The sequence below is a fragment of the Leucopleurus acutus genome, assembly GCF_964270905.1.
Source record: "Leucopleurus acutus genome assembly, chromosome: 1".
Lineage (NCBI taxonomy): Eukaryota > Metazoa > Chordata > Mammalia > Artiodactyla > Delphinidae > Leucopleurus > Leucopleurus acutus.
In genome coordinates this window covers 133,014,269-133,085,346 of record NC_139142.1, presented here as the reverse complement: position 1 = coordinate 133,085,346, position 71,078 = coordinate 133,014,269, and the positions used below count along the sequence as shown (strand labels likewise).

The window sequence follows — 71,078 nt, the reverse complement described above, 5'->3', positions numbered from 1 at the left end:
ATCGAAGTGGAGAAGCCCTTTGCCATCGCCAAGGAGTAGGGCCCCAGGGACCTCTTCCCTTTGAGCGACTGTGTGGCCCTGTTGCCCTCCTGGGGGTGAAGACAGCCCGCCACAGGGCTCCATGCTGCACTGGCCGTAGTGCTGGCGTCTGACGGAGCGGACCCCTGCCCCCACATTCTGCGGGCCCACGGGCCCAGTTTTGTAACAAACTCCTACCAACAAACACTGACCGATTAAAAAAAAGGTGTTTTTTTATAATCTGCGTATGGGCTGGGTTCTGGGGCCTCTGGCACCCCCATCCGACCCTAAGTCCAGTGCCAGCCCGTCTGGGGCTCCTGTGGCAGTGGTGCCTGTCCCCTCCTTGGGTTCCGGCCTGAACCCTTTCCCTCCAGAAATGCTCCAGAAATGAGGGAGAGATGAACACAAACCAGACATTTCCAACTGGCCACACAAGTCTGGGAGGGCAGGGGGAAACAGATCTGGACATTCACAGAAAAATGTGCTACGCACAAAATGTCAAGCAGGAGTTTTTGCCCCTTGCTTCTGAACTTGGCTAGCCACTGTGCCTCAACCTTTGCATGTCCCCGCCACGCCTTTCTCCTGACGTAGGTAAAGGAATACACCTGTACCTTTTCATAGCCCACCTCCAAACTGGTGGGCTATGAACATTCTAAAGGAATTCTCCCTTTATTCCCTATCCTCTGTTGTCCCCGCCCTGGCCCCTGGGCTCTAGGACTGCAGGATCCTACCACCTCAGACACCAGTGCAGCTGAGTTCTGAGCCTGGAGGGGTGGAGGGTGGTGAGTCCGGGGTCCAGGCCAAGGCTGACCCAGCCCATGTCCCTTTCAGAGGACTGAGGTCCATGACTGTCCTGGCAGGTGGCCTAAAGCCCTCTGGACTGGTCAGGGCATCGGTGGCACTGGAGCAGGGTGACAGGCAGCCTCGGGCTGGGCTTTAGCTGTGCTGGCGCTGAAGCTATAGAGGCCCTGGAGCACACCGTTCACCACCACGTTGGGCAGAGGCTCTAGGACAGAAGGAAAACAGGAGCAAGGGGTAGGGGCTTCAGGGCAAGAGGAAGTGGGGTGGGCCTGGCTGCAGGCCCGCAGCTCCCTGAGCTCCTGCTCATAGGCTTAGCACCCCCTGTTCCCCGAGAACAGGGGTCCCTGCCAAGGCAGCAGGTAGCAGCTGGCCACCTCAAATGAGGCCTTGGCATTCCCAGTTCACATTCTGTTCACATCTTGGTAAAGCCAGGCTGCTAAAGAATGGAGACCAGGGGAGCCAAGCTCATTTCACCATGTCTACTTCCTGGAGGAAAATACAAAGCAGGCTACAGGGGCACAGGAACAGCGGGGAGGTGTGGCCCCAAAGGGGGGCAGTAGGAGGGAGATGCTGCCTAGGGGTCCTGCGAGCTGAGAAATATCAACTTCACCCTCACTCCCACCCTGGTACCTGGGCCCTAAGTGTGGATTATAGGTCAGAGGCACCTCCTCACCTGGGGATGGGATGCAAATATAAGGATCCATGCAGAAGCTGATAACAGGCCGGTGGTACAGCTGTGAGCTGGGAAGAAAAGGGGTCATGAACAGTGGAGGGGGAAACAGAGAAAAGTGTCAGGTTGGGTGGAGACTAAGGACTGAGATCACCAAGGACCCACACAGGAAAAGTGGGAAGTGGGCTCAGGAGGCAACAACATGAAAACCTGGAGCATGGGGACAGGCCAGAGGCGACAGGCCCTGGCGTATGGCCACGAGGGGGCAGCAGGAACCCAGTGCAGACAGGGACTTGGACTTGCCTGCTGTTGCCGGGCAGGAACTCCCCCAGGGCGCTGAAAAGAAGAGAGAGGCTTTGAGCTGCCTGGGGATGCCCCGCGGGGGGGGGGCGGGTGTGTGGCAGGGGTGGAGATGCGGAAGCCCAGAATTTCACCTCCCAGGGGACTGCTGCTTCTATTTGTAACAAACTCAGCTCTGGAGGCACCCGGGGTAGCCAAGGCTCTACAGAAAACAGCCCCTCCACAGGGGTCAAGAAAGCCTACTGGGGAGGTGTGTCTTAAAGAGGAAGAACCAGGCTAGGGCCTGGCAGATACAAGAAGGAAAGGGGCTTGACCTCTAAAACCTTTCCTCACCTGCTGGCTGCAGAGAGCCCCTGTCCCCACAACACTGGGGCCCCTCTCATGCCAAGCGCCTCTAGAGATGCTCACCCCCAGCTGCTGGCCTTGGGGACTATGGGCAAGTGGCGAAGACTCAGGAATTCCAGTAGTTCCTTGGGCACATCCTGGTTCAAGTATAGGATGCCCTGGAGAAGAGAACAGAGGCAACCTGTAATCAGATTCAGCTGTGTAATAAGCAGAGCCTGGTGCAAATTGAAAACACGTGGGCCCTTCCAAAATGATAAAGAATTTCAAGACAGCCAGAGCAGAGCATTAAACCAAGCTAGGGCCCCTCTGAGCACTGGCCCTGGGTGACTATACAGATTGGCCCACGAAGCCTGCCTGGCCTGCAATTGGGCATAACCGTGTGGGAGAGGGGGGGAAGGATCTCCACCCTTATCAGGAGGGCAGCACAGGATCTCACCCTGGAGAAAGAGAGCTAGCCTTCATTTAACTGGGACTATCTGCCTCCTGGTTACCTCACTCAATCCTACCAATTCAGAGAGGGATGAAGTACTAGAACATGGCCAAAATGTAGGTCCCCTTCACCCCAATCCCCCGCACCTCTCTGCCGGTGTCACACCTCTGGTCCAGCAGGCTGAGAGGCAACAGAGTGAGACCCACACACACCTGGATATAGGCCTCCAAGCTCTGCCGCCGCTGCTCCAGTCCTCTGGTCCTCCAGTTGGGCAGGCGTTTCGAGGGGAAGTCGGGCACTTTGGACAGTTTCTTGATCTGCCAGGAGGTTACCGCAGTGCGATCACAGCATCCCGATTGAGCCCTCAAGCTCACTTCATCCTAGCCAAGAGCCCTCCCCAGTCCTCCCTGCCACCCACACCCCCAAACTTCAGGCTGTACCCTGAGACACGCCCGCGTGGTGAGCAGTGGTTGGGACAAGGGCGAGAGGCACCCCCAACAACCCCGTCCGCCCCCAAGACGCCCGACGCCAGACCAGCCGCGCAGGGGCACGGGCAGCACGTGGGACCTAACCCTTTGCGCGCGTTCCGCAGCCCGCAGGGAGGTCTGTGCCCACGACCTGAGCTCTCTAGGGCCCGGTAATGGGGGTGGCAGAGGCTGGGGCCCGCCAGCTCGTCTGCCTGCCTCTCAGGGCTTGGGAAGGAGCCGGGCCGGGGTCGGTCTGTCGGTGGTGGGCGCAGCCTCACCCGTTTGTGCAGCGCGTGGAACTCGCTGTAGCGCCTCTGCACGGTGTGTCTGCGCCCGTGGTACAGCACCTCCACTCGGAACACCTGGCGGGCGCGGGAGGGCAGCCGGGTGCGCCTGAGGCCTGGCGGGTTGGTGCAGCAGGACCGGCTCCCGGCGACGCACCCACCCTCCGCCCTCAGAGGCGCAAAGCGGCCTGGGAGCGCCGCTGCTCTCCAGGGACCCTCCCAAGTCCCCACACACTGGGGAGCTCTGCTCCGTGCAGTCAGTCCCTCAGGAGCCGGGACCGCCGTCGGCGGGGCTGGCAAGTCCAAGCGGCCCAGAGACGCTCGGCAGCGTGTCCCCAGACGTCCTGGGCCGCCGCGCTCGGACCCCGAACCCGAGGTGCGGGGTCCGCATTGCATTTGACGCAGGGAAATCCGGCGGGTCCCCGCGCCCCTTCCCATCCACTGCCCCCGCTCACCATGTGGCCTTTCTCGGGGCTCTGCCGGGTCCCCTCGGCCTCGGGCCCCACCGACGGGATGCGAACTTCCAGCATGCACGCGCCGCTTGCAGCCGAACTCTCCGCGCTCCGACCACAGACCGCGGCGTCGCCGACCCCGCCTCCTCGTGCCTGCGGGACCCGCCCCCACGTTGGCCCCGCCCAGGGCGTTCCCCAGCGCCGCCGGGTCCTGCAAGGGGCTGATTAGGCTGGAGCCCGCTAGCGCGAGGCGGGCGCCGCCCACTGAGCCTAGTGGGGCCGCAGTACATGGAGACCCTTCGGCAGAGAGCCATCTGTTTGTCAACATGTCCACATTCACCGAGTCCCCAGTAACTGACAGGAATGCGGGAGAACCAAATTTCACCTGCTCTTATTCGAGCGCCTGCTAAGGACTGTAAGCCCCTGTGGGCATTGGCAAGGAGGGAGGCTGGGCCCAGATCAACCAGGGGCGTTCCTTGCGTTCCTCACACCCTTACCCAGGACCAGGCTGCACCCCCATCTCCTTCCCTCCACCTTCAACGTGGACCCTGGGAGCGCGGCCTGGGGTAAACCTTGGACGCACTCTGGCTTTGATGTCCCCCTTCCTCCAGCATTCGTAGGCCCCATTCATTCATTTTTTTTAAAAATATTTACTTATTTGGCTGCATCTGGTCTTCTTTGCGGCAGGCAGGCTCTTTGTTGCAGCGCGTGGGCTCCAGAGCGCACGGGCTCATTAGCTGCAGCACACGGTCTCTCTAGTTGTGGAGTGCGGGCTTAGTTGCCCCGCGGCCCGTGGGATCTTAGTTCCCAGATCAGGGATCAAACCCACTTCCCCTGCACTGGAAGGCGGATTCTTAGCCTTTGGACCACCAGGGAAGTCCCCATTCATTCATTTTAAAAATCCATTCCTCCATTTCAATCATCTTTCAGCCCAAACCTTCATCAGGTGGAAGAGAGGCAGTGTAGGGACAGAGGCTCTGCTTTAGCGGTCAGACAGCTTGGGTTTCCCCAACTGTGTAGATCTGTGCTCATCTGCAAAATTGAGATAATATGCCTCCTTCAGGAGAGTGTACGAAAACTGAGTGAGATAATCCCTGCTAAGCCCCCAGCAGAGTAGGTATTAGGAAAATGGTAGTTTGTGGGCTCATCCTGGAAACACAGGTGGGTGATGTTGGTATGCAGGGCAATGGATGGGGAAGAGGGACTGTGGGAGGTGGCACGAGGCTGCCCTTGCCCACTCTTCTGGCAGTCTTTCTGGGTGTGTGACCAGGCCAGAACTCTCCAGAACTCTCTCACCTCCTGTGCTGGGAGAGGCTTCTGCTCCCACCTCTCAGCGCTCTTCCCCCACCCGCCTAAGGGAGCTTTCCCATTCAGCACAAGCCTCCACTCCACTGACTCCTCCCCAGATAGTCTTGGGGGGCAGTGGAGGAAGGCGAGGCCCCTGCCTCCCAGAGCTCACCCCAGCAGAAAGCTTGATGGTGGGAAGGAGCAGAGAACCTGTCTTAGGAACTGGGGTTGGGGGACCACTGACTCCCTCCCTCCCTTGCTAGTGCAGAGGTGTTTCTGAGCTGGAGCAGAAACTCCCCATTCCCAGCTCTGCCCCCAGAGAGAGGCTGAGAGGATGACCCCATAAGGGGGCAAGCAGGTCTCACCAATACTATGTTCCACACTTTCCCCCCGCCAAATTCCATCTCACAGGGGCCTCAGAATCAGGAAGCTGAAACCTCCTGGAAGGGAAACGATCCACCATGAGGAGAAGTGCTGGTGTTTCATTACCTCCCTTGTTCTCTAGGGCCCCATCAGTCAGGGACCCTGCTCTCCTTGTCTGCTGTTCAGGGAGTCCTCTTCTAGGACCCTCAAACCTCTAAACTTCTTGGTCGCCCATCCTAATGAAGGTCTGCCTCTGTCTCTATTCCTACCACCCAGAACACTGCCACATCTTCTAATGGACCTCTCTTGTTTTTCCTTGCCTCTCTCCCTCATACAAGGTCTACTCTCTACCTAGTAGCACAGACCGTCAAGGCATCTGCTTAAAACCGTCCAAAGGCTTCACGTTGTGCTTAAAACAAAACCCGCCCTCCCCACCATAGTCTACACAGCTCTAAATGACCCAGCCCATCTCTCATTTTCTCTCCTACCCTCTCATGCATGGGGCTCCAGCCACAGTGACATTCTTCCAGTTCTTCAAACCTAACGAACTCTTTCTGCCTCAGGACATTTATACTCACTGTTTCATCTCTCTGAAACACTTTTTTTTTTTAGAAGGTTTGTGGGGTTTTTTTTAATTTTAAAATTTTTATTTTTGGCTGCCTTGGGTCTTCATTGCTGCGTGCGGGCTTTCTCTAGTTGCGGCGAGTGGGGGCTACTTTCCGTTGCGGTGCGCGGGCTTCTCACTGCGATGGCTTCTCTTGTTGTGGAGCACGCGCTCCAGGCACGTGGGCTTCAGTAGTTGTGGTGCACGGGCTCAGTAGTTGTGGCTCGTGGACCCCAGAGCACAGGCTCAGTAGTTGTGGCGCACGGGCTTAGTTGCTCTGCGGCATGTGGGATCTTCCCAGACCAGGGATCAAACCCGTGTCCCCTACATTGGCAGGTGGATTCTTAACCACTGTGCCACCAGGGAATCCCTCCCTGCAACACTTTTTCCTTACTCTTCACCTGGTGGGCTTTGCCTAAAACTTCTAATTCTTAGCCTAAAACTCACCTTCTCACAGACACCTTCCTTCCTGACCATCCTATCATAGCACCTTGTCTCTGCACTCATTCCAATATTACTGTTACTGTTTGTTTATTGTTTCTCCCTGGTGTCCCCAACTCGGCCCCCAGACTCAGTACCAGTGAGCCAGGGGCATGGTCTCTTGTCAGGGTTTTGCCACCATGGTGCCAAGCATGTAGTAGATGCTCAAAAGAAGCATTGTTGATTGAAAGACTGTATGAATCAGTGGGGGAGGGGGATGTTGGGAAAAGGCTAGGGAGAGGAGGGAAGGCCTGGGAAAGAGGCAGGAAGGGAGCAGGGTTGCTGAAGGGTTACAGGAAGGCCTGCAGAGGGATAACAACAGAAATCCTCTTCCTACCTTCAGAGTTAGACTCTTATCTCTCGCTCTCTCTCTCTCTCTCTCTCTCTGAAGACCATCATCTACCTCATTCACTTACTTGGTTTTCAGCTGTTCCTGAGAAGTCTCAAATCAATGGATTTTCATCCCCATTTATAGAGGGAGATTTGATGCACCTGACTCGTAAAACATTTGGTAGTAAACCTGCAGCTCCTTATTCCACAGCATTTCATTCAGACCTGAGTGAAGATCCAAATGAAGAAAAACAAGATCCTTGACCTGGAGACATTTATGTCTTTGGGGAGATAAAACAACTTATGGAGAATATTTTCCTGTAAAGAGGAACACGTGACATGATGTACACTCCAAAGCAGTTATTACAGGCAAAGGAAAAGTTTGTTTTCTGTATACTTTAAACATTGGCCCTCTCAGTATGTGAACAGTGATCTAAGTTCCAGTCTCAGATTACACGGCCCTAACCGGGGTTTTCCGAATGCGTACGCCTGGCGTGGAGTCTGACCCAGTGCGTTTTCCACAAGGTCGCTGGTGATGCTTATGCTCCTGGTTGGGGGCCACATTGTAAACACCTGTCTCTTGACGCCCACACCAGCCCTGCCAGGGAGGGGGGCCATTCTCGCCCCACTGTACAGACGTGAAGCCTGGAGATGAGGATCAAGGGCCAAGCAGAGGGCAGGAAGGGCTGGGGGCAGAGGTGTCCACCCCCGACACGCCCCCTCTCCTGGGGCCGCCTGGTCGCGGGCGCGCAGGTGGGTTGGACCGCGTCTCTGCCCTGGCTCGGCCCTCGCCTTCCACTGCCCTCACACAAAGCCCCTTTCACGGGCTCGGCTTCTACTGGGCGGCCGGCGCTGTTCCGGAGGTTTGGTTAACCCCGTTAAGAAAACAAACAGCTCCTGGGCCTCGGGCGGGCAGGGGGGCGCCGCTGGGCACAGAGACTGGATGCTTTCCCCTCCCCGCGGGTGGGCGGAGGCGGACTGACCTGGAACCCCATTAACCCCGGGCAAGGCTGGGCCTGGACTGCTGGGATGGGGGCTGGAGTTGGAGGTTCTGGTCGCCAGGGCAACCTTTGACAACGCCCGTGCCTCAGCGACCTTACCTGTACCACGGGGAGTTGTGTGTAGACTGAGTGACATCATGCTTCCAAAGTGTTTGGCATGGGGCCTGGCACACAGGAAATAAACATTAGCTATTCTTATTCAACTGAATTATACGAATTCGCTGTTTTTGCAGGCCAAAACTGTGGGGTTTTGCCAATTACATATGATCCGTCCAATATATTGTTAATGATTCATCTCTGAAACAACAAAAGCAAATTCTTCTATTCCTTTTTCAGTATCCTGAGGTTGCAAGGTCAGCTTAAAAACAAACAAACAAACAAACATTAGTTACTCCAACTACTAACTCTGTGATCAGGCTTTTCCTGATTTTCTCATTGTGCAACCAAAAACAGGTAAGAGAATGAATTAGAAGCAGAGGTTGGTGTAAATCAGCAACCATCCTGTTCATCCTAACAGCCTCAGAGCACTTACTAAGTGCTTAATAAGTACATCTTATAAATGTGAAATAATAATCAAAATAAAAATTTTTATGTTGTGAATATTGGACTTTGGTACAGATGTCTAAAAAATTAGTTCTGCTGCCACAACATTTTAAACTACTGAGCTAGTCTAAATTCATCATTTTATAGATGAGGAAACTGAGGTGTGAGGAAGGGAGAAGTGGGCTGTGGAAAGGGCTGTGTTAGGAAGGCACCTCTGACAAGCATGTCCTGCCTGAGCCCTGAGAGCAAAGTCTGACCCCCCGTTAGACTGGTGCCCAGCTTCCCAAGGGACAGGTAGGCTCCAGCCAGCAGTGTCAATCCTAGGAGCCTCCCCGCCTCTTGCCCAGAAGACAGAGGCAGCTCAGCTGCTTCAGACAACAGGATGCAAGGCCAGAGCAGGGGGAGCTGCAGAGACCACTCCAGCCACCCGGTTTCGAGGCAACAGCTTCCCGGGGAGATTTTTCTGGCGCTACAACAACTCCTAACATCCCTTAGGGTGGTATGTCAGGGGACCAACCGGTTGCCCTTCTGGTGCGCCCGCACCAGGGCTCAAGGAATTAAGACATGCTCAGGTACCCTCAAGTCACAGGACTTAAGCATGGAGGAAGCCGTGGGACTAAGAACTAAGGACAACACGGAAGCTGAGAGGCCTCCAGGTCTGGAATGGAGATGCACCTCCACCCGCTCTAGCCCTGGATACTGTCTGGGGTTTCGCAGCAAGTCGAGTTTTTACTCTCTGCCATTAATGGTCCCCAGCTACTCACCCAAGCTGTTCTCTGTCTTCCAGCTTCTGCCCCTGCCACACACTGAGCACATCTGGGGAGAGTATCTCACAGGGTGAGAGAAGCTCAAGTGCCTACAAGGTCAGGTGGGTAGCTTCTCCTTGACAGGCCTGCTCCATGGATTTGTTCAGGTCTTTAAGAAAACAACTTAGTGGGTTAGTGTCTAGGTCCTCCTTGTCCATCCCCGACTGGATCGTATGGGATACGGGGGTGCAGACAAGCCGAGTCAAGCAGATTGAGTTCAAGTCTTAGCTCTGTGGTGCGACCTTGGGCAAGCTGCTTAAGGTCTCTAAGCTTCAGTCTTTTAATGGAGATAACGACGCCCACCTGGCAGAGCCGTGGTGCTGGATGAGTTTCAAAGCCCTGAGCCCGCTGGCACAGGGTAGGTGTTAAACGCATGGCAGCTCTTGGTTATTAGGTCCCGGGGTGGGATGGGACTATCGGGGCAGTCTGGACGCTGCCCTGCATGTGTTCCTGGCTGCCACAAGCCTCATCATCTTTTTCTGGTGAGGCTGCTAATATTCCCAAGGGGACACCTGCTACTGGGCCCCTGTGGTCATCATCACTGTCACTCATAATGGAAGAGGAAGCTGAGAGCTCTGAAGCTAGGAGGGGGCAGTCATTTGGAAACAATCGTCACATCCCTTTAGGGAAAGGTCCTATCTCAGTTTGGACAGGGTTTTTCTTTGGGGTTTTTTCTGGACCCAGAGGCTGAGCAGCTGGCTTCCTCTGAGCAGCCTCGGTGGTGGGGCTGTGGGGTTTCTGCCCCAGAGGTCTGGTCATCAGAGCCGGAGGGGCATTTCCACAACAGACAAAGGCAAAGCGGGGAGGCCTTTCTGGGGCAAGCAGTGGAGCAAGTGGCTATCACCTCCCCGCTTGCAGGCCCCACCTGGAACACTGAGCACCGATCCTGCCAACCAGAGCAAAGCCTACTGAACCCCAAATCAGGCCTGATTTCTGGATCTCGTGAAAAACCCCAAGATCTGGGCCCACAGGCTCGTAAAACAGTAATCTCCACAGCTGAAGGGCAGTCACTTCCCCCTGAGGCTGCCTTTGGAAGTGGAGGACGGCACCTAGATGAGTAGGAACACGATCCATGACCTTAAGGAGTTCAGAGCCATGGAGGCTAATGAGATAACATAACAAACACAAGCGAGAAAGACCAGAGGTTTAAGAGGATGACCAAGTGCCATGCCAAGAGCTATAAAGGAGGCAGGGCTCCCACTCCAGTGTGGGTCGGGGGCGGGTGAAGAGTAGATCAAAGAAAGCTTCCCAGAGATGTACATATAAAGTAGGCCTCAAAGGATGCAGTGGATTGTTTTCCCATAATGAAAATAGCTTTATTTAATGTTTACGATTATAAAAGTAATACACAGAAATTCCAAGCAATATCAAATAGTATAAAAATTTTAAATAATGCAAAATTCCATCCCTAGAGGCAACCCATAGTTAACAATTTGATCAACATCCTTCCCATATATATATAATTTTATATAAATGCAGACCATATCATACATGTAATTCTATAACCTACTTTCATTCAAAAATGAGTTTTTCTTGTCAATAAATATAGCTATATATCATCTTCAATGGCTGTATAATATCTAATTACGTACCATAATTCATTGAATCCCTTCCTGCTGTACATTTAGATTGATTTCAAATTTTACAACTGTAACCAATGCTATGATGGGCCTCTTTGCACAGTCTTCTTCATGGACTTGGTTTCTAGAGGTGTCTATGGGAATCCCCAGTGAATGTTCTGACACATTAACCAATGCCCTCATCTCTATTTATTCACACTCTTATCCACAATACTGAAGGCTGGCTGTTTCAGACAGGTGTAATGCTGAGATTGAAGGGAGGGATGGGGGCTGAGATAGGGTGCTTCAGGAACAAAGCCCAGTATTAATAAAGGCTTCTTAGGCCACACAGAGTGAGGAAGGAAGGGGCATATGTGGAATCCGTTTCCATGAGGTATGCGCACCGCTGTGAAGGACTAGGAGATAAACAGGAAAAGGCGAGCTGGGGTCCTCTCACAGAAGGCTGTGAAGGCCAGGTGGCAGAGCCCACAGCTGGAGATCACTCAACAGTTACCTACTGATATCTGGCACCTATTTTAAGCCCAGATCTTTTCAGGGGCCATGGGGTGATAAAGATGTTCCACTTTGGAGAGTTTATTGTCTAATTTTTTTTATGCCTTAAATTGCTTTTTGTGCTTCAGTCACCTGCCTCCTCTCAACCTATCCCTTGTCGCAGTTGAGCTCCTATTGATACTCTAAGGCCCAAATCAAATATTACAGAATTTTTATTGTTTGGCAGAGAGAGCCAACATTAAACCACACAAGTGGTATCACAAGACATTGGCAGATGTCACACCAACCCCGGGGCCAGAAGACAGGGATAAGCTGTTCTAGTGCATTTCTAACTCTGAGCTCGGGCCTGCCTCTTCCCCAATGTGGAGCTGAGAATCTTAGCCAGTGACTCTGAAGACCGGGTGCCCGGTTCAGTCATGTGGCAACTGCAGCAAAGGTGTGTCCTTCCTTGCTGCAGGAGGGATCACCATTCTCTTCCCCTTCCCCTCCTCTCAACCCCCAGGCTGCTTGAACTGGTGGAGAAAATCCCACCACCTTAGGGCCTGCTGTCCCTCAGAATCCATGGTCTTCAATCCCATGTGGGCCCTAAGCACGTTCAGCAAAGGACACTCCTTCCATCACCATGTTCCCTCCTCAACCAGTTCCTCAACCAGTTTAGATTTCCATTATCTTCTCATGCTTTTAAAAATTTGAGCTGCACAGGCATTCTTTATTTTCTTTAGCGTTCTCAGCTACAGGTGCATTCACAATGAAAAGCATCTGGAAAGAGCTTAATGTTACAAATATCTCTACGTGTGACACTTCCGATCATTTCTACTTCTTGCGTTTGTTCTGTCACTGACTACTCATCCTCGCTGGGGTCCCTCCAGCTCTAAACCCTCACCTTCAGGACTCCAGAGCCCAGAGATTCATGGGGGAAATAACCCAAGGGGAAGCAGGAGAAGTAAGACTCATCTCCATACCTCTTCTCTAAACCACTTGACTCAAAATAGGTAAACTAGATATTCCTATCTGAGAACATTTTAATTCTTCCCCAGCCACACCCAGCAGCGAGGCTCCCTGCTCTGTGCATTTTTGCATTTACTCCCAGACAGGGCTGATGGCTATTCCCTTTATCTCCTCTGAATTTTATTAACATGCTAGGTCTGACCCACCTTTAAATAAATCAAAGCCAGCTTTCACTCTGGATCTCCCGCATCTCTCAGCACAGTCCTCCCTTCCCATCTAGAGGAGCCTCTGACACGGTCAGCACTTGCTGTGCCCTCTGCTTTCCTGCCCATCTGCTCCAAACCCATTTGGCCTCCTGTATTACCTATGTCATGAAAGGCTTCACCGTCTACCCTGAAATCCAAGCCAGAAGCTGGCGGCTCATGCCAGCCACCATGCTCTCCCTTGGGCCTCTCATCAGATCGGTGGCCAGACCACAGTGGCTCTTCGCCAGGTCCTCCACCTCTCTCTGAGCTCCAGCACCATCACTACGGCCCTCCTCGGCACTCTGGCAGGCTCTCCTTGCCTCCAGTCTCACACCTTCTGATATGTCTACATCACAAATGCGACCATGTTATCTCCTGCTTAGGTCCCTCCAGGAGCTCCCCACATTTGCAGGATAATGTTCAAAGTGCCCCACAGGTCACAGGCACTGTGTGATCCGGCTCTTGCTCGTCACTCTCCGTGGGCCATCCACTAACTTAACTGCCCACATCGAGCCGCTTGCATTTCCCTACATGTGCCACCTCCCACTACACGACACAGGGAGGCAGAATGGTCCCAGCAGAAGCAGCAAACACCTCTTCACCTTTAAGACAGCTCAAACATCCCCTTCTCCAGTTTCTTTCTCCTGAGTCCCCAGGTGGAGTGACTCCATCTTCGTGGCACTATCCCCCCCATACAGCCCAGTACACTTAACCTGCTATTGACCTTCTTAATTTCCATGTCCGCAAGCTCTACACAGAAATGCACAGGCCCCAAAGACAGCTGGCCCTATCAGCCTCGAGATAGGAGGCCGAGGAGGAAGTTCTGAAACCAGAAGGGAGCCCATCCCAAGGAAATAATAAAAACAGACTTACATCAGGATGATCACTGGATGGAACATAACAAAGCAAGGAGAAAGTTTTAAAATTTAGTCTGGAGAAAAGAGTTACAAATATGGAAAGGGAGAAGATAAGAATAAACTTTATGGAGCTAGACTGAAAATATCAGTGTGGATTCATGATTTTTAATATCTAATTCTTTATATCATCTATCTCCATCTCTCTCAATATTTCCATATATTTTTATCTGTAGCTATTTCCTTGCTCTGTCTGCCAAGAGCCTAGAAGCAATGACATCCCAGTAGCAATGGGCACACTCAGCACCCAGCTCTAGGTTTCTAAATATCATTCTCCATTAAAAGGAATCAAGATTCCCTGGAGAAATGGCTGATTCCAGGGCTGGGGCAGGGAAGATACAAGATAAGCCTGAAACATCTTGTTAAGCCAGAAAGTAAGAAAGTGTTAAAAAAAAAAAAGAAATGAAGGGGATATATTAAAAAGACACAAGAGCCGGCTACAAATCTGGGACAGTTTGAGAATCAAAACAAATTAAAGCAATGGCTTGCAACTTCGAGTAAATAGGAATCCATTGATCCGTACTTATAAACAAGTAGATTAATAAATAGGAAAAATGCTGTTCTTTAGAAGTAGAATGCCAAACAATAAATGTGGAAGAAACTATGGAGTGAGAAAATCACACTGGATGAGGAATAAAATATTTACATGATATCAAAGTATCTCCCCACAAATAACTTGTTAATTACAAAAGGGAAAAGAGTAAATTTAAAAAGGGAAACCTGGCAGACATCAGCTTAACCAAGAGATCAGAGTTAATGTCAGCATTAATGGGACGAACTACCATCATATGCCAACTTAAGATGCACTGAGGACATGTCACTTCTGTGGTGTTCTTGCCCAACATACAAAAACCTAATCTAGTCATGTGGAACCATGAGACCAATCCAAGTTGAGGAACATTCTACAAAATACCTGACTGTATTCTTCAAAAATGCCAAGGTAATAAAAGACAAGGAAAGGCTCAAGAAGTCTGGATTAAAAGAGACACATGTAATCATGTGTCACAACTAAATGTAACACATGATCCTGCACCAGGAATCACTATGAAGGACATTACTGGGACAGCTGACACAATTTAAATAGAGAGCACGTGTTAGATTAATAGTATTATTATTTTTTTTTTTTTCCGGTGTGTGGGCCTCTCACTGTTGTGGCCTCTCCCGTTGCGGAGCACAGGCTCCGGACGCACAGGCTCAGCGGCCATGGCTCATGGGCCCAGCCGCTCTGCGGCATGTGGGATCTTCCCAGACCAGAGCACGAACCCGTGTCCCCTGCATCGGCAGGCGGACTCTCAACCAGGGAAGCCCAGGGAAGCCCAGATTAACAGTATTTTATCAGTGTTATATCAGTGTTATATCAGTTATATCAGTGTTATACTTCCTGTTTTTGAGAAGTGGTTATGGTTATAAATTATGAGAGGATGTCCTTATTCTTAAGGAAAGGCATACTGAAGTTTTGGGGTAAAGGGGTACAATGCCTGCAACTTACTCTCAAATGATTCAGAAAATACAACATGTAAATACAGATAAAGCAAATCATAAGTCATAGAGCAAATGGGATAAAAATGTAAACACTTGGTAAATGTGGGTAAAGGATATATGGGAGTTCTTTGTGATATTCCTGTAACTTTTCTGTAAGTTTAAAATCATATTAAAATTTTAAAAGTTACCAAACAACCAGGAATCCAACAGCAAGGGATGAGTCAGAATTATGGTACAGTCACTCTATGGAAGCCTTAAAATTACACAGCCTTACAAATGAAGTCTGTGAAGATAGATAACAAAATAGAAGAAATGCTTATAACTTATACAGTGTTGAATGATAAAAGCAGGATACAAAATATTTTATGTGTATATTATTACAACTAAGCAGAGCAAGCATATAAGACTGGAAGGATAAAATCAAAGGTGGTAATAAGGATATTAGGGGAAGCTGATTCACTGTTATACAGCAGAAACTAACACACCATTGTAAAGCAATTATACTCCAATAAAGATGTTAAAAAAAAAAAAAGGATATTAGCGGGGAGGGAGAGATTGAGTGACTTTTTCTAAAAAAAAAAAAAAAAATCCACATATTGAAAAAGTACTTGCCGGCACTGGCACTCCCCGTCAGGCTGGTGGACTGGAGATCAGCGCTGCTTGCTGTTTACTGCCGGTTCCTGCCTCTCGCTGCCCTCCCCAAAGGTTGACATTGCCCCCACAAGAACTGACAGAGCCGGGCATCTCTGCAGCTGGTAGGGCTGGGAGTGGGGAGGTTCCTGCGTGCAGGCAGCCTGCCAGCCTGTCCCACAGAGCAGCTTCACAGTCTGCTCTGACCAGCAAGCTTAGCGGCTGCGGACAGCTGAGGGGAAGCCCGGCACGGGTGCATCCAAGACTGGGCCTCCCTGGCCAGGCCAGCACAGAGACCCCTTTGAACGCCCTCAGCTTGTGCTGACCACACTCGGGCCTCTTGCCGGCATGCTCCCCCCTGGGCACAGATAGTGAAGCTTCTTGGAACTCAGAAGGTTTAGGAATTCTGGGATGACTTTATTTAGAGCCAGAGTGCCTGGTTCTGTTGTCAGTGGGATAAAGTGCTAAGTCCTTATCGGTCCTTTACATTTTTAACATGGACCAGTCTACTGAGGACATGCTTTGATGGGCAGCAAAAAGATGTTCAGAACGCAAGCCTTTGCGATCAGAAAGCAAGACTCTCAGAGAACCCTGGGCAGCTGAGGGAAACAGGGCAGGAATAAAAGTGAAAGCGGGCCTCCTCTGCAGAAGAATTGCTTTTGTCCCTCTTATTATAAGAGATGTGTTTAAAACTCCTTCCCTAAAGAAGTAGGAGTAAGGGTTAAATAGATTAAGAGACCCTCAGAACAGGTAACTGAGGTAGACAGAGAAAAGGAAATTCCAGATCCATAGGGAAGCAGGAGCAGAAGCTTGTGAACTCCTGTGGAGAGGAAGTAACTATACCTGGCTATACCTGGGCATTTCTTGGTTAGGAGTATTCCAGACCTGCTTCCCAACTGCTCCCCAGCCTAAAGCAAAAAGCACCACCATTCTGAGTCATGTGACCCGATTTTAAAGTATTTTATTACATAATCTTTTCATGGCACCATCAGGAGTAACAGAAAATGTTATTCCCAGTTCCTAACCACATCCTGAAAAATATACATTTGTATTTATATATTTATATCAATACTCCACCCCTATCCCATAATTCCACCATCTAGTATAGGTTTTTTGCTTAAAGCAAGAAACTATTCTCTCAGGTAAGAAAATATATATGGAAGCTAAATGTAGGACTGGTTAGAGTGACTGGGGACAGCTTGGCCATGGGGGCAGGGAGGAAGGGGTGAAGTCCAGGCTAGGCAGGATGCATCACTGGGGTCCAGCAGAGGTGGAGGAGGACAGTGTATAAAAAGGCAGCGTCAGGCAGGTGGACTTTGGTGTCCTTGGTCCATTAGGAGATGGCCTTTGCCTCAGGAAGGAAGGCTTCCCAGTACTTTGCCAGCTGCAAAGAAGTGGGGTCAGTAAGCAAGTGTCCCCATTTAGTGGCAGAGCCTGAGCCTGGAAGGGGAACAGGCACAGTGCCAGGGCACTCTCCCAAGTGCCTCAGCCACCCACAGGGAGGCCTGGGCTAAGGCCAAGCTGAGGAAATGGCTTCGCTGACAGTGGACCTTGGGACAGATTGGCCAGCCAGCCACACTGCCCTTACCTCTCTAGACTGAGGGAAGCATCAAGTGCAAGGGCAATATCTGAAGACAGTCCTGGTTCTACCCTAGAGGAAGTACCCCCATGGGGGCCACAGCTTGGCTCAGCTCAGTCAGCTCCTCACAGGCAGCCACTGTTTCACATACTGATTGGGGCCTCAGCCTCAAGAGGGTTAGGTGGTATCACGGGGTTATAGGGAGAGGAGAGCTGGGGTTTGTTCTTAAAAACTAACTCATTATAGGATTAGGGCAATCCTGCTTAGGAAGAGACCCTACTGGATGCGCCACGTTAGAGAACCAGGACCTACTTTCAAGTATTGATTAAGCAGGGCCCAGCCCCTCTGAAGCAGGGCCAGATCATCCTGTCACCAAAGCCATAAGTAGGCAGCTGGCCTTCAGAGCAAGCAAGAGAGGATGAAAGCCATGCATAAGTTACATACCTGCTGCTGTGAATACAGGAGTGTCTCAAGGTACTTGATCACGTGGTTTTTGAAGTCCTTGGATTTCTCTTTCTAAAGGAGACAGGATTCTACACTGACCATCCAGACAGTTGCTCCTTCCCCTCTTGATAGGGTGCTGATGTTTTTGCTGACCAAGGCTGAGCACAGCCTCAGAAAGTAGAGGCAGCAGCTGGATTGGCTATAATTTCCAGCCAAATAGCCTCTTGCAAGGTTTTCTTGAATGGTGGCAGGGTGGGGAAGGGGAGTAGAGGGTTTATGACAGCTGCAAGCTTTGTTTTGTGCTCTGGTCCAGCAACAAGTGTAGGACAGCCACTTTGCCTCAGGAACAAACACACGAACATGAACACACACACACGCACACACACACACACACACAGGCGGCCATGCCTGTTCACAACAGCTGCCAAGTCACTGGCACTGCCATCTGTCTCCCTACTCAATAGAGACTTGGACAAAACCAACAATGTTACTAAACCAGGCACTGCACACTTGTGAGAAGTAGGATCTTCTATCTCACCTCAAACCGTATCACTTCTTTTCGGACCACAGTTGAAATCCTTTCAAAGTCCCTTTCATACTGAGTCACCCGAGACTCCCACTGGGAAGAAAAGGAAAGAAAGGATCACTTAATATATTATGGTATTAAGTCTTTACCTTTGAATAGAAATTCTGTATCTGAGACCTCAATTGGCATTTGTCTGTCCCTCTGGGTAAGACTAGATATGGAGATTCAGCACGTAAGCCAGAGTCCAGTAGAAGGCCATCTTTCAGGCTGGCTGGGAAAGAGATGCCGCGTGCCTCAGGCCAAGCCTGGTTCCTAAGAAAGCTCTGGTACCCCAGAGGCTCTGGTTTAGGTATTCGCCAGCAAAGCTGGAAGCCCCACAGAAATGAATTTAGTTCTCACCGGGGGGGGCACATCTGAATCATCTTGGAGCTTTTCAAAGACCCAGCCAGGACTGCTCCTGCAGAGATTCTAATTTGGCAAGTTTGAGTGGAACAGGAAAGGAGAAGGAGGGCCAGGTCTCATGGCAAGCCTGGATCATTCTCAGAGGCTTCCCCAGCAGCTGTCCTTTAGACTCAATCAGTTCTCTTGCCTGCTGTGGGGTTCTAAGCATCTGGGTGGGAGGGGACCCAGGCTCATTCAGGAGCCAGCAGAACACCCCTGCTGGGCTGCCTCGGGGGCCTCACCTCTACGATCTCATCCTTGGCCTGTTGCAGCTTGTCAGGCTTGTTGGCCCACAGCAGCCGAGCCTCAGCCTCCCGCTTCTTCTGCAGTGTGGCTTGAGCATCCTGCCAGCGCTGCCACATCTTCATGCGCTGGTCAAAGGCGGCCTGTGAAGATGGAGGTTGGGGAAGAGCACAACCAGCCCTTCAGGAGCTCTGCTGGCTCTGCCTTGGGGGGCTCTCCCAGCAGCTGTGCTAGGGAAGGACCGAGCAAGAGCAGGTTCTGCAGCCACGTGTTAGTGCCCAGCTGGAAGTTTAACATCCAAAAGCACAAGCTTGGGTAAGACTCCTCTCCAAGGATCCAGTGGGCCAGCGCCATGCTGCTTCATGCTACTCCCAAGGCTGGAGGGCTGGGAGCACAGTAGGTGGCCTGATGCTGGTGCCCAGTCCTATGGCTTTGGAACTGCCTCTCTCAGATCAGTCAGTTCATGAGTCTACACATTTTCCCTTAGTGTCTGCCATGTGCCAGGAGCTAAGAATACAATGGGGAATGAAACACATGGGCCTGCTTTCATGGAGCTTGTAATCTAACAGGAAAGGCTGACACTGTACTACTAATTGCCAATAAGTAATTATAAGTATGCAGAGTACAGAGAAAACAAGCACAGTACTGTAATAAAACTGGGGATCTAGCTTAGCCTGGGAGATACATCAGGGAAGGCCAACCTAAGGAAGCAAACTTTAAACTGATACCCGAACAATATACAGGGTGAGCTTAACAGATCTTTAAGTAAACACTTAAACCTACCACAGGGACACACTGCTTTCATCTCATCCATACATTCAACTGTTCTAGGCTATCAAGGCCCCCAAGAAGCTCTCCAAAGTCCACCTGCTGGTTTTCCATGTTTCTAGCTTCTTGACCACAATCAGCGTTTCCAGAGGATAGCTGTTTGGCCTAACAAAACCATCCTGCACCACCACTGGCTTTGTAGGCTTCAAGAGGCCTGGATGAAAGACCTGCGTCTGGGGCAGCCTCCCAGCCCTGCTCCTTTTGCTCCCCTTCCCTACAAGAGCTCCCTGGATGTTTTCTAGGCCTCCTTAGTGCAGGCCTTTGCCGAGACTTGAGCCTTAGGGAGTGAAATGACACCAAAGTTACCTTCCCCCGCATTGTCACTGCTGCTCACCTCAATTTCTAAACAGCTGAATGTCAAAGGATTAGGTAAAGGGTGACCTCAAATCCAACCTAACCCCCTGGGCTAACTGTGGTACAGCTGCAGGATCAGCAGAAAAGAAACACCTGTTCATCTCTCCAACCCCACAGCTAGCTCATGATTACGAGGAGGGCAGGTGAGGGGTCTCTGAAAAAAGACCAGCTTGCAGTTCTGTGCTCTAAGGCGAGCTGCCCCAGCTAGGCCTCCCTCACCCCTGTCCATACTGGCTCACCTGGCTTGAAGGTCATATCCAAGTGCTGAGCTCTCCAGAGACCCCAAACAATACTGCTCTCTGAAAGCTTCCCCAGAGAGAACCCTTCCCTGGGACGGCTCTCCAGTCTAAGTAGTCTGACCAGTTCCAAAAACTCCCAAGCAGGTTATTTTTTCAGCCTCTTATCACTCTGGAGTTAGCAGCAAAGCAAACAGCAAGGGGAGAGGACAATGAGCAACCTCACAGGCTATATTAAGCACCTCTACCACGGAGGAAATGAGAGTCCTGGGTGCAGCTTGGCTCTTGACAATACAGGAGCTCTCTGGCAAGGGTGAGGTTGGGGACGGGGAGTGGAGGTGGCTCTGCTCCAACTCAGAGGCTCATACATTCTGGTCCCAACCTGGGTCGGGCAGACTCAGGCCCTTTTAGGGCAGGCGCCAGGCTCCCTTTTGGCTCTTTCCTCTGTCTCAGGGAGGCCATGTGAGAGCTAATATCACTGGCCGGTGAAGCTTCCTTGGCCACTCTGAAAGGTCAGGGGAAACCAGAGTGCCCTGGTCACCAGAAGAGAAGGTGAGGTGCTCGACCTGAGGGGCAGGCTGCAGTGTTTCTACCGGTGCGGTCAGCAAAGCTCACAGAGGGCTCTGGTGACAAGCTCTCTTGCCCCCTGGCCACACTCCTCCATGCAGCCAGTGCCAAGCCAGTTTTGTTTAGTTACCTGACTGCCCACATTGGAGGGACAAGTGGAAGCCAGCAAGAGCTCTTACCAGGGCAAAGCCGCCGCTTACTGTTAAGGAGGCAAACACCAAAGGACTGAGGAAGTCACTGCTCCAGGGGGACAAGACCGCAGGGCTGTAATAAACCTTGCTTGAAGAAAGGAGCATAGAGGATACTGTCCAGCTTCAACAATAAGGAGGGCCCTACTTGGAAATTCAAGAGTGGTCTTTTCTCCAAATTCATTTAAAAAACTGGCTGTGGGCCTCAATGTGACTCAGTGATAACTAAAAGCTTAATGGACTTTTGGTTTACGAGACACCTTCTCTTTTGAGAGCAGAAAAAATTATTTCGAGCTACAATGGATGAAACCATCTTGGGAACGGGAAGAGCAAAGGAAAAGACAAATTAAATCAAGTGGAGGAGAAAGAGGAAAGGAATGAGACGCTTACACGGACTATGGCCAGGAGGCGAATATAGTCACTCAGGAGCTCAGCAAGGAGGAAGAAGTCATTGTTGGCCTGTTCCTGGTGGAGCTGCTCGATCTTTTCTTCCACCTCAGCCAGCTGGGAGAGTGCCCGTGACAATGCTGTGTTGTCCTCAGAGCTCCCGAGCATGGCGAGACTCTTTGCAAACTGGGATGTGTTCAGCGCTAGCTCTGGAAGGAGGAAGATAGCAGAGGCCTCTGATCTCCCAAGGAAAAGGGACAAGTCGGCTGGCACTGCAATGGATGCCTTAGCAATGCTGGCCCCCGCATGTCTGGCAACTGTGGGCTCTGTAACCTAGTCACTTACACCACAGCTAACTGTATTCAGAAAGTGAGGACAATGCAGCTCGGTCACTTGAGCAGGGAGAGGTAACTGCTGATCTTAGTTTCCCTAGGTTAGGCTTACTTGGAAGAAGCAGCTCCAATATTCCTGGAGAACCAGGGGCCAGTTAATAAAAACAGGCCAATGGCATGATTCTGATTTTTACGTTAGAGCTTGTGGTAAGCAGCCTTCTGCAAGAGTGAGTGTATGCACACTGCATAGTTTTGCATGCGCCAGAGCAGGACAACTTTGTTGTATTTTAAGCTTTGGTTCACTCTCCCCGCCCCCCCTCCCCATCTCTTTAAAAATGTAAAAACCATTCCCAACCCAGAGCAATAGGCCCATGGCCAGATACAGCCCATGGGCTGGGTCATATTGTGCCAACCCTTACATTGCCCTCATTCTAATGGTTTTCTGCCTGTTTAGAGTTCTGATTATCAGCATGTTTAAGGCAGAAAAGGAAAGCATTCAAACTTGGCAAATTTCACTAGCTCTTAAGTAAATCTCACCAAAGAAAGGTGAAGAAGGGTTAAGAGACATATATGGTTTCCCGCATTTACATACTGCTCATTGGACCATGTAGCTAAGGCATGTAACATCATTTTGGATATAAGCCACCAACTCAAATGCCACCAACAGAAGCCTACATCCCAGGTCAAGCTGTAACTGGGATGGCTTTCCTGTACCTCTCCCAGGTAAAGAGTACAATGTCCTCAGTGGTGGAGTCATGTTTCTTGCCAGGAGATGCAGGGCATATCTTTTCGATAAGAACATCAAGGACCAGGTGGGCTGAGAATTTCAACTTGAATGGCTGAGAGGCTTGGGAACAGCATACCCTCCCATCTCCAGCTCACTGGAGACATCAGTTTCCCCCAGTTCCAAGTGCATTTCGGAGGTTTGTTACCTTTCCTGTGGTTGACTAGAGTTTCTACAACGGCATGCAGTTTCCGTAAGCGCTGTTCCTCACACTCTACCTCCTGGAGCTTCTCCTCAAACCACTGAAACACACAGGCCCAGAGCTTTAAAGGAGGCTACTCATACAGGTGTAGAGCAGTCTTTCCTTAGCAGTTTTTTTTGTTTGTTTGTTTTTTAAAGGGACTGAATTATCATAAAAAGAAAGTCTCTAATCTCAGAAATTTCAGGACTCCTCAAGGCTTCTGACCCATAAGCCTGAGGGGGTAGGGAAAGCTGAGAGGCACAGGGCTACTCACAATGTCTGATTCATTCATCTTGATGGTCATTTTGCTGACTGCATCTGTGGCTTTGTTGAACATCTTGAGGAGACCAGCACCACTGAATGTCTGGGTACCCACGGCGCGCGGCAGCTACAAGACCAAGAAGGCAGGGTGGCAAGTTATCTGCTGCCCCTATTTTAGGTTCAGAAGAATTAGTATCCATCAGATGGCATGCCCAAAACTTGCCAAACAAATTATTTGAACTGTAGCTTGTTATTTTCAAAGGCAGTTAGACAAATCCATAACTAGCATGTAAAGAGAAAATAAAAATCAAAGGACCACATTAAATAGAATCAGCAAAATTTTCAGCTTCTGATATTGTGTGCAGAAAGAAAGCAGAGTGTGTTACGTGGCCAGGTGACCTCACGTTGAGATAGTCTGCCCACCTAGGCATGAACTTCTTAAATACCAAACACGCTTTTGTTAAAAGTCAGAAGTTCTTTTGGATGCATACTCTGCACACAGCTAGACTTAAAATCTTGAGACACTTTGAAGTCGTGCTGCAATTCCATTTGGATTTTCCTCAGTGAACAAAGGTCCAAGGACAAGAACATAATTTATTCAGATTGAGGCTACTTTTAGGGACAATCTAGTTAAGTCAAGCATTCCGAATACTTAGAAACAATTTGACTAGTTCAGTCTTCCCACTCCTTTCCGAAGGCATGAAAGGGATGCTGAAGAATCCGTAGTGTATATAGTATACCACACTGAACAATTAGATTTTAGTGCTCAGGACTCTTGAGGCACTGGTTCTCAACTCGGGGCCATTTTGCCCGCTAGGGGACATTTGGCCATGTCTGGGGATAATTTTGCTTATTAAAACTGGAGGCAGGGGGGACTTCCCTGGCAGCGCAGTGGTTAAGAATCCACCTGCCAATGCAGGGGACACAGGTTCGATTCCTGGTCCGGGAAGATCCCAGATGCCGTGGAGCAACTGGGCCTGTGCACCACAACTACTGAGCCCGCATGCCTAGAGCCTGTGCTCTGCAACAAGAGAAGCCACCGCAATGAGAAGTCCAGGCACCACAACGAAGAGTAGCCCCTGCTCGCTGCAACTGGAAAAAGCCAGCATGCAACAATGAAGACCCAATGCAGCCAAAAATAAATAAATTAATTAATTTATAAAAAAATAATAATAAAACTGGGGACAGGGAGGTGGGGGAGGGTACTGGCATCTAGTGGATGAGGCCAGGGATGCTGCTAACCCTACAAAGCACAGGACAGCCTCCACAACAAAGGATGATCCAGCCCCAATGTCAGCAGTGCCACTGGAGAGAAACCCTGCTCTAGGGGTACCAAGCAGGGCATGAAAATGAAAAGTGGATTTAGGGATCCCAGAGGAGAAAAAAGATTTAGAGCATTAGACAGAGAATTTTTAATTTAAAAAGTTCATTTTGGGGGCTTCCCTGCTGGTGCAGTGGTTGAGAGTCCGCCTGCCGATGCAGGGGGCGTGGGTTCATGCCCTGGTCCGGGAGGGTCCCACGTGCCGCGGACCGGCTGGGCCCATGAGCCGTGGCCGCTGACCCTGCGCATCCGGAGCCTGTGCTCCGCAGGGGGAGAGACCACAGCGGCGAGAGGCCCGCGTACCGCGAAAAAAAAAAAAAAAGAGTTCATTTTGGGGGGGGAAATAACCCATATACTTAGTACCATTTTCTTAATTAGAGTAATACATAGGATATGCAAATTAAAGAAAAATGTAAAAATAAAAACAAAATGAAAAAAATAAATACAATAGTCCTACCCTGTTACTTATTTTCTTCTAGTTTTCTTTCCTATGAGATACAACATTGTTTTATTCCAGTGTTTCTTTTGATTCTTAATGACTAACATAACATATTTCTTCAGCTGTATTTATATATTGCTTCATGTTTCACTTTTTATAATTCTTTTTTTAAACTGAAGTATAGTTGATTTACAGTATTGTGTTAGTTTCAGGTGTACAGCAAAGTGATTCAGTTATATTTTTTTTTAGATTCTTTTCCATGATAGGTTATTACAAGATACTGAATATAGTTCCCTGTGTTATACAGTAAATCCTTGTTGTTTATCTATTTTATATATAGTAGTGCATATCTGTTAATCTCATACACGTAATTTATCCCTCTCCCTCATAATTCTTTAAATGTATGCTTCCAATGAATTTCTGTATATTCTCTGTTTATGATGAGAGTTAAGTATTTGTTGTATCGATATATTTCACCTAATTCTCCAATTATTAGCAACTGAGCTGTCTCTAGTTTTTCACAATCATGAATAGCCTACGCATAGCCTGTTAAAAAAGACTGTCCACTTGAATCAACACTTTTGCTGGCAGTTCTGTGCTCTGTGGTAACTGGTTTTGAACTAAAAACCCCTCAGCTCCTGGCACAAAATAAGCATTCAATTTGAGCCAAGTAGTAACCTATGAAAGACATTCCAAGGACTTGCCCAACAGATCACTGTGTTGATCTAATAAGACAAAGACAAAACTAGGTTGCAGTTTGACCTCTACAACCAGTTACTTTTATTTATTTATTTGCGGTACGCAGGCCTCTCACTGTTGTGGCCTCTTGCATTGCAGAGCACAGGCTCCGGACGCGCAGGCTCAGCGGCCATGGCTCACGGGCCCAGCCGCTCCGTGGCACGTGGGATCTTCCCGGACCAGGGCACGAACCCGTGTCCCCTGCATCTGCAGGCGGACTCTCAACCACTGCGCCACCAGGGAAGCCCTACAACCAGTTACTTTTGACTGCAAGCAGAGCTTCTTTTATTTCAGAGGCTGAAGAATACTTGTCACTTTTGGGTGCTTACGAACTAGGATGTAGTCTGAGACTAGGCTATACATGGGTGCTCAAATATTTGTTGAATGAACTAGTTTCATTTCACAGGGGCAGATATGAATTGTGAAATTCAGTTTGTACAATACTAACCTCTTCTTTTTCCAAGAACTCCCTGACATCAGGGTCCTGTAACATGGTAGGATGATTCACAATCCTCTGAAGGTACCTACAGGGTAAGGAGTTATCTGGTTAGCTGACCTGGCCTCACAAGGTTTGGAATATCATACAGTGCTGGCAGGGGTACAATGTCTCTCATTACTTTAAAATGTCCTCAGATAAGGCACTTAAGTACAAGCACATTCAAGTTCATATTCTTCACGTTTCCAAAAAGGGAAGAAAAATAACTGCTCAGAAAGTGACCTCAGAGCCATTCATGTTTGACTGTTGAAGAAGGAGAATTTGATTGCTCACTCAAGGTGGGGAAAGAAAAGAAGATGTTCTGTTCCTGAGGTGGGAAGGAAAGAGACTTAGGAAAGGTTAGAGATAATATGGAGGTGGGAATCTTTAATTCACTCAAGTTTCACCACTACTAACTCCAGCAAATATCTCATCATAATTAAGTCTCAGTTTCTGTTTCTCATTTGTTCTCATGGTATTCAAGAAAATAGTTTTAGGGTACTTACCTTTCTAGAGCAGCCCTCCGTTTTTCAAGAAATTCTGCAGAAGAAGAATCTTCCTTCCCAACTTTTACTTTTGTCATTCCTGGAAAAGAATTTAAAAAGCAAAAAAACAAAAAACCAAAAAACCCATATATCATCATGAAAAGCATAAGGCTATAAAAAAAAAGCCCACAGGAGGAAGGCAATGAGGACAGCTCTACAAAATACAACCAAAGTCCACGTCTAGGTCGCGAGCAGGCATGAACGAAAGGTTCTTTTCATGACAGCCAATTTTTAAACTAGTCTTAAAGTGCTGAAGGTTCTACGCTCTGGGATTTCCAGAGCACATGTTTTCTAAAAGGGGGCCATGGGGCTCTGAGTAAAGATTAACAGACATCAGTTGATTGTAATGGGAAGATTCCTTGCCCCATCTCCTTCCCCTCATTCAGTTAGCACATTTCAATCTGGAAGGAAGAGCAATCATTGAAGACTCCAGGATACCAATACAAACACACACACACACAACTGTAGAAGCTAAAACCAGAGCCTCCTATTGCACTCAGAGAAAGAGACCATGTCAAAACATACTATTTCTCTAGACCACGTGTAATTTATAGGAAAATGATGGAAATAATTTTTTTAATTAATTAATTAATTTTTGGCTGCATTGGGTCTTTGTTGCTGCACGCAGGCTTTCTCTAGTTGTGGCGAGTGGGGGCTACTCTTCGTTGCAGTGCATGGGCTGCTCATTGCGGTGGTTTCTCTTGTTGCCAAGCACGGGCTCTAGGGCTTTAGTATTGTGGCTCGCGGGCTCTAGAGCACAGGCTCAGTAGTTGTGGCACACAGGCTTAGCTGCTCTGCGGCATGTGGGATCTTCCCAGACCAGGGATCGAACCAGTGTCCCCTGCATTAGCAGGCGGATTTTTAACCACTGTGCCACCAGGGAAGTCCCGGAAATACTTCTTTTCTAACTGCAAGAGTCTACACTGCTATTAAAAGTAGTCTCATATACTAAGTAGAAAGTATATGGCAGAAAGAATGCAAAGGAAAGAATCTAAGCAGAATTAAAGACCACAGGCTTACCTATTAGGCTCTTCTCCGGGGGAGGAGGGACGATAAAGCCATTTTGGGAGTGTTTCTCTGAAAGCTTCTCATAAAGACCCAGAAAGTCACTAAATCTTCTTTTCACTGCAAACTGTTTACTTCTGAACATTGGTAAGCTCGTCTTGGGGAAAGAAAAAATACAAGGCGATCTCATTTTAAATAGGGGATGAATGCGTATCTTAAAAGTCATCCAGCTGACATCAAGGGAATCTTTTTCCCAGATCCCTGTCATTTAGCCACTTGGTAAATAACTTTCTCTGAGATTCTTACTCTTGTTTGTTTGTTTGTTTGTTTTCTGAGCTATAATCCCCTCTGGCTGTCTGGGAATCTATGGAGCCCTTCTCAGAATAATGATTTTAAGTGCATAAAATAATATACATTAGATTACAAAGGCAACTAATTAAATTCAAATGTGGTTTTATTTGCAGGTTAAGGGCTCTTGCTCTAAGGAAAGAGATGTTGCAATCTAGTTTAAAGCTAGAATTCTATGGTCATCTATTAACCCATTCATCCTGCACTGACTTATTAAGGGTATTAGCTGCTGGAATTAAAGCAGCCAAACTGAAGAAAAGACAGAGTAAACAATGCCCCTAAGGGGGAGGATCAGATGAAATGTCTACACTGTAGACACTTTAACCTTTAAAGTGTCACAGGATCTAGAACACAGGGGCAGGTCAACAAGTAGTAGAGAGATAATATAAAGAAAACTTCTAGTAAAAAAGACTAGGCCTACGTCATATTGAGAGATCATTTAATACTCACCAGACAGGCAAAATTTAAGGAGGTGGGGCCTTGCCAACTGCTGGCAGAGAAGTGTGTCAATGGGAACTTTTACATACTGCTGATGGAAGTATAAACTGGTACAAGGACTTTAAAAAGCAGTTTGTATTCCTTTTCTTCAACATTTGCACTACCTATGACCCAGGGAAACTATTCCTGAGTATATACCCAAAAGAAACTCTTCTTATGTGTACACCAGAAGACATGTGCAAGTATGTTCACAGCGCATAATTACAAAAACTGGAAACATGCCAAATATTCACAACAGGAACATGAATGTATTATGCTATAATCACAAAATGGACTAATTAACTACAGCTACACACAACATGGATGGGTCTGAGGAACAATGGTAGTAAAGAAAGCACTATATTCAGCATGATACCATTTTAATGAAACTCAAAAAAAAAAAGCAAAACAGTACATTGTTTAGAGATACATATGGGAAGACTTTTTAATAAAGGAAATGAGAGACAACTCAGGAGAGTGGTCACCTCTAAGGTGTGAGGCAGGGGATAGGAGAGGGAGAAACACGCAGGTAGATTCAATGGTACTCATCTTAAGACTGGTGGTAGGTTCGGGGCTTCATTTTTTATGCTTCATAACCTGCATACAACAACGTGTAAGTTTTGTATGCATTAATATTATATAAAAAAGGAAGACCAGACCCGAGGGGCAAAAGGTTAGGGAGAGCATTAAAAGAAGTTCCACATAGGAAACCTCAGAAGAACTGATGATTTTTAAACAGGTGATATAGTTTGGGGTGATCCGCCAACTAGCTCTAAGCCACATAGCTCTTAAGAGGGATGGTACTATATCAGATACACCACATGTCTTAATAAAACTTACAAAGTTTCACACTGAAGTGTTAGCTCTCTGGAAGAAAAGTGGAAAGGCTCAGATGAGATTACCAAGGGGATGCAGACTTGCTCCATCTTGAGTAAACTTGAAGGAAGATGTTGACAAAGAAACTAAAGAAATACCCAGAAATAATCTGAATGATGACCTTCTTGGTATGAGCACCCAAGTCTATTAAGGTGGTCATCAGCAGGGTCACTTGGACTCACCTGTGTTGTAACTTTGTAGGCCACATAGGCATTCATACCATCCCCTGTGGGGAGAACAAGAAAGCAGGAGAGGATTATTCTGTAAACCAAAGCAGAACTAATCTTGCTAACATTTAACCAGGAATCATAAGCCAGCCACAGGAGCTGTGTACAAGAAGGGATATCTGTTTCATCTCTAAGCTTTATATACTATCCTATAATCCAGTTCCTACTTTGTCTCAGGACCTCTGTGGCGCATATCATGGCCCCATGGATGCTGGCTGGGCCCCAGTTTAAGTCAGACAAGAGAGTCAGCCTCCTGTTCCAAAGCCAGGCTCTATTTATACCCTCCACAAAGCAGCACTGGATACTGACAATCCATCGCTTGTTACCATGCCAGTATTTGGGCTAGTTACACACATCTGTCTAAATCCAAACAATTCTCTTGCTGTATAAAGCAGGAGGAGGAGAAGGAAGCAAATGATGTAAAAGGAAACAAGAAGTTCTACCCTAAGCTAGCTCTGGGCTCCATTTGCTCTTTCAGAAGTACTGCGCCGGTCCCTCCACTGGTGCTGGGGGACACTGACCCCTCTCATCTAGCATGTTCACCCAGAGCAAAGGGCCTGGCAGGAAGACACTTCGGCTGCCTGATGTCACACAAATCTCTCTTTCCTGGAGGAATTATTTTTCTGAAAAAGGCTCTGACTGTTCAATAATTTGGGATTCAAGCAATTGTTTTTCTCTGTGGTAGTGTCCTGACCTCAACCACTTAGGGACATAAAGGCACCATTGACTCCCTGAGCAGTGAAAAGACACACATTGGACTCGAGACAGACATAACTCCAGTGCTGGGCTCTGGCACATTAGGCTGGTTTCATTCCCTTCCTCCCCACCCCGATTCTTCCCCACACCAACCAGGAAAACGTAGGTCAACAATTACTAGCTGCCAAAGCCTCTGAACTGGTCCTGGGGTAAGGGCCCAGGGGAGGAACATGCAGTTCTAGACCTGCAGGGTCACGTATTACAACTTGGGTTCACCGAGATGGCTGGGAATAACTGCTTTTATAAATTACACAGAGAAGCTGGAGACTGTACAGAAGAGAGGGCTTGCTTTCTTCATCTCTCCAAGCCCTACCAAAAGAGCAATGTGACACAGACCTACTAGAGAATGGACTTGAGGACACGGGAAGGGGGAAGGGTAAGCTGTGACAAAGTGAGAGAGTGCCATGGACATATATACATTACCAAACGTAAAATAGCTAGCTAGTGGGAAGCAGCCGCATAGCACAGGGAGATCAGCTCAGTGCTTTGTGACCGCCTGGAGGGGTGGGATAGGGAGGGTGGGTGGGAGGGAGACGCAAGAGGGAAGAGATATGGGAACATATGTATATATGTAACTGATTCACTTTGTTATAAAGCAGAAACTAACACACCATTGTAAAGCAATTATACTCCAATAAAGATGTTAAAAAACAAACAAACAAAAACCAGAAACTATTTAAGTAAAGCTTTAGAAATTACTTTATATTTATTACCACTGTTAGTTCTCTTCTAAACCACTTAAACTATATTGCCTAATACTACTAAGGATGCTTACCACTGATAAAAGGAAAAAAATCTAAATTTACTTTATAAACTTTCAAATTTTCATTCACAGTTGCATAGTCATGGTCAAATGTCCAAAAGGTCAATTCCATGATTTAGTGCCTGCAATTAAGGAATGACTAAGTGCAAACATACATAAAAACACAGTAGTGAAGTAGGATCTTCAGACACTTTGCCTGCTTATCAGCTGTTTTTATTGAGGCAATGTGTAAAAAAAGAGACATACTTTCATGTCCAGAGCTTATAAGATATGGAAATGTCCTAGAAATGCAGCAGTTTTAAATTTGTTAATTTCCTAAATAATTTCAGGAAGTTGAAAATGACACATGCAAATTACCAAGGCTCTAAAAAGCAATAGCCTGGTAGTGAGACTCTTATTTAGATGTGTGTGGGAATGAGAAGCTCATGTTGAGTAAACAGCCCACGCAAACAGAAGGTGCTGTTATAAAGATCAATATGAATCTTGAAGTAGCTGGTTTCTTGGCATCGACATGACTAAGAATCTACTATGGTGCAAGGGAATGAAGGTTTATCACCAAAAGTGATTTGTGTTTAAATAAATCTGATCCACGGGATGTTTAAATTACTGTTACGCATTGAACTGTGTCCCCCTAAAAAAGATATGTTGAAAATCCTAACCCGTGGTACCTCAGAATGTGACCTGATTTGAAAACAGGGTCTTTATAGAAGAAATCAAGTGAAAATGGGGTCAGTAGGGTGGGCCTTAATTCCGTATGACTGGTGTCTACATAAAAAAGGGACCTTTGGACAGAGACAGACACACATAAAGGGAAGATGATGTGAAGGCACCAGGGAGAATGCCATGTGACAATGAAGGCAGAGACTGGAGTGATTCATCTGTAAGTCAAGGAATGCCTGAGGCTCCAAAAGCTAGAGGAGAGGCACAGAACAGTCCTTCTCTAGTGCCTTCAGAGGAAGCATGGCCTCACCAACACCATGACAAGACTTCTGGCCTTCAGAACTCTGAGAGAATAAATTTCTGGTTTTTTTTTTTTCCTTTTTTTGCGGTACATGGGTCTCTCACTGTTGTGGCCTCTCCCGTTGCAGAGCACAGGCTCCGGACGCGCAGGCTCAGCGGCCATGGCTCACGGGCCTAGCCGCTCCGCGGCATGTGGGATCTTCCCGGACCGGGGCACGAATCCGTGTCCCCTGCATCGGCAGGCGGACTCTCAACCACTGCGCCACCAGGGAAGCCCTCTACCAAGGATTTAAAGCAGCTAATAACTAGCCTAAAATCAACGTGCATATAGAATATTCATAAATATTAGAGAGGCAAGAGAGAATCCTAAACATGTAATCCAAAATTCTGGTCCAGGTTCTACCACGGGCCATATATTGTGACCTGACAGGAAGGCTACATTTCATTTATTGGTTCTCAATTTCCTCTACTGGTGGATGAGGGAATTGTATAAGATGCTCATAAACATCCTACCAGTGCACCAGTCTAGGAAAAGTAAAACTCTACAGTTTAACAACAAACCATTTTGGCATAAAGTCTAATTAGATTTTAAAAATTCTTGTTCCTAGTTCAGACAGACAAAGGGTTGGAAATCACATTTTTCCTCTTAACCATACAAATATCACCCCTACTTAATAGGAGGAAAAAGCTCTGTGCAGCCTCTTCTCTTAGAGACTATACCTGGAACAAGGAAAGTCGAGGCCTGTTTGCCCGCCGCTCACTAAAAGGTCTCACAAGCTTGAGACACAGGAAGGCTATCCTAAAAATCCACATTCTGGTCAAAGTTAAGTATTGTGCTTTTTGAAAATCTAATTTAAATTTGATCAAAATTCAGCCTGGGTTCTTTAATCTTTACCTATGAAAAAGAGATGCAGATTTCCCCACTTTATTAGAATATCAAGAGTACATAGTAAAAAAACATGTAACAAGAAATCCAAATTTCTTGAGGGAAAAATAAATCCAGCATCCCAAGATTTTAAAACGTGTTTTTAGGGTGCTTAAATGGAATTTATGACCTCAAGAGGAAATAAAATGGTGTCAACAACTCTGTGGGAGAAGCCAATTTTGGGTTTTTAAAAAGGGATTCGAATAATATTTGATTTTCTGATTTTTCTTTCTTAAGCCAGAAAAGGCCTAAGTAAGTACTGGTAACTGCTGTTTCTGGCCTTGGAAGCATAGCAAGGGGCATAGTTTCATAGGAAAGATAATGATGAAGTATTTCACACTAGCTAGTTCAGCTCTGGAGGTAACCATTAAGAAATTAGCTAACTGTGCTTTCCACAGCCATATCCTAACATCACAGGGAGTCCCAAGTACACTTACCTATCTTCTCAGGATCAGTTATACCAATTGTCAAGTCAAACTGGTCTTCCTGTTCTTCTTCCTCTAGCTTTTAAAGAGAAGACAAATCATCAGATACCCCAAAAAAGGCTATATTAATTTTACTCTGCATTAACATTACATCAATATAATAACATATATTAGATATAGATATATCCTTCTACACATCAGTGTTCAGCTCTGTCCATTCCCAACAATCTTGATGAAGCAACTTCCACTACTTTAAGTTGGAGCTTGCACGAAGATCTCTGTTACATCTATTCTCTTAAAACATTATTTTGATCATAACGAATAATTACTAGGTTTTGGAAGACTTGCCGCTGTCAGGCTAAGGAGGGAATGAGGAGACACTATACTCTTGAATATGGGAGCTTCGGACACTAAATATCATTAATGACCATTGAAAGCCTCTGTGCCATCTTCTGGGTAACAGATACTCTGCCCAGGAAAGAGTCCTTTATTGGATTTTGGCTGTCCATTAACCATAAGAGTCTTCTTCAAGAGTCATACATGTTATATCAACGTTCAAACTCAACTGAACTTCAGACTGGTAGCACAGTCCTAAACATCCAAAAGAAGACCAACAGCACAAATTCTCACCTCCTCATAGCTTGGCTGGGGCTTAGAAGAATTTGTGGCCTCCTGTGGAGGAAGAGAAATGAGTGTTTTGGCTGGCACCTTCTTCTGATTATTTTGTGTGCTGTCCAGGGATAGCTCCACTGTGGCATCTAAAAATAGTTGATATTTTATAATGAAAGAAGAGTCAGAAAAACTGTAAGCTAGAAAAAATGGACCTAAGATACAAATGCAGTAACACTGGGGGAAAAGTACTGTTTGCCACATCTGAAGATGACACTGTTGTTTTACCACAGTTTAAGAATGTTCACAATTACAGTTTTAGATCATCTTGCAAAGATTAAGTTATGTTTAATATATGCTGTCCAAGGGGGATAAAAATATATTGCAATATCTGAAAATCTTTCTAATCAAAATAGTTTAAAAAAAAAAGTGCTAAAGAGCTGTCTTTGTCTAGGAAAATCTCAGCTGAACAGAACAACTCATTCCTTAAGTGTTCTAGGGAGGGGACTTTTAAAAGAGCATTATGTACCATTTTTAGGCATTACAATTTCTTAGGCAAATAATAAGAACGCACTCTCAACTAGGAGCAATGGAGCTAGAAGTTCAAAGCCTAAATAACTGAGATTTTTTTTTCTTTTTAATAAAGAAAAATATAAATATCCATTAGGGTTTGGCCTGATCAGTAAGTATTCAATTCTAGCCTTAGGGAATTCAAAGAGAACTGTTTCTTTTTCTTTTCTAGACTTTCATTTAGAGCTAAAATGAAACCAGACAGAGGGGTCTATAAGGCATAACCAGGTCCTAGATCAATGTTATTATCATTAAAAGGGCTTCCCTGGTGGCGCAGTGGTTGAAAGTCCGCCTGCCGATGCAGGGGACACGGGTTCGTGCCCCGGTCTGGGAAGATCCCACATGCCGCGGGGCGGCTGGGCCCGTGAGCCATGGCCGCTGAGCCTGCCCGTCCACAGCCTGTGTTCCGCAACGGGAGAGGCCACAACAGTGAGAGGCCCGCATACCGCAAAAAAAAAAAAAAGTTAATCATGTCTATAAACAAGTTTGCCAGACTGTCGGAATCCTATCAGGATTCTTTTCCTCATCAGGAAAAGAGAGGTGGTAATATAATCTGGCCCTACTGTAGGAGTACAAACCACACAAAAATATGCATAATGAACATGCTAGGGTGATAGGATTCTTTGAAGCAAGCAACCAGCTGAAGTATGTTTAAGAAATTCATATCATGCAGGCACCACATAAATAATTAAGTTATCCAATCCAATAAATGTGTCTGAAAACGAAACAGGAATTTAAACATTTAAAACCTTTGGCTTATTAGAGTGCTACTAAAAGCCTTTTGAAGAACTGTGCATTTTTTATTGAGAGTCCTGTGACAAAATGTGACAAAACTTACATCAAAAATGCTTTTTTCTTTGTACTCTTGATAAGAGTAATGGAAGAGCCACTGGACTCCATCACAGAGATTCTGACGATCACTAAACTAATCATGTAGAAAGTATTAGAACATTTAAATTTCCACAGTCAATAACTGAAATATCCGAGAAACTACTCAAGTCCTAAACTAAATGTATCACTGTAGGCATTCCTTTCTATAGATATCTTATGTTCCTTTCTTAGTAATGAGGCAGTCATTGGCTGCTTATGAAAACAGTTGGGGAATGAAGTAAATCAGAACCTTCATCAGCAATAAATATGTCCCTAATAAAGATCTTCTACATGTTCATATATAAAACCCAACCATGGGATAACTCAGTCACACCAAGATTTCAGGTCTTCTTAAAGGGCAAATCATATAAATGTTAAGTTCCCAAAGAGAGAAAAACTTTCTTTGCAGTCTGCCATATAACTAGATGATTCATTATTTGCATTTCTCCTCCAGAAATTTTATCCCAAATGTAAACATTAGCAGAATGAACAGTGGGCACTTAAGTTTCATAGAGGAAAGGAATTGGAAAATATTTGAAATCTTTATATTCCTTCTTCTAACCTCTTCTTCCCTTGTCATGTCTTAATTTCGCACCGAGTTCAAATGTGAGAGTCCTCCCAAGATCTTCCCTTCCCAAGTCCACCCTCTCATCTCTTCCCTTCCTTATCATTCTCTCCTTTGAGGGTCTCATTCACATGGCAGTTTCAATTACCACCTCTAGGAAGTTGATCCCCACATTTAAAATTTAAAATATCTAAAACTCAAACTCACTCTCCCCACCTTCCAACTCAAAGCTAGTTTCTTCTGTAGAATGTAGTTCTCAAAATGGTACCATTTTCTTCCTAATCCTTGGGCTTGAAACTTTTGACTGTCTTCAATCCTTATTTTTGGACACCCGTTATACCCAATCACCAACACCAGATTCTGTTGATTTCAGTTTTTGAAAAGTTTTCACCTTTCTTTTCCTATTTCCATTACCTTATTTTTGGTCTTTACCATTTTATTCTTGAACTAATTTGTGATTGCCTTCTGACATCTCCAGTCTTTGTCCATTGCAATCCGTTTTATATAATAATTCTACCAGGTCAGTCTTTCCTCACTTTGCCCATAGCACTTTCCTTACTCAAAACTACCAATGACTCTTAATTGGCACTAGGATGAAAATTCAAATTCTAATTATTACTGTTATCTAAAATCCTCCTAAACAACATTTCCAGACTTACCTTCCATGGCATCTCTAAGAAGCCCCTGTTTTGGCCCACTGAGTTTACTGACTGTCCCTCAAACACACCATATACTTCCTGCCTAACCATTTGCACCCTTTCTCTTTTTCCTACATAAATCCTGTTTCTTCCAAGAAGTCTAACAAGATCACTCTAGAGCAGAGCTTATCAATGAGGGCACTACTGATATTTTGGGCTGGATAATTCTTTTTGGTGAGGGGCTGTCTGTGTACTGTGTGTGGGGTGTTTAGCAGCATCCATGGCCTCTACTCAGCAGATACCGGCAGCACTGCCAGGTGTGACAAACAAAAATGTCTCCAACCATTGCCAAATATCTTTGAATGTCTTTGGGGGTGGTACAGGGGAAGGACCACCTTTTGTTGAGAACAGGGCAGTCCCTCTCAACAAAAAATTATTGGGCCCAAAATGTTAATAGTACCAAGATTGAGAAACTCTGTTCTATACTAGTATTTTTCAAATTGCAGTCTGTTGTTCACTGGGGAATTGTGACAGTGATTCAGTGGGTTACAAACAGCATTTTAAAAAAAGAGAAACAACAGAAAATTTCAGATTGTATGGAGGGTAGTAAAGGCAAGTCATTTAATAAAACTTTTAGTTTTATACAAGTACATAAATATTTTGGATTATGACACAAAATGTATTTCTTACTATGAGTCTTGGTCATGAAAGTCTAAAACCACTGCTTTAGTCTCACCTCAGACCCCTCTGAGCTCCTGTGACCTAATATTTCTATCAGTCCTCTGGCCACATTTATATTATTGTTTAACAATTTGTCTAAATCACATTCTTAAATAACTGTATATTTATGTCCTACTCCCTAAACCTGTAAGAATCGTGATGGCAGGTACTGCCTTTTATTATGTTTTGGAATCCTCCACAATAGTATCTTAACATAGAGTTGTGTTTCTCATATATATACAGCTTTTTACTTTAACTCAGCAACTTAGAAGATTCCTAGCTTAAGTTTTGAGTCCATACTTGCCTGCAAAGAGATCCTGTGGCTCTTGGTCTTGTTCTTCACGGATCCCATTTTCTTTGGAGCCACTGTTGATGGGAAGAAGGGAAGCAATTCTCTTTGGAGACTGGGGCTTACTCTGAAAACAAAGAAATACTCTGAATACTATGAATAAAATTGTACCATTAAAAACAAACCTACAGGACTTCCCTGGCAGTCCAGTGGTTAAGACCCTGCGCTTCCACTGCAGGGGACACGGGTTCAATCCCTGGTTAGGGAACTAAGATCCCCCATGCTGCTTCACACGGCCAAAAAAACCACCAAAAAACAAACCAACCTAGAAAGTGACTTCTGATGCACCCCTCAGTTGCTCCCCCAGGTGTTTAGGGGAAGACAGGATCACTAGTCAGCCAGTTTAATAAGCAGCAAATCATTATTAGTTATGTAAGTGTGGCCTGAGTGATCACAGAGCTAAAATAAACTCACACATTTTAGGGTTAACTTCTAACACTATAACACTGCTGGAATGCCCTACCCCAAAGCACATGATGCCAACATGGGTACGTGTATACAAAGATAATTTTCAAAAGAACCTGTCCAAATGCATTTCTCCTCAGTTGATGACCTTTATTCTTTCAAATGCTGACAGGGCACATTCTAGTGTCCAGGACACCACACTAGAGACCATAAATCAAGCTCTGATCCTGCCTTATTTTGTGGCCTTGGCTGAACCATTCACTGAAGCCCAGTTATGTGGATATTACCGACCCTCCCGACAAGCAAAGGAAGGTATGACACTTTAATGTTGTTTGTAACTATAACTTATCTTTTCATCCTTAACTTATAGAGACACAATTTTCAACCAGACTCGTGTCAGGCTAGCAGAAGAAAAACCAGCCATGCTTAGCCTACAGGCACATGGTGAAAATACAGTCAGTCTATGGCCTTTATCAAAAGCTCAGTGATCCGCCGCAAGCAAGTGTGGGGTGAGGCCCCAGACCAGTACCAGAGTGAACAAAGCTGGATTGTGTAGAAAACTAACAGAAAGCTGAGAATCTGACTTCAAAAGCCATGGTGTCATATTAGAGGGTTTTGAAGTCAGACCCCAAGGCCAAATCAGTTAAAAGACCTGACTTAAGGAATCTTTTATGAAACATTTCCTTAACAAATCTGAGGGTGTTTGTTCCTTGGAAACAGGCCCTTTCTGACCCAACAGAACAAAGTGAAATGACAGATTTATTGGGTACTTTGAATCTGTCATGCAAATAGCTCCATCCCAGTACTGGGGCCACCCTCAGGGAAAGAAACTGTTACCAATATGTAGATTTATACTAGCTAACAACGAAATTTTCTATGCTAATAAAATTTAATGAGCTTTTAGTTGTATGTGCTTAAATGTTACCAATTCTGTTAGAGACAGTGATCCTGTCTTCTAGCTGCTTCCACAATCTTAAAAAACAACCCCCCCCAAAAAAAAATCACTGCCGAGACACAGACAACAAATAATAGGGCAAAACCAAACCCTACACTTCCCTTTTGCCTCTTAAATTGCCAACTACTTTCTTACATACACATGTCCATCCTATACATGCTCTTGTGCTCTTGTACAGTATAGGGAATCTCATAAAAAGTCATCTGATGTCTTTTAATTCAGTTCCCACTAATACCAGTTGCCTCTAGATGGAGATCTAAGAGAGATTAAAACTCAGATACATTAAGAATATACGTATATAAATGTAATTTACTAGTAGCTCACCAGAGAGACTAAAGAAACAGGAAAAGAACAGGTTAGAATTTACCCATTTTTAACAACACCGAGAAGAACCCATTCTTGTGATACGAAGATGAATAAAGGCACCTTTCTATTTCTGTTTTATCATCTAAACTTGGAAGTTTAAAGATTAAGAAAATTTTCTGGAGCAATGCTAGAATAGCAGTCTGTCTGGGAGAAAATATTTGCAAACGATGAGACCGACAAGGGCTTTATTTCCAAAATATACAAATAGCTCATAAACTCAATAACAAAAAACCAAACAACCCAATCAAAGAGTGGGCAGAAGACCTAAAAAAACATTTCTCCAAAGAAGACATACAGATGACCAACAGACACATGAAAAGACGCTCAACATCGCTAATTATTAGAGAAATGCAAGTCAAAACTACAATGAGGTATTGCCTCACACGGGTCAGAAGGGCCGTCATTAAAAAGTCTACAAATAACAAATGCTGTAGAGGGTGTGGAGAAAAGGGAACTCTCTTACACTGTTGGTGGGAATGTAAATTGGTGCAGCCACTATGGAAAACAGTATAGAGGTTCATTAAAAAACTGAAAGTAGAGTTGCCATATGATCCAGCAATCCCCCTCCTGGGCATATACCCAGAGAAAACTCTAATTCGAAAAGATACACACACCCCAATGTTCACAGCAGCACAATTTACAGTAGCCAAGACATGGAAGCAACCTAAATGTCCACTGATAGATGAATGGATAAAGCAGATGCGGTATATATATACAATGAATACTACTCAGCCATATTGCATGGACCTAGAGATTATCATACTAAGGGAAGTTAGACAGAAAAAGACAAATATGATATCACTTACACGTGGAATCTAAAATATGATACAAATGAACTTATTTACAAAGCAGAAACAGATTCACAGACATAGAAAACAAACTTAAGGTTACCAAAGGGGAAAGAGGACGGGGTAGGGATAAATTAGGAGTTTGGGATTAGCAGATAAAAACTACTATATATAAAATAGATAAGCAACAAGGTCCTACTATATAGCACAGGGAACTATATTCAATATCTTGTCATAAACCATAATGGAAAAGAACATGAAAAAGAATATATACACATATATAACCAAACACACACACACACACACACACACACACACACACACACACGTATAACTGAATCAAGCTGCTATACACCAGAAACGAACACAACATTGTAAATCAACTATACTTCAATCAAAAAAACAAAAGAATAGCAGTCTGTCTTTCCCTATACTAATCAGAAAAGACAGATCCAGATGGATGGGATACTGTGGTGACAACTAGAGCACAACGACTTGTCATTCTTCCTCTACCAGATCCTCTTCAAGCCCAAACCATACTTTGCTTGACTAGAACTGTGATGAAAACAAAAGCTTGTGCACTCTTAGTAAGCTAGGTAACAACTACCTTTGAGAATAGAAAACTGCTCCTCAAATATACTCTGGGACTCCATTCCAAAAACCACTAAAGGCTGAGTTCTAGGAAAGCTGAACATAGTTAGACTGATTATTGTATTTACTATTCTAATTTTTCCTCAGTAGTTCTTTTATAAAAATTAATCTATGTACACAAAACTTTGTATTCTGTTTTTGCCCCCTTTGCCATCTGAGCAGTTTTTTCATGTCTTTAAGGTTGTACAAAAATCCCACTTTTAGTGACTTGACTCTCTATCATATGGGTATACTACAACATAGTCATTTCCCTAATGTTGGGCATTTAGACAGTTTCCAGGTTTTTATTTTTATCATCACAAAAAATATGGTGATGTCTATCCCTATATGTAAGTCTACATCTGATTATTTCCTTGGGATAGATTCTTAAGCAGAATTATTAAACGAAATTTTCAAAGGCTCTACTAAGCTCCCTTCCAGAAAGATCACAATTTGCATCCACCCCCAGGCCCCCACCCCACACCACCACAGCAACATTAAGCATTCTCTCTCTCTCTAAAAAATCTTTGTAGGTTGACGAGTTATAAGTTGTCTTGTTCCCACATGTTTACTGGCCATCTGAATCCCTGTGATGTGTTTTGGTGTCCTTTGCCCATTTTTCTATGCTAAGTTAGCGTTACTTAGATGTACACTTCTCTTACATAAGTATGTTAACTCTCTCTCCGGCATATTGTATAGTACCCATGCCCCCAATTTTATCTCTTTTCTCTTTGTTTTATTTTTGATCTTAGCAAATTTATTCTCAATTGACTGATTTGTATTGGCACTGGCCTATTTCTTTAGGCTGAAGAGTACCCAGCACACAGTTGTCCTTTGAGGCATATTCTCAAGTTTTACTTAAAATCAAATACAAGAGAAGCTGAGCAGGACTATTTTTAAGGATAAGAAGAAATGAACCCCGTTCATGGTACCCAACATTTATACAGGACTGTTAATAGAAAACAAGTCTTCCATGAGACTAGAGTTTATAATAATAGCTTACTTCTCATCAAAATAAATAGCCACCTGGTATTAAAACATATTTCATATGCCCAAGGTTAAAAGGCTAATTTTCATCAGTATTAAGGAATGATTTATATTAAAAAGCTAATTTTGAAGTAACAGTTTAAATTTTAGGAAGGACTCATTTTTGGGGGTGGAGGCACACTGATTACAGAGTGACAAAATCAATACTAAAAATAAGGCTTGCTTTATAATCCATATTTTAAAAATCTCTTAATAGTAAGTCACAAAACTTTGAAGGGGGCTAAATTTCTAGGCAATAGATAAAACTATTTTCTGTGATGAAATTTTTTTAATTTATTTTTTATTGAAGTATAGTTAATGTACAATATTGTATAAGTTACAGGTTTACAGAACAGTGATTAACAATTTTTAAAGGTTATACTCCATTTATAGTTATTATAAAATATTGGCTATATTCCCTGTGTTATACAATATATCCTTGCAATTTATTTTATACATAGTACTTTGTACCTCTTAATTCCCTATCCCTATATTACCCCTCTCCCTTCCCTCTCCCTACTGGTAACCACTAGTTTGTTCTCTACATCTGTGAGTCTGCTTCTTTTTTGTTATATTCACTAGTTTGCTGTATTTTTCAGATTCCACATATAAGTGATATCATACAGTATTTGTCTTTCATCTTTCTCTGACATATTTCACTTAGTATAATACCCTCCAAGTCCATTCCTATTGTTGCAAATGACAAAATTTCATTGTATTTATTTTATATTTATTATTATTAATTTTCTTGCGGTACACGGGCCTCTCACTGTTGTGGCCTCTCCCTTTGCGGAGCACAGGCTCCGGACGCGCAGGCTCAGCAGCCATGGCTCACGGGCCCAGCCGCTCTGCGGCATGTGGGATCTTCCCGGACCGGGGCACGAACCCGTGTCCCCTGCATCGGCAGGCGGACTCTCAACCACTGCGCGACCAGGGAAGCCCCAAATTTCATTTTTTTTATGACTGAGTAGTATTCCCGAGTGTGTGTGTGTGTGTGTGTGTGTGTGTGTGTATTTTTTTTTTCACCACATCTTAATCCCTTCATCTGTTGATGGACACTTAGGTTGCTTGCATATCTTGGCAATGGTAAATAGTGCTGCTACGAACATTGGGGTGCCTTATCTTTTCAAATTAGTGTTTTATGGATATACACCCAGGTAGAATTGCTGGGTCATACAGTAGTTCCATTTTTAGTTTTTAAGAAACTTCCATACTGTTTTACAATTCATATATATTTTATGTGTTGCAATTCATGGTCGTTATTATCATTACTTAAGCTCAAATCATTCCATCATTGGCCAGTGGGAACCTCTTCAAGTTGGCTCTGAGTATTTTTGACATGACCCTGTAGTTTTTGAAAGCTTCCTTGTTATCTGTAATGGCAAGATTGTCCAGGCTCTTTTTGTACGTTTCCTACCTCACACCTGAAATCAGCCTGTTCTACGCGAACCAGAAGCCCTGGTTTCTTGAAATACTATTTCAAGACCACGGTCTGAGCACTAGGGGTATTCAGAGGTACCTGGGTTCATCAGTGTATCTAGAGCTTTTCAGTAGAAAGATATAGATACACACATTTGTTTTTAAAATGTTTCATGTGTTCATACTGACATTTTCCATTCAAATATGAAGACTACAAATTTCAAGTCTCCTTTCTTTCATATAAGAATTCTGATTCTCGAGAACACAGTGGATGATAGGATTAGACTGTCTCATAAGTATTCACTTGATTTATCCCACATTACAGTCTCAGGATAACAATGCTGATACTATCACCAACTACTATGATTACTGAAAACAGTTAAACATTTTTTTGCAAATGTTATCCCCATTCCCTTTCCTTTTTAAAAAATATAGTTGTGGGCTTCCCTGGTGACGCAGTGGTTGAGAGTCCGCCTGTTGATGCAGGGGACATGGGTTCGGGCCCCGGTCCAGGAAGATCCCACATGCCGCGGAGCGGCTGAGCCCGTGAGCCATGGCCGCTGAGCCTGCGTGTCTGGAGCCTGTGCTCCGCATCAGGAGAGGCCACAACAGTGAGAGGCCCGTGTACTGCAAAAAAAAAATAAAAAATATAGTTCTTTTGTATCTGTAGTGTCAGAGCGTATGACCATGACATATGATGCTCTCTCCTTCTTATTCCTCCTTAAGTCTGAATTCTATAGGCAACTGCATCTTCAGTGCTCACCACCAGTCCATATGTCTATGTGTCTTCAATCATTTTGGCTGTCTAAGGAAGGGCTCAGAGGAACAGTATTCTCTGGGTTCTTGTGCTTCTGTCTGTACTTACAAGAGCACTCAGACAGCCTAATCCTAATTCTCAGAGAGTCACTAGAAAGATATGCCAGCAAGACAGCACTTGTGTTAAGAGCAAACAGGTATTCCTTGCCAATTACTGGCTTCAAACCATGAGGCTCAGGCTACTAATGAAATTTTCTTAGCTCAGGGAAGGACAGATGTGGGCTTCCTGTCCCCCAGAGCTGACAGCCATTCAGTGCTGAAAAGTACTGCTGTGATTCCAGGTATCTTCCCTTTACGTTAACCAGTTTTGATTCTTCCTCATGTTGCTCAATTGCTCTTTGCTCCAGGCAGAATCTTTGCATTATGTTCAAGGGACCTCAGAAGGGTAGTACAATTGAAATTCTCAACTGCATTTAGAGGATGAATCCAAATAAAAAGCTCAAGTAACAGTGCTTCTGGAAAACTGGGTACATACTCATTTTCCGATGAAAAATTTGGATAATTTAGTTAGGGCAATATGGAGCTATGGAATTGTGTGACAAGGAGAGGACAATTAGGAATAAGTCAACCCCAGAAGTTATACCCAGATGATAAAACGGCAGTCACAAAGTCTTTAAAAATTACCCTGGTAGGGCTTTCCTGTTGGCGCAGTGGTTAAGAATCTGCCTGCCAATGCAGGGGACACGAGTTTGAGCCGTGGTCTGGGAAGATCCCACATGCCGCGGAGCAACTAAGCCCGCGTGCCACAACTACAGAAACCCACGCGCCTAGAGCCTGTGCTCCTCAACAAGAAAAGCCACCGCAATGAGAAGCCTGCGCACCACAACGGAGTAGCCCCCGCTTGCCGCAACTAGAGAAAGCCCATGCACAGCAACAAAGAACCAACGCAGCCAAGAAAAAAACTTACACTGGAAGATCTTGGCATGAAATACTACTCCTTTTGCCACCTTTACTTCTGGGGAGAAATGAGCTAAGTGGGTCAGTGTCTTAGTTTTCTATCATGGCTGTGACAAATTATCACAAATTTAACAGATTAAACAATGGAAATTTATTAATTTATAGTTCTGCAGAAGTCAATACAGGTCTCACTGAGCTAAAATCAAGGTATCATCACAGCTGCATTCCGTCCTGGAGGTTCTAGGGGAGAATCTGTTTCCTTGCTCTTTCTAGCTTCTAGAAGCTGCCTACATTCCTTGGCTCATGGCCCACTTCCTCCATCTTCAAAGCCAACAATGTTACATCTCTCTGTGCCTTTCTTCTGAAGGTAGTGACTCTCTGTCTCTTCCATTTTTAAAGAATCCTTGTGGTTACACTGGGCCTACTCAGATCATCCAGGATAATTTCCCTACTTTAAGGTCAGCTGATTAGCAACCTTAATCCCAACTTCAAATTTACCCTTCACTTTGTAACCTAAGACCTTCACAGATTCCAGGAATAGGAGTGGACATGCTGGAGGGGGAAGTCATTCCGCCTACCGCAGGCAGTGACTCCTCTCCCACACCATGTTTCAAAAATGGCACAGATGCACTATAAGTTTCTGTGCTTAGGAGAATGGACCTTAAGTGTCCACTGGATTTGGTACATCTTACTCTACAAACTGGATGCATATCTAACTAACCCAAATGATTTCACAATATTACCCCCTCTCATAACTTAAGGAGTTAAAGTAGGGATTCTAATGTGGGGTCCATGAGCCACAGAATTGAGAATCGGGCCTATGAATTTAAATGGGAATAAAATTACAATTTACTTTTCACTGACCTCTAACTGAAATTCAGCATTTTCTTCAATTATAAAGACAGGCAACAAACCATGAGTAGTAGCAGTACCTGAGACATAGCTAATAAAAATTAGATATTTTTATTTGATATTACAGTTATTACAGACCGTAAAATATCATTTATGCTGATCTCAATTTAAAAATCACGGTATTAGACCTATCCCTAGATATTATTTAAAGCATTTTTTTAAAAAGCATATAACATAAAATTATTCTAACGTTTTGATAATTGCATTTCAGTATAATTGGTTTCCTTTGTAATATTATGTATTTTATACATTTAAGAACATTATTCTGAGAATGGGTCCACAGACTTCCCTGGACTGCTAATGGGTCCATGACACAAAAAAGGTAGAGAACCTCTGAGCTAGTTCCTCTAGGACTAATGAAAATGGAAAAGGGAGAGCTAGAAGGGTAGGGAAAATGAGCCTGAAACTGACCACTGAGTTAGTAAAGGAAAACCATGAGCAAGTGCAGTAGAGACCTCAAAGTGAAAGGCCATCCATGATCTACCAAAATTCAGCTACAGACATTCTACTGAATCCTCTGGTGTAACTTCCATACCAAATTTTTGGGATCTCACACTAATATAACTTGGAAGGGCCTGAAACTGAAGAAGGATCAGAGTACTAATGGTGCATTAGCTTCTAAATTGAAAAAGCAGAACAAACCCAGTTCAAATCTGCTCTGAAAGCAAAACAAAGCCCCAGCTGTCCATCTGACTAAGCAAAAGAATACGCCAAAGTTGAGCAACAGACTTTTCCTGGAGATGAGATACTTATGGCTACTTGCTCTAGTAACTATCAACTACTCATGATTTATTTATGACAGCAGTTACTGAAGAGTGCTGAGAAGCTTTGAGGACCAAGGGAGAGAAATTAGAGTGTTCTTTTTCCTCTCCCTTCTCCCAGCCAAATGAATCACAAGTGGCCAAGTCATTAGAGTTACCCTGACATCTGAGTAAGTAAAGGGGCAGCAACTCCCTACAGAACCTAGAAGTCGGATCACAATGTTAGTTGCTTCTCTCATAAGCCCCAAACTAATTTTATTTCATTTTAATTTATTTATTATTTTATTTATTTTGGCTGCGTTGGGTCTTCATTGCTGCATGCAGGTTTTCTCTAGTTGCGGTGAGTGGGGGCTACTCTTCGTTGCGGTGCATGGGCTCTAGGCGCGCAGGTTTCAGTAGTTGTGGCACGTGGGCTCAATAGTTGTGGCTCGAGGGCTCTAGAGCACAGGCTCAGTAGTTGTGGTGCAAGGGCTTAGTTGCTCCGCAGCACGTGGGATCTTCCCAGACCAGGGCTCGAACCCATGTCCCCTGCATTGACAGGCAGATTCTTAACCACTGTGCCACAGGGAAGCCCCCACAACTCTTATTTTAAATACATTTTAAGTTGGGTTCTTATTAGTCATCTTTAAGTCTTCTCTCATGCCCCTTTCTCCAAAAGCGTTTTGTAACTACTTTTGTTAGCTTCTCCTCCATAACCTTGAAAGCTAGGTTAACTGCTAGTACAAGTCTATGATCAAGAAACCAATGAGTCTATGTACTTCAGGAAAATCTAAACTTATTAGAAGTTTACAATTTGAGCTGAGCATTAAAATGAATCTTTAGACAAAACACCAGTTACTGACTTTTCCAAGAACATCTGTATCAGACCTGTGTGAAAAATGTGTAATTTCAACTTCTGATCTTTTGATCAGATCTGACCACCTGATGTGATGTTAGCTCCAAAAACAAGTGTTTGGGACAATATGCGTATAGAAAATACTACAAACTAGACGGACAGTTACCCATGACTATTTACTAATATTAGTTGTAAATGACTATACCATTAACTAAAGAAACTAAGTATTAAATCTGTTTAAAAATACTGTTGTATAGATTAACTTTAAGAAGTCTGATTAGGGAACTTCCCTGGTGGTGCAGTGATGAAGAATCTGCCTGCCAATGCAGGGGACACGGGTTCAAGCCCTGGCCCAGGAAGATCCTACATGCCATGGAGCAGCTAAGCCCATGTGCCACAACTACTGAGCCTGCGAGCCACAACTACTGAGCCTGCGTGCCACAACTACTGAAGCCCGCACGCTTAGAGCCCGTGCTCCACAACAAGAGAAGCCACAGCAATGAGAAGCCTGCGCACCGCAACAAAGAGTAGCCCTCGCTCACCGCAACTAGAGAAAGCCCGTGCGCAGTAACAAAAGATTCAACACAGCCATAAATAAATAAATTTATTTTTTAAAAAAAAAAAAGAAGTCTGATTAGGAACAGAGAAAGGACAGTATCAAGAAACTTACTGAAGACATGTTATACCTTTGGGAATAGCCACCACGCATTTTGCAGAACAGAGAATTAAAATCTTAGCCAGTTAAACTATCAATTTCCTTAGAGCTTTTAATGAAATTACCAACTTATATCCAGATCTAAAAAAGTTATCCTATAAGCACTCAAAAGGAAATAAACTGGTCTTAAAAAAGAGCTGAGATAACATTGTAAAATGGTGCAACTGCTATAGAAAACAGTATGGAGGTTCCTCAAAAACTTAAAAATAGAACTACCTTATGATCCAGCAATCCCACTTCCGAGTATATATGCAAAAGAACTGAAAGCAGGGTCTCAAAGAGATATTTGCATACCCATAGCAGCACTACTCATAGAGCCAAAAGGCAGAAGTAACCTACATGTACACTGAAGGATGTATGGATAAACGAAATGTGGTATATACATTTGATGGAATATTATTCAGCCTTAAAAAGGAAGGAAATTATGATACATGCTACAACATGGATGAATCTTCAGGATACTGTGCTAAGTGAAATAAACCAGTCACAAAAAAGACAAATACTGTATGAGTCCACTTTATGAGGTTATCTAAAGCAGTCAAATTCATAGAAACAGAAAGTAGAATGGTGGCTACCAGGGGCCCAGGGGAGGGGGATAAGGGGAGTTGTTATTTAATGCAGGAGATCTGTTTCACACAAATGTGAGTATACTTAGCACTACTGAACTGTACAATTTAAAATGGTTATGATGATAAATTTTGTTGTGTGTTTTATACCACAATTTAAAAAAAGCTGATTTGTTTTCCCCTCAGGATACACGTTATATTGATCATAGATGTAGGACTGGATTCTAAAAATACCATGCCCTTTTCTGTCTAAATGTTAATATGTAACTTATGTTTATATAATTCCCTATAGTCCATAAAACATTGTCAATCAGAAGCCAATTGCTATCCTTGACTTTTGACTACCAATAAAGGCTAGTGACATTGTTCTTTAAACACCAGTGGAAATATGTAAATAAGTCTTGATTAACCAAAGACAATTTTTTCAATATGTGACTTTTCATTTTCAAGTCCCCTGCTATTTTGTCTTTATCCTATTCTTTTTTTCTAGCCATTTCTCTAATTACAAGGGTTTCAATTTAAGAATAAGAGTGGTGAGGAAAAAAAAAATCTAATTGGTATAATATAACATCAAATGAAGAAGTTACCAGATTTGGCCAAAACCTGAACCAAGGATATCATTAATCTATGTTTCCCTCCTTTTTCTCAGCATGAGAAAGGACACCACAGTTCTCCTCTTTTATTCAGAGGGCAAATCTAATGGTGGTCCTGGCATACTGCTAAAGAGATGAGCATATACGAGCTTCTGGGAAGGCAGATAAAGAACTTGCTTCAATTTTACCTTTCCGGTTTAGAAGTATGCAAATAAGACCAGTGAGGTCAAATGAGATGTAAAAACATGTATGCTATTTAGTGTTTTTAACATAACAATTTTAAGAATTAGAAGAACCGAAAAGGGGCTCTAATTTAGTCTCTCTTTTTACTAAGGGAAAAATTAATCCTATCCTAGAACTAAGAAAGTTTTAACTAAATAGATACATATCTGGATTCAGGTCCAATCAAAGATTCAGATAATATATTTAAAATTTTAGACCTTTTTATTCATAGATCCACAAAGTAAGAGGCATAAAGAAGATAAGGTCTTGAGTATTCTTAAGAACCAGACCTTCCACAAACTGGTTTTCAGGCTTAAGGCAATGATTTCAGATTTGTTTAAATAATCCTTTTAACTCCAGTCTATCCCATTCAAATAACTGGTTTGTAGATCCTAAAATGCATATCAGGGGCTGCTCTTTCCATTAAAAATCAAATCATATTTTTATTACCATATTAAGAAAGCCTCTTGGGCTCTAAAAGAGAGCAGATGGGATGATTAACAGCAGCAGCTGTTACATCAATGTCCAGGAAATTACATGCATACCAAAAATGAGTTTTAAACTTTATATGCCTCAGCTTCTCAATTCTTTAATATTCCTCTCTTTGCCTCCAACATGCAACAAAACCTAGTATGAAGATAAACTTAAATCAGTAGGATGCTACTGAAGTCATTAAGTGCCTACTTTGATGGATTTTAATCAAATCAATCTTATTACCAGTTTGATTTTGATAAATTACATTAACCATTTTTAGTATTAATTAATTTAACTTTTCTAATTCATTATTAGATTTTGTGGGTTTTTTGATTCTTCGAGTAATTCTAGTTTACAAAATGCTCAACTGTTCTAAGTGTTTTACAGGTATTCTAATTTAATCCTCACAATAATGGTGGAGGTAAATACTATTACTATTCACATTTTACAGGTGAGGAAACTGTACAGAGTAAATAAGTACCCTTCCCAAGGTTAAGCCAGCAAGTAACAGAGCCTGGATTTAAACCAGGCTTCAAAGCCCACTTTCTTAATTACTTTATTCTTCAATCTTGTTCCTTAAGATACAGAAGCACTGCAATCCATCTTCTCACACTGGCTCACAACTAAAGCATTTATTGTAATATAATTTGTATTGACTATTTAACAAAAAATTCACAGCCTAACTAGTGAGGAATCTTGGGGTCTCGGCTTTCTGAAGATTAACATCAAGACAAGCTGCTAAAAAATGGCTTACAGGTGGCATTTTAGTTCCCTCAGCAACTCAATTTTCCTGGATCAAAATCTAAATAAAAATAATTTGGCTTTCTGTGGTCGAACAAGTTCATTCTGACCCCCTCCTCCTCCCCTTAGATGGAAATTAGGCAAAGTATTTTCACTATCTTAGGAGACAAGTATGGATGCCTCTGGGAAGTAATCTGGTGAGACCAATCAAATCACAACCTCTTGAACTTACTTAGAGAACTTTAGAAAATAACAACTCATCCTTCCAGGGTCCTTTTTGAAAAATAAATCATCATTTACCAATGTGACCAATTGCTTTCAGAGCCAGAGTCTCTGTTTTCAGATGTTCAGTCTGACTATCTACCATCTCAGCAGTTATCAACAGTCGCTGTTCTGCATGGCTTATGAGGGAATTACTAAAGGAATAGACAAAAGATTTGTTTTAAATGGGATACAGAACTAAATTAGCAACAAGAGTTATTTCTCAGAATAACAGAGACTTCATTTGACAGTCTGAGCTGTTATATAAGCATCAGCAAACACTTTTGGAGCTGGGATTATGGACTTAATTCCTAAATACAGTACACGGAAAAATCTAATGATTATCACAGAAGGCATTGACAAGAAACTTAACCTTTTTCTGACTTAAATGAGAGAAGCCTCAAACTTTTTCAGACACATGCTTGCATAAAGAATTTAAAGCTGTTTTATTTAGTCACTCATATACTGAGTAGCTACTATGAAGCTAAGCATTAACCAAGATAGAAAGAAACATAAATTCACTCCTAGCACTGAAGAAGTTTTCAACCTGGAACTAACTGTACCAAATGGTATGAGTCAGTATTCTTATAAAACAGCCCAAAAACATCTCCATTGGTTCCAGAATTGATTATTGATTTCCACATTCCACATATAAAGATGAGTTTTTTTAATACCTAACTCTCAAAAGAAACCCGGATATTACTATGGGAAACACCATTTCCTCTTCTCATTTACTGATTTGCTCCCACTGAGGTACTTAGGCACAAAAAACAGGGACAAAGCTTTCGATCTACGTAGTGGTTTATCTGGCAGGACCTTTTTTTCAACCGACATCTGGCAGGATTTTCCTAGAGATCAAAGGAGTCAAGTTAATTCTCCTAGACTAAGATCCAAAAGGACCTTTAGTAATCACCGGTAAGGATGGAGCTAACGAAAGGATCTGTGGGCAGGTCACTATCCTGGGCAGCTCCAGATAACATTATTCATCCTTGGAACAGTAAGGCGAGGTAAAGGAAAGTCTGCACCCCACCCCCTTATCTTGATCTATTAAATCAGCCTGGCAGGAAACCACCAGCAAACCAGCCCCGTGGGTCCGTGGGGCCGCAAGGCAGGGCCAAATGCCCGCCTCGGAGGCTCTTCGCTGTCACGGACCTCAGCTGAGAAGCCACCACATCCCTCACTCCTCACCGTCCGCCCAGGGGCGGGGAAGCCGGGCCCTACGTCTCGGTGCTCATCTAGAACCCAAGCCACGACTACTGTCACCAACGTAAGGTCTCGCCGGGCCCACTCTGCCCAGCCTCCCCAACCCTCGCTTAGCGTCGCTTTCCTTTGGGGGCGCCCGCCCGCCTGCCCCGAAGGGTGCGAACTCACGGCATCCGCGGCGCCGGTGAAAATATCCTCCCCTTCGGTGTCGCTGTCCCCGGCCTCTGGTTCTGACCCCCCGACTGCTCCCTCGGACTCCGGCTCCAGGACAGGGAAGGGCGGAGGGAGTCTTCCCGAAGCGCTACAGCCACCACCCCCCGACGCCATCTTCCTCCACCCACGGCGGAAGCCGCAACAACAACTTTATAAAGAGACAGTGCCGCGAGCAAAGCGTTCCAGCGGCTCGAAGAGGGAAGGCCGCTACCAGTCCCGCGGGGCGCGCGGGGCGGGGCCTACGCGCTGGGGGCGGGGCGGGACGACCCGGGGCTCCTGCCCAGCCAATCCAAACCCTAGGTCTCAGGGCTGAGCTCTTAACCTACGGGTCAAAGGGACAGAAAAGGAGGCGCTCGGGGACGTGCATGTTCTTAAGGGCTCTTTGTGCTCTAGATAGCTCTATCTACCGGGCTTCTTAAGGAGATGAAGAAGCGAGTCTGAAAACCTCTTCGTGCCACCAACCCATGCCAAGCACAGTGGCTACATAGAGCTTCAATAAATATTTTTTAAAATTATTTATATTTTTAATTGTTGCTTTCATTGGGTCTTCGTCGCTCTGCGCAGGCTTTCTCTAGTTGCCGCGAACGGGGTGCTACCCTTTGTTGTGGTGCGTGGGCTTCTCATTGAGGTGGCTTCTCTTGAGGAGCGCGGGATCTAGGTGCATGGGCTTCAGTAGTTGTGGCACGCGGTCTCAGTAGTTGTGGCTCGTGGGCTCTAGAGCGCAGGCTCAGTAGTTGTGGTGCACAGGCTTAGTTCCTCCGCAGCATGTGGGATCTTCATGGGCCAGGGCTCAAACCCATGTCCCCTGCATTGGCAGGCGGATTCTTAACCACTGCGCCACCAGGGAAGTCCTCGATAAATATTTTTGATTGAGGTCTCTGAACAGATACAGTAAAGCTTTGCTATTCATTCTTTCAACAACATTTAGTTAATTCATTCAAGAAATATACATTGAGCATCTACTGTGTGCCTGGCACCCTGCTATGCATTTGAGATATAGAAATAAAGACGCTTCTGGCCCCCTAGGCGCTTGAGGGAGATGGGCATGTAAGTGAACAGTGCTATAATGTGCTGTGGGAGCATAGTAAAAGAGATCATCAATTCTGTTTGGAGAAGTCGGGAGGCCTCAAAGAGGAGGTGAGACTTCAGTGTCCTAAATTTGATTACAAGGAAGTTAGAATTATCCTCTCAATTGCTGTGGAGTAAGTGGAGTGGAACAGATGGCAGGGGAATTATTAAACTCTGAACGAAATTTTCCTGGGACCTAAATTATTCACTGGTTGTCTGGTGGGCCTAAAATCTAATCAGCTAGACAAAAGTTTAAAGATAAATGGGAGGAATATTACTCAGCCATAAAAAGGAATGAAACTGAGTTATTTGTAGTGAGGTGGATGGACCTAGAGACTGTCATTCAGAGTGAAGTAAGTCAGAAAGAGAAAAACAAATACCGTATGCTAACACATATATATGGAATCTAAAAAAAAAAAAAAGAAAATGGTACTGATGAACCTAGTTGCAGGGCAGGGATAAAGAGGTAGACATCGAGAATGGACTTGATGACATGGGGTGGGAGGGCGAAGCTGGGGCAAAGTGAGAGTAGCATTGACATATACACTACGGAATGTTAAACAGTTGGTTGCTGGGAAGCAGCAGCATAGCACCGGGAGATCAGCTCGGTGCTTTGCGATGACCTAGAGGGGTGGGATAGGGAGGATGGGAGGGAGGCTCAAGAGGGAGGGGATATGAGGACATGTGTATGCATATGGCTGATTCGCTTTGTTGTGCAACAGAAACTAACACGGTATTGTGAAGCAATTATACTCCAATAAATATCTATTAAAAAAGATAAATGGGATATGTTATCATGGGATAATTCAGCAAGATAATCCTTACTTTCCTCTCAATAGACATGGTATGAGGGCTTCCGTGGTGGCGCAGTGGTTACGAATCCGCCTGCCAATGCAGGGGACACAGGTTCAAGCCCTGGTCCGGGAAGATCCCACATGCCGCAGAGCAACTAAGCGTGTGCGCCACAAGTACTGAGCCTGTGCTCTAGAGCCCGCGAGCCACAACTACTCAGCCCGCATGCTAAAACTACTGAAGCCCGCGTGCCTAGAGCCCGTGCTCCGCAGGAAGAGAAGCCACCACGATGAGAAGCCTGTGTACCGCAACAAAGAGTAGCCCCCGCTCACCGCAACTAGAGAAAGCCTGCGCAGCAACGAAGACCCAATGCAGCCAAAACCAAATAAAATTAATAAATTTATAAAAAGTAAAATAGAGATGGTACGAAACTTGTCATCAACTTTGACAAAAGGTTTCATTTGTTCGAAACTGCAAATTCCTCAACATCAGGGGTTGGCTCCCTCACAGGTCTGTGAGCTGCTTGAGGGTAAGGTCCGTGTCCTATCTTCGTATCCTTGGCGTCTATAGACCAAGTCTGGCAAATTAAGTATCGAATAAAGGTTTGAGATTTGACTGTAGGGATGGATGGATTAAAGTAAAATTAGCATCATCAACCTTGTTACTGGCATCCATCACTGCCACCAAACCGGAGGGCTTAAGACGTTCTTTTTAGGATGGCGATCTCCAATGTCACTATTGGACACACTGGACAGTCGGAAAGCTCTCTCGTTCTAAGTTATCTTGAAAGCGATTGGCAGAAATACTCAGCTCGTAGTGGGGAGCTGTGCTAGCCTGAGTCTCTATGAGACGAGAAAACAAAAAGGAACCCCTCCTCCCGCCACGCCTAACCATCCTTACTAGGCTCCAAAGACATCCCGTTTAACCCCGACGGAAACTCACTTCCGGCCTGACTAGGACGTAAGAAAACTTTGACAGGAAGCGGCCCCTTCGGAGAAATAATAGCAGGGCGTCACCGTGCAGACGCTCTTCCAGCACTAGAAATCAAGATCTCCTTTCCCCTACCTCTTCAGGGTTTCATCTTTAGCTTATCCAGACGCTGAGTGAGGCAATTAACGGCGGTTAACAGACCGTTACCTGCCCCCGCCCACCGTTGGAGACTACAGATCCCATATTGCAGCTCACCGTCTTCCAAAGAAAACGCCCATACGACCCAGCACGCAACGCGCCTCATGGGCCTCTAGGAATTGTTTTTCCCTTGTTCCGCCGAAACTGAGCAAAGCATGCTGGGGCTTGTAGTTCTCGTGGCTCCCTTACCTAGGTCCTTCGCGATACTCCGTCCGGTCCCGCCTATTCTCTGCCCCGGACCTTTAGGCTTCTCTTGGCCCGTTTGAAGACCAGGAAGTTGATAAGTCGCGAGGCTCGCTGCTGAGAGACGGTGGCTCGGGTGGGACAGTCGCCAGGGATGGCGGAGCGTAAGGATGGAGCGAGTGTCCGGACTGCTCTCCTGGACGCTGAGCAGAGTCCTGTGGCTGTCGGGCCTCTTTGAGCGGGGAGCTGCCCGGCAGCCCCGGATCATGGAAGAGAAAGCGCTAGAAGTTTATGGTAATTAATTTTACCCAGGGCAGCATTTGGTGGTATACGTGGAGGCGGGGGTAACGAGGGCCTCACCTGAGGGTTAAGAGTGGAGACTCGAGTTTTTGCCAGATCTCGTCCGGGAGCGTAGGAAGCTTTTTCTCCGGAGTCCTAAGTCACACGGGCATGTGGGTCTTTCTAGGACCCAGGCTCTTGCTAAACCCGGGGCAGGCCGAGCCTGGAGGTCTCAAACGCTTCATTTCCCTTGTCTTCCCCCACGTTCTAGTGGCTATCTCAAGACTTATGGGCAGAGCAAGCGTCTAGGGTGTTTGGTTAGGAAGCAAAACTGGCCTGATTGCCCTACTTGAACCTCCTTCCTTCCTAGCCCCTGGACACACACTTCTTCCGCCGCCGAGGGTACTGCTGGCTGACTGCCGAGTTGGGGACTGGTCCAAGGTCACAGCCATCCTCTTCTGCTGCAGAGGCCGTAGGCAGAGGTCCCCAAGAGCCCGGCCTTGAACTTATCGTTCTTTAACGCACCCAAGCCTGGTGTGCAAAAAGGAATACACACACATTGAGTTATATATATGTATAATGTATATTATATATATGCACACACACATATTCTCTATTCAACCCCTGGAACCATCTTCATCGTACAGATGAGGAAATAAAGGTGTAGAGTGGTTAAACAACTACCTGGAGGCCACTCTGCCAGTAAAGAAACAGCAAAAACCAAAGCTCTTGTCTTCTGATTCCAAACTTAGTGCGCTTTTCATCACTTCATAATTGCTTTATGACTTGCCTTTTTTGGACTTATTAGTATTGTTTTTGAAAACTAAAACGACTGGATCTAACGAGTGTTCAAAGATTCCTGCTGACTTAGGGTAAAAGTATAACCACAAGAATACAGATAATGCAGGTAAGGATTATAGACCCGTAGAAAGAAGCCAGGGATGTTAAAGACCTTCGGAGTTAATCTGGTTTACCTCTTGCTAGGGGCAGGACTTAAACCCAGTCAGGTGACAAGTGTGAGTGGAATGATCTCCACAAAGCAGTAAAGCAGAGGTCCCCAAGAGCCCGGCCTTGAACATATAGTTCTTTAACACACCCAAGACTGGAGTGCAAAAAAAAAATACACACACAGTGAGTTATATATGTATAATATATAATATACATATACGCACACACACTTATATTCTCTATTCAACCCCTGGAAGCATCTTCATTGTACAGGTAGGGTTTGTGGTTAAAGGTGGAGGGAGGTATGGTCAAAAATTGTTTTACATAGCAGGTTGGAACTGGATCCTGAAGGTTTAAATATAAATGAAGAATTTAATATCAGTGCAGAGCCAGTAGAAGAATTTAAGTCAAGGGAGCAATGTGAGGAGAGCAACATTGCTTTCTTTCTAAAAAAATAAATGCAAATCACTAGAAAAGGAGAGAAGTTAAATAAGGCGTGAGGTTTAATTTCAGAGTTATTTAACATATGAACAATATAATGCAGCTTGTATATATGAGCCTTACAGGGAAAAGGCCTAGGATGAAAGGGAAAAAATTCCTTTTCAAAAAAACCTGTTTCCCTGAGCCCCGTGTTTCACAGCCTTGTGAAGCCTCTTTTTCCTGCTTCCCTTTTCAAATTCTGTTTCTAATCAAGTGATAAGCTCAGGAGTTGCTGGGGAGAAGATAGAGTTTGATTGATTTGTTTTTCCCAGCTGGATTTCTGATTACAGGGGTGCTGTGAGTAATAGAACAAAACCTCAGGCTTGAGAACATCAAGCCTGTCGCATGTGAACTCCCTCTGCTTTTTTCTACCTCACTATTTCTCTTATCATTCTCCTTTTCCATCTTTTTCTACAACCTCAGGGTAAGAAGGAAACCTTTTCCTCTCCACCTCGAACCCAGCCTCCCACATCTTTGGTCTCATTCCTTTCTGCTTAGTTTACCAGCCTCCTCCACTCCCCTCCTTGAAATTTCAGTGGCTCTTCCTCTATTTTTTTTTCCTTCCCCTTGGGCTATAAAACATACTCAAGTTTCCCTTATCCTTGTCATTGTTCTAGCTTTTTCTAAACGCACTGTCCTTTTTTTGCTCTTCCCTCCTTCCCTGTCAAAGCCCTAGGATTACATTTGCAGTTCCTTCTCACTTCCCCTTTTGCAAGCTGGCCTCTGCCTTTACCTCTCTACCGAAAGTGCTTTCTTACAGGTGACCTTCTGAGACCAGCTTTAGCTTTCGTTAACCTGCATTTTTCTGCAGCATTTTTTTTTAAATTTAGTTTTGGCTGTGTTGGGTCTTCGTTGCTGCACGCGGGCATTCTCTAGTTGTGGTGAGCGGGGGCAGCTCTTCGTTGTGGTGCGCGGGCTTCTCATTGCGGTGGCTTCTCTTGTTGCAGAGCATAGGCTCTAGGTGCACGGGCTTCAGTAGTTGTGGCACATGGGCTGAGTAGTTGCGGCTCGCGGGCTCTAGAGCGCAGGCTCAGTAGTTGTGGTGCACGGGTTTAGTTGCTCCACAGCATGTGGCATCTTCCCAGACTAGGAATCGAACCTGTGTCCCCTGCATCGGCAGGTGGATTCTTAACCACTGTGCCACCAGGGAAGGCCCTTTTCTGCAGCATTTGATGTTGTTAACCATCCCCTCTTTCCTTTTATGCTGCGTTTTGCTTTTCTTCCTCCTATTGATCCCCAAATTTGGTGCTTCCTACAGATCCATACTTGGTTCTCTTTCCCTTTACATTTGTGATTCTCCAACTGGACTGCACATAAGAACAGCCTGAAGAATTTTTTTAAGTCTCAATGCCCAGGTCATACTGTGAATCAATTAAATCAGAATCCCTGGTAGGGCTCAGACACCAGTTTTTGTTTTTGTTTTGAAACATTCCTAGTGATTCCATTGTTCAGCCAAGGTTGAAAACTATGGTTCTACTCATTGTTCTTTGTGAATGCCATGAGTTCAACAGCCACTCCAGCCTTGGTTCTCTTAAACCTTATGGCATAATTCAGTGTTTGCTGGAATGTTCCATTGGTTTGCCCCTTAAGCACCTCAGAATGATTATATATAAGATTTAACCTGTTTATCTCAGCCCCCACCCAAATTTCTTCCTTTGTTCTCTCATCTTTTTTTTTTAATTCTATCTTTGTTCTCACAGGCGCTTAGATTTACAATCTTAGTCATCTTCCTTTTCTCCCTTTCCTTGTCTTCTACATCCAAATAGTTGTCAGATTCTGTTGATTCTGCCTCTGAAATTACTTCTTCGTCTTTCCCCTCCTCTCTATTGCTATGGTCATGTCCCTGTTTTAGGCCCAGCTTTTTCAGCTGGTATCCCTGGCTCTGCTCTTTAGTTCTGAGTCTACTAGCTGACAGTGTAGTGCTGTCCATGTCACTCCCTTGTTCAGAACCTCTTGAGGACATCCTGTTGCCTGTTGCTAACTCTAAAAGAGCCTTAATGGGCTGGCCTAAACTCTTAATAACTTCTTCCCTTATGCTGAGTTCCGTGCAAACTAAACTTGTTCTTTACTTTCCTTCACCTTAAATGGCAAATATTGAAATGTTACCCATTTTTTTGTTTTTGTTTTTTGTGGGTTTTTTTTTTGGCTGCGCAGTGTGGCCTGCAGGATCTTAGTTCCCTGATCAAGGATCAAACCTGGGCCCCTGCAGTGGAAGCGTGGAGTCCTAACCACTGGACCGCCAGGGAATTCCCCAAAATGTTACCCATTTTTAAAGGCTTGATTCAGATTCCATTTCCATAAATCCCGATACTGCATTCTCCCAAACTAAGTTATTTTTTCCCTTGAACTTCTATGACACTTTCCCCATTCATGTATTCTCTCTGCAAGGTTGGATCCAAGAAACTGGACATGAGGTAGTAATAATCCAAGAAAATAGTTTTCTCAAAAGGACACTAGTAGTGGAAATTTCTGTCAGAAACCTGGGGAGTGGCTGTAGTATTTGCTCAAACAGAAAGAAGTCAGTGTTTAGATTAGGACTGGCAAAATTGTTTGTATTTAGAATATTCATGTTTTAACATAAAACCTTTTCTCTGATGTTTCTTTAGATTTGATTCGAACTATCCGGGACCCAGAGAAACCCAATACTTTAGAAGAACTGGAAGTGGTAACGGAAAGTTGTGTGGAGGTTCAGGAGATAAATGAAGAAGACTATTTGGTTATTATCAGGTTCACGCCAACAGTACCTCATTGCTCTTTGGCGACTCTTATTGGTAAGGTTTTAGATAAAGATATTTATATATTAATTCTGAATTATTCTAGCTGATACTGACCCGCAGTAACAATTAGCATCATGTATCATACTTTATGGTTTACAGAATATCTTCTGTAGTTCTCAACAATTAGCGTATGAGAGGGTCAATATTATCTTCATTTTACAGATGAGGAACCTGAGGCTCAGAGAGTTTAAGGGACTTGCTCAGCATCATGTAGGCAGGAAATGATGAAGCTGAGGCTCAATTCCAGGTCTCCTGACTTTAAGTGTGTTTTTCCTTTAGCTATACCATGCTGCTTCTCTACAATTAATGGAGCCTGAGTGTGGGCCAGCTCCTCTCCTCAGTTCTGGAGATCGGAATGGATGTTGTCAGACTAGCACTGCTGTCCTTACCATCTTCTCCTTTTAGCTGCTCTCTTGGCTTCTATGTAACATGGGCAGAAGTCCTGGTGGGAGGGTATTTTTTCAGGTAGTTTTCTTTTTGAGAGGTTGCATTCCCAATATTTTGGATTAGTTAGCTGTGAGATATACAATAGATATCTTTGAATGTATACTTTGTTAAAAAGAAGGTAAAGAAAGTTTATTTCAAACCAGATCTTGATCAGTAGGGAACCAATTAAATAATCAGTGATGGTGTTTATTAACAGTGGAATACTATGCAGCTATAAAAAAGAATGAAGAAGCTCTCCATATACTAATATGGAAAGATCTCTATGACATACTGTTTGGAAATAAAAGCAAGTATAATATTGCTACATTTGTGTAAAGAGCAAAAATATACATTTATATTTGATTGCATATCCATAAAGAAAACATAAGAAATGAATATCTAAGATGGGTGTGGGCATTAGTGATGGTGGGAACTGGTCAGATGGGGGATAGGGTGGTAGGGAGACTTTATAACTTTTTATATTTTTAAGCTTTTGAACATTGAGACTATATTACCTATTTAAAAATAGACAAATTTATAAAAAGGATTGGGAAGGTAAATATTTTATTATTGTTTCTACTATTGTTGTGAGTTGTCTTTCTTTTCTCACTTGTTGGACCTGGGATCCCTCAAGTAGTGGTTTCCAGCATATGGGGCACATCTTGAGGGACTAGATGGTCTGTGAATCCATAGATACTATTGTGGTTATAAAATTCCAATACTAAAAAAAGCATTCTTGAATACATATTTTTCGTCATTGGACAGTTTCTGAATCAACAGATATCGAAAACAGATTTCAAAAAGTAATATTTATATTGTGTTTCTTAAATTATAAAAGTAACATGTTTGTTGGCAATAATTTTGAAATTCTACAAAAGTATAAAGAAGAAAATTTTTAAAAGTTGTCATTAGAATGTGTGCTCTAGGCTTAAATTCCAGCTCTGTCAGCTCTGTCACTCTTTGGTCTTGGGCAAGTTACTTAACCTTTCCGAGCCTATTTCCTTATCTGTAAAATACTGATAGTAAGGGTAACTACTGAGTTGTAAGGGTTAGGTAATAGAAAGCATGAAGTAGATGAGAAATGTTTTTTAGTTCTCCTTAAATATTATTGTTTAATTATATGGTCAACTATATGGTCATATAATTATATGGTCATCATTTTTGTAACCATTTAGACTACTTCTAGCCTCCTACAATTATAAATAATACTATGATGAACAGCTTTACACATAAATATTTTTATTTATCTCTAGTTATTACTTCAGGATAAATTTCTGTAAGTGGAATTATTGGGTCATATGGTAGAAATATTTTTAAGTCTCTGGGTAAATATTAGCAAGTCACAGGGAATTCCCTGGTGGTCCAGTGATTAGGACTCTGCACTTTCACTGCCAAGGGCACGGGTTCAATCACTGGTCAGGGAACTAAGATCCCGCAAGCCGCGTGGTATAGCCAAAAAAAAAGTTCATACTCTTTGACCGAGGAATTAAGGAAATAATTCCCTAGGAGAAAATAGTAGCATGTACAAAACATATATAGTAAATTTATGATAATAAATCCTGGAAGAAACTATAGTATCGATTAATACTGAAATGATATAAAAATAATGGCGTTTCTTATTTCTATTGAAAATGATGAATATAATCAAGGAATCAAAGTATCTGTGTGAGAGTGGATGAAAAAGCTTGAATGATAAATTGAATTTGCGTTATGATTGCAGTTATTTTAAAAAACGGTGTTTACGTGGACAAAGATTGAGAGAGCACATGAAATAAAAATAACTGTAAAGGTGTCAAGATTAGATTATGGTTGAATTTCAGATCTCTACACCTTTTGACAGAGTTTTGTCACTTTTTTGGCCCTTTTGATATGGGTTTCGTTTAAGACCATTGGCTTTTGAGAAGGTCGTATGGTAGTGTATCATAGTAATCGTGTTCAAGCAACATGACTGGAAAACTCGATGAAGGGAGTCCTCTTTCTGGCTGATGCATTAGGAGGCATTTCCTATGAGCAGGTAGTACTAAGCAGAGAAAGGCATCTGAGTCAGAGTTCCACCCTGACTGCTTAGGTTGTCACCTACTCAGTTACCCTGGTATATCATTCCAAAGACAAGGAAGACTCAAAGCGGGGGATTGGGTAGGGCAGAAAAACCACTTGATAATCTTTTCTGTTGACTTAAACAAGAATGGCTGAAGGCAGGATACGAAGGGCATAGGATTTGGAGTCTAGATTTAGCTTCCAGCTCTGCCACATATTAGCTATGTGATGTGGAACAAATCACTCATCTTGGTTCCTGGCTGTAAAATGAAAATGATAAAATAGTAATAGCTAACATTTACTGGATACTTATTATGCATCAACTACTGTTTTAAGCATGACTATATTTACTCCTCGTGCGTAACAACCTTATATATAGTGGCACTATTATAATACTTGTATAACAGATAAGGAAACTGAAGTTCAGAGAGGTTAAGTAACTTGCCTGGCGTCACACAGCTAGTGTGTAGTGGAGCCACTTTTGAACCCAAATTACCTGTCTCAGTTATGCTATACTGCCTATCTTGAGGATACTGATATTCAAGAAAGTGCTTTGTGAATTGTAAAACAGTTATTATTTCTGGGTAAAATACCTACCAACAGTGACTAGAACACATGAGGATGCTCAAGAAACAAATTAAGGAGACAATGGGGGAGCAGAGGAAGGACAACCCTCCACATAAGCTTTAAGGCAGATAGATACTCTAAAGGGAGACCCTTCTTTTTTTTTTAAGGGAGACCCTTCTTAAGGAAATTATATATTTTCTTTAGAATTCCCTAATATTTATTATGGAATTACTGTGTTGTAGACTCTAAGGTAGGCCCAATCTCATTGTAGCTCATTTAATTCTTTTTCCTTCTCTGGAATTTTTCAGATGATTCTGTTAGAAAACCTAGTGGTACTTTAGAAAACCACAAGCAAATTAATTTCATACCTCCCCAAAAGAGAGGTAGTCTAACAATTACGTTTGGCTGTGTTATGTTTGGGGTTTTGTTATTGTTGTTTATTTTTAATCAAACCAAAATACTAAGAAAATGTTCCTTATAACGTAACAAGCCCTTATGTATTGATATTAGTTGGGAGAGGAAATAAATTGCTTTAAATAAAAACCTGCAAAGCCAGGGAACTAGAGATTCATTCTGACCCTATTTTTCAAAAACTCATTACTGAGACACTTTTTCCTCATAATAAGAGCAGCTTGGTTTATCTTCTCTGTCTAGAGGTGTAGACTTAGTTAAAATTGTATGCCATATTTTATGGTGGGGGAGAAGTGAAACATTGGCACTGAGGCTCTGTTCCAAGCTGACTTTTAATTTCTCTTGGAAGTCTCAACTGGAAAAAAAAAATATTGAACTGTGACTTGGTATTGGGGTGATAAACTGAACTTCAGAGGAGCTTGTTTTAGGGAAACAACTCTATTTGTACCCTGCAGGCACAGAGGATTCCAAATTTGAGAGATTGCTTGTGGTCCTTTTTTTTTTTTTTTAATAAATTTATTTATTTAGGCTGTGTTGGGTCTTCGTTTCTGTGTGAGGGCTTTCTCTAGTTGCGGCGAGCGGGGGCCACTCTTCATCGCGGTGCGCGGGCCTCTCACTGTCGCGGCCTCTCTTGTTGCGGAGCACGGGCTCCAGACGCGCAGGCTCAGTAGCTGTGGCTCACGGCCCCAGTTGCTCCGCGGCATGTGGGATCTTCCCAGACCAGGGCTCGAACCCGTGTCCCCTGCATCGGCAGGCAGATTCTCAACCACTGCGCCACCAGGGAAGGCCGCTTGTGGTGCTTTTTAAGTGGCTCTTACTTGGTTTTAAGTTTTTTTGTATTTTTGCGGTACGCGGGCCTCGCACTGTTGTGGCCTCTCCCGTTGCGGAGCGCAGGCTCCTGATGCGCAGGCTCAACGGCCATGGCTCACGGGCTCAGCCGCTCCGCGACATGTGGGATCTTCCCGGACTGGGACACAAACCCGTGTCCCCTGCATTGGCAGGTGGATTCACATCCACTGCGCCACCAGGGACGCCCCGGTTTTAAGTTTTTGTGTGGCCTGACCTGTTGCAGGCATTCAATAAAGTTTAATGAGTGAATTGGCCTTTGATGGAAGGCAAATTGATACAGCAGAAATGACCTGCGTTTTGCAGTGGTTTCGGGTTCCAGTCCCAACTCTGTCATTTTACTAGCTCTTTGATCTTGGGTAAGTTACACTGTGACCTTGGTTTCATAATTTGTAGAATGGGATTGACAATACCGAGCTCACTGGATTATCATGAGGAATTCGTAAGATGTATCAATATTAAAGTTGCTAGGTAAAGGTGCCAGGCTCAACGGAGGCGTACATTGGATTGAGCCTAAGCTCTTTTCAGCTACTGTTTTGTATAGAGACACCTAGACACAGCTGTATGCTTTTTCAAGAACCAATAAGAAGAGATAATTGGGGCTTTTTTTTTTTCCTCCGCAGGGCTGTGCTTAAGAGTTAAACTTCAGCGGTGTTTACCGTTTAAACATAAGGTAAGGAATGTGTTTTTTGTTGTTGTTTTATAATAGCTTTGTTGAGATTTGATTCACATATCGTACAACCACCTATTTAAAGTATAGAATTTAATGTTTTTTGGTATATTCACAAAATTATGCAGCCATCGCTACTATCAATTTTGGAACATTTTCATCATCCCAGTAAAAAAACCCATACCAATTAGCAGTCATTCCCCATTTCTCCTAAACCCTCTCCCATCCCTAGGCAACCACTTTTGTCTCTGTAGATTTGCCTATTCTGGGTATTTCATTTAAATGGAATCATATAATTTGTGGTCTTTTAAGACTGGCATCTTTCACTTAGAATAATATTTTCAGAATTCATTCATGTCATAACATGTATCAGTATTTCATTCTTTGCCTTGCCTTGTACTGTTCTTTTGTGTAGATATCGCATTGTATTTATTTGTTTTATAATTTGGTAGACATTTGGGTTGTTTCCACTTTTTGTCTTTTATGAATAATGTTGCTATGAACCTTTGTGTGCAAGTGTTTGTGTGGACATGTGTTTTCATTTCTTTTCCACCGAGGGCATATGTTTTCCATTTCTTTTCTTCCTGGATTCTATGGTAACTCGACGTTTAACCTTTTGAGGAACTTCCAGACTGTTTTCCATAGCCACTTCACCCTTTTACATTCCCACCAGCAGCCTATGAGGGTTCTGATTTCGGCACATCCTTGCCAATGCTTATCATGATTATCTCTTTTTTTCATTATAGCCATCACTAGAATGTGTGAAGTGATATCTAACTGTGGTTTTGATTTGCATTTCCCTGACGGGTGACAATATTCATCCAAAAATTTAAAACCAATTAAGAACCACTTAAAAAGGGCCACAAGAAACCTCTCAAATTTAGAATCTTCTGTGGACCAAACCAACTGTTTGGTTACCCTGAGGTATAGTTTGCATAGGAATAGCAAGGTAAATGCTTGACTCTTCCCCTTTATTTACCATTTTTCAGAATAATGAGTCGTGCATAATTTTAAGCCAAAGTAAATGAGTATAGAGTGATTTTATACCACTTCCTTTGTTGTTTAGAATAAGAGTTAGTGTTATGCCACTGGGGGAATGTATAAGGTGTTTTGTCTTTTAAAGAAGACTGGACTAAATGGTCTCTAGGGTCTCTTAGAGCCATAATAGGCTATGATTTTTCCCCCTCATGAAAAACATTTATCTCAGTAGTAAATAAGTATATGCAAATTAGATCACATGCTCCAATGTTCCCTGAAAAATAGACATATCTTTATCATATAGCATGATTTATTTACCACAAGATTTGCAATAATTTTGTGGGTTTGTCTCAAAAGCTCTGGTTCTTGGAGGTTAGCTAGTTTAAGCGAGTGAGTGCAGCAGGACCAGGAGAGATAGCTTAACCAGTATTGTACTTGAGAATAAATTTATCAAGATAATAGTAGATGAGAAAAGGAGGATACTGAAAACTATATATTGTGATCCCATTTTTGTAAAGTACACAATAAAAAGAAACTTCTAGCCTGGGTGTGTGTGTGTGTGTGTGTGTGTGTGTGTGTATGTATGTAATGTGTATGTGTGTGAAATCTTAAATTATGTGGGTATAGAGAAAAATATGGAAGAAAGTACACTAGATTTTTTTTTTTTTTTTTTTTTTTTTGCGGTATGCGGGCTTCTCACTGTTGTGGCCTCTCCCGTTGCGGAGCACAGGCTCCGGACGCGCAGGCTCAGCGGCCATGGCTCTCGGGCCCAGCTGCTCCGCGGCATGTGGAATCTTCCCGCACCAGGGCACGAACCCGCGTCCCCTGCATCGGCAGGCAGACTCTCAACCACTGTGCCACCAGGGAAGCCCCAACACTAGATTATTAATGTGGCTTTCTTGTGGGGTGGGGCAGGGAGAAAGTTTAGATACTGATTTGGGAGGAAGAGGTAGAGTGCAGGGGATATATATTGTTGAGTAAAACATGTATGAGATCTCACTTGTATAAAATTGTAGGTTTGTGTTCATTAAAAAATAATGAATGGGAATACCCGCCGCGGGCCTTCCCCATATGACCAAAATAAAAAATCCTACTAACTTCAGCCCTCATTTTAGAGAAGAATGTGAAGATTTGTCCCAAGTCTTTGTTGATGGAAACAGGATTTGGGCTTTCATCCCTAGACTCTTGAGTCCATTGTACATTCCACCTCACTCATCTTAGAATGCTCTAAATGTTTTGCTTTTAATGTATTTTTTTCCTAGTTGGAAATCTACATTTCTGAAGGAACCCACTCAACGGAGGAAGATAGTAAGTGAATTTTGAACCATTATTAGAGAACAGCTTCATATAGTACTTTATCTTGGGTATTACGTTATTCTGCCAGCCAAGTATCTGTTGGGTCATTTGCAAAAAAGAACAAAATCAGCTCTTAGCTTTTCCTAAGTTTTTCCTTAATCAAAGAAATTTTGATTAAACAATCTAAATTAATGGGTTCTTCTTTACTTGTACTTTGTTCAGCTTGTTTTAGGGGACAGTGGTCATTTGAAGTGTAACTAGAGTTAAGCCCTGTGGATATTGACTGGTTTAGGCCAGTGGCCACACATCTGTGAGGAATATCCAGCTCTAGGAACTTTGAATTATAAGCTCTAAAGAGAGCTTGATTCTTCTCTTTGGTGGCAGGATAGAGAGCTGTGTACTTGAAATTGAAATCAAAGGTCCAGCAAGTAAAGCTTTAGGGAATCTTGGGGTAGGTGTTGCCTTCCTGGGTTAATGTATTAAAATGGGAGTAGAGAAGCATTTTTGTATAAAGGATCTCTAGCCTACGGAGAGAAATAAAGTGGCAGCCGCTTAAAAATAACAGAGGTGGGATTTAGGAAAAGCAAAAGTGGGATTACAGGGGATTTTTTTCTCTTTAAGTCTCCCCTTCGAAACTAATGAATAACTAGCCAAAACCTGCGTTAAGTTCTCAAGGTGTTAAATTCTGTTTTAACAAGCTAATAAAATTACTGTCTGCTGCTGTGTATTGACATAGTCCTGCTAACTTTTGCCTGTGTGTTTTGTAGTCAACAAGCAGATAAATGACAAAGAACGAGTGGCAGCTGCGATGGAGAATCCCAACTTACGGGAAATCGTGGAACAGTGTGTCCTTGAACCTGACTAATAGCTGTTTTAAGAGCCACTGAACTGGAATCATTTGATATATTTGTTTAAACTCTTTGTAAAATGTAAAAGACTCATGTTTAATATGTAGGTGATTTGTACCTCAGTGCATTTTTTTAAAGGATGATTTCCAAGCAAGATTTAATTATAAGGTAGTACCTAGTTTGTTCAGTGTTTAACATTCTCAGGATTTGTAACACTTAAATGATCGACAGAAAAATATTTTCTAGTAATTATGTGTCAGATGAGTTGCTATTTTTCTGATGCCCATTCTGATACAACTGCTTTTCATGTCAAATATCTACTGTGCCCAAATGTATTCAGTTTAAATCATTACTCTGTAAATAAATAAAACAGAGATGATTCTTGTATACACCTTAGAATGTTTTTATTTAATTGTAAATTTTAGTGTAAATGTTAGCACTAAAAGATATTTCCAAAGCTTTATTTTCTGATTATTATGTAGAATCAGAGATAGGAGAACCAAAAAGAACCCTTAATATCAGGCCTGGGCCCTGACTTCCTTCAAGAAGAGTCCTGGACCCATTTATAGATAAGGAACAAATGTGAAGAGGGCCAGGTGACATATATAATTTTGAAGATCAAGAAGTCCCCAAAGAAATTTTGATTAAACAATCTAAGTCAATGGGTTCTTCTTTATTTGTACCTTGTTCAGTTTGTTTTAGGGGACAGTGGTCATTTGAAGTGTAACAGGGTATGTTAGGAAGCTTCCGAGGTGCCCCCCCCACCCAATGATCCTTGATTCCTGATATTCGTGCCCTTGTAGTTTCCTTCCATATTGAACCAGAACTGGTTGCCATGACTAAAAAAGAATCAGAGGTGACAGTGTGTGATTTCTGAGGCTAGATCATAAGAGATGTTACCGCTTTCACCTTGTGATCACTTGAGTTGCTCGTTCTGCAGGAATCCAGCTGCCATGTCCTAAGAACACTCAGACAGCCCTGTGGACAATTCCACATGGAGAGGAATTGAGGCCTTCCACCAACAACGAGCACCAACTTGCATACCATGTGAGGGAACCACGTTGGAAGCCATTGTGAAGCCTCAGTCAGGCTGACATCTTGACTGGAACCTCACTAGACCCTGAGCCAGAAGCCACTCCCTAATTCCTGATGCAGAGAAGCTGTGAGTGATAATAAATGTTTATTATTTACAGCACTAAGTTTTGGTGTAATTTGCCATGCAGCAATAAGTAACTAATACACAGGTATTAGCATAGAACTCTTCTGCCTCAAATTTAATTGAGGATTCTAAGGGGAAAACATGAGAACTTGTTCCATGGCTCTTGAACCCCTTTATCCACTTCAAGAATATGAGTTTTGAGAGAACAGAGAGGATTTGGTAGGAAGATTGATGAAGAGATTTCCTTGGTTAAAGCTGTTGCTATGCTGAGTTCCAACCCCCATGTTGGTGGAAGGGTGAGGAAATGACACCTTCTACCACTATCTGCTGAGGGGAATTTCAAGGGGACAACTCAGAGAGTTTGGAAATGTGTCCTCTGCAGTTGAGAGACCCAGAAAAGTGGTGCCTGACTCAGGCCTGAGAAAGCAAGCAGAAGTGGGCTGAAGGCTGGGGCCTGACTCCTGCCCAGGAAATCTAGAGGGTGAGAGAAAGGCAAGGCTAACTACCTTGATGACAGAGCCCTGGGATGCACAAGTGTTTCTCGTGGACCATGCTGTGGGGTCATATTTGACATTGCTCAACAGCCATCAGCAGGGCCAAGGAGACCTCAGAGAAAGGGTCTGGAGGTGTACTGCCTGGTGCCCAGGGACTGAGGAGAGAAGACGGCAAGTGAGCAGCCAGGATGGAGATGCTTCTGCCAGGGTCAGGGGGCACAGCAGGAACGCCTGGTAAGCGTACGAAAGTGCCAACCTAAGAGAAAGAGCCAGCTCTAATCATCAGGCAGAGAGAGCACGAAGCCAAGCAGCTACGTAAGAACTGTCCCATCTCTGGTGCTCCTCCCTCCCTCAGCTCCCGCAGTGGCGAAGTTGAAGAGGGGGAAAGAGGAGAGAGCAGAGGACCCCATCCCATGCCTCCGCTGGAGGTTTCAAGCCTGAAGCAAGCTCAAGTTAGGAAAGAGTTGATGCCAAGTTTGTAGTTCTAACTATTAGATGTGACTAGATAATTCAGTGTAATGAGAGTGTATGGTTAAAAGTGACAAGACGACTTAATCTGACAGAAATCATGTGTCTGCCCAAGTCTGCACCCATGGGCAGAGGAGGATCATGCCTTCTCAACAAAGTTTCGAAGGATTAGTGGGGGACAAAAATAAAATTAATTCTTACGCAACATACTGGTTGTAGAAGTCCTATTAAAACCATCTTGGGGACTTCCCTGGTGGCGCAGTGGTTAAGAATCCTCCTGCCAATGCAGGGGACATGGGTTCGAGCCCTGGTCCGGGAAGATCCCACATGCCGCGGAGCAACTGAGCCCGTACGCCACAACTACTGAGCCTGCACTCTAGAGCCCGCGTGCCACAACTGCTGAGCCAACGTGCCACAACTACTGAAGCCCACGCACCCAGAGCCCGTGCTCCACAACAAGAGAAGCCACCACAATGAGAAGCCCACGCACCACAACGAAGAGAAGCCCCCGCTTGCCCCAACTAGAGAAAGCCCGCGCGCAGCAACGAAGACCCAACACAGCCAAAAATAAATAAATTAAAAATAAATAAATTAAAAAAAAACCCCACACCTTCTTGGCTTCTGCTGAGGCTCTGCGCTGTGGGAATACCCCAGCAGAGCTTCATCCCCGTGATCTTCCTCTCTTGAGAAAAACCACTAACATTGTGGCATCAGAGCACCAGCTTTGTGGCAATGTCACTGTCGATTCTTAATCTTTTGCTTTGAAAGCTCTCATTGGCTCCTCTCTTTCTTCCCAGATCTTTAAAAGTTGGTTATCCAGCATACATAAATAGATCCAGAAGTAATAAAATATTGCTGATTTTTAGTCATCATGGTAATCACTTCTTTCTAAATTACAAATCCACTGGAAAGGTCCTTAGGACCAGCACTAAGTTTCCCGCTTCATGGAAGTCTGCCATCCAGGGCAAGAGCTAATAGTACCTGGTAAACACCCTGTCCCG

At 44.1% G+C, this 71,078-nt stretch overlaps 4 protein-coding genes across 5 annotated transcripts in view; 2 read left to right on the top strand and 2 right to left on the bottom strand.

Moving 5' to 3' along the window:
• The window catches only part of PPIB (peptidylprolyl isomerase B), a 6,604-nt gene extending 6,346 nt beyond the window's left edge, over window positions 1-258 (top strand). Inside the window, exon 5 of the mRNA XM_082836222.1 lies at window positions 1-258. This exon is cut by the window's left edge and continues 84 nt beyond it. Coding sequence (XP_082692348.1) covers window positions 1-39 — 39 coding nt within the window. The 3' untranslated portion in view covers window positions 40-258.
• A 644-nt stretch (window positions 259-902) lies between these two features.
• Window positions 903-3,845, bottom strand: SNX22 (sorting nexin 22; the record flags this gene model as incomplete). Of its 2 annotated transcripts, XM_082833748.1 has the most annotated exons (7): window positions 903-1,024; window positions 1,493-1,560; window positions 1,793-1,825; window positions 2,198-2,292; window positions 2,777-2,881; window positions 3,310-3,393; window positions 3,771-3,845. In XM_082833748.1, 7 exons carry the CDS (start codon window positions 3,843-3,845, stop codon window positions 903-905), a joined length of 582 nt encoding a protein of 193 aa, XP_082689874.1. The 2 variants fall into 2 exon arrangements, with proteins under 2 accessions (XP_082689874.1, XP_082689875.1); XM_082833749.1 differs by lacking the exon at window positions 1,793-1,825.
• A 12,396-nt stretch (window positions 3,846-16,241) lies between these two features.
• Window positions 16,242-52,336, bottom strand: SNX1 (sorting nexin 1; the record flags this gene model as incomplete). The annotated part of the gene is made up of 15 exons (XM_082847173.1): window positions 16,242-16,856; window positions 17,496-17,567; window positions 18,034-18,114; window positions 18,705-18,848; window positions 21,269-21,474; window positions 22,530-22,623; window positions 22,837-22,950; window positions 25,770-25,845; window positions 26,303-26,381; window positions 27,362-27,503; window positions 29,230-29,273; window positions 33,116-33,182; window positions 33,734-33,861; window positions 37,380-37,491; window positions 52,178-52,336. 15 exons carry the CDS (start codon window positions 52,334-52,336, stop codon window positions 16,806-16,808), a joined length of 1,569 nt encoding a protein of 522 aa, XP_082703299.1. The 3' UTR covers window positions 16,242-16,805.
• A 3,104-nt stretch (window positions 52,337-55,440) lies between these two features.
• On the top strand, window positions 55,441-70,865 carry CIAO2A (cytosolic iron-sulfur assembly component 2A). The gene is made up of 5 exons (XM_082837734.1): window positions 55,441-55,687; window positions 59,707-59,871; window positions 64,788-64,837; window positions 67,075-67,120; window positions 67,876-70,865. The coding sequence occupies exons 1-5, from the start codon at window positions 55,564-55,566 to the stop codon at window positions 67,971-67,973; spliced, it is 483 nt and encodes a 160-aa protein (XP_082693860.1). The 5' UTR covers window positions 55,441-55,563; the 3' UTR covers window positions 67,974-70,865.
• The last annotated feature ends 213 nt before the right edge of the window (window positions 70,866-71,078 follow it).

Bases quoted from the DNA above. Each gene is read 5' to 3' on its own strand.
- CIAO2A (XM_082837734.1), top strand. From the start codon at position 55,564: ATGGAGCGAGTGTCCGGACTGCTCTCCTGGACGCTGAGCAGAGTCCTG. The intron at 64,838-67,074 runs GTAAGGAATGTG...TTTTTTTCCTAG, and splicing joins GTTTACCGTTTAAACATAAG to TTGGAAATCTACATTTCTGA. The intron at 67,121-67,875 runs GTAAGTGAATTT...TGTGTTTTGTAG, and splicing joins CCACTCAACGGAGGAAGATA to TCAACAAGCAGATAAATGAC.